This window comes from Apodemus sylvaticus, chromosome 19 (genome assembly GCF_947179515.1).
Source record: "Apodemus sylvaticus chromosome 19, mApoSyl1.1, whole genome shotgun sequence".
Classification (NCBI taxonomy): Eukaryota; Metazoa; Chordata; class Mammalia; order Rodentia; family Muridae; genus Apodemus; species Apodemus sylvaticus.
The window spans coordinates 43,088,425-43,159,059 of record NC_067490.1 but is presented as its reverse complement, the minus strand read 5'-3'; the positions used below and the strand labels follow the sequence as shown (position 1 = coordinate 43,159,059).

Here is a 70,635-nt window from a genome sequence, read left to right as displayed (position 1 = left end):
AATCCCAGCACTTGGGAGGCAGAGGCAGGCGGATTTCTGAGTTCAAGACCAGCCTGGTCTACAAAGTGAGTTCCAGGACAGCCGGGGCTACACAGAGAAGCCCTATCTCGAAAAAACCAAAACCAAAAATAAATAAATAAAAGTGTAACATCCACTTCCCAAAAGAGCAGTTTTGGTACCTTTAGACACTTAGTGTCAATCTTCCCATTGAAAGCAATTGCCTGGGAGATGTGGCTCAGTTGACACCCAGCCAGCCTGCATGAGTCCTGAGGTGATTCCCAACACCAATGAAAAGAAAAGAACAAAGGAAAAAAACAAAAAACCTGTGTTGGGGTAAAGGCCTTTGTAGGTATTACAGAACTACAGCAGCTTTGTCATCTGGTCTTTCTTGTACCAGGAAGTTAGGGTCAGTGAGCGTCTCATGTAGTGACCAGGTGTCGTGTGGTCTCTAAGGAAACATCATGACCTTCAAGCAAGATTACGGTTGAGACCAGGCTATACCTTACTCCAAGTTACTCCATATCGAATAAAACAATGGCTTTCTACACTGTGCCTGGAAGAAGACGCCATTACTTTGCAAGCCGATTTTGACTCCATTTTGATGGAGGACACCTGCAGCCCCGCCCTCCAGCAGAGACTGATAAATGAGTTACTCCTGGGAGTAAAAAGTGGTCATCCTATACGTTTACAGGGGTGGATTTAGACTGAAGGGATACATGGATGTACTAAAATCATATCCGAGAACAACTCGGTCACACCAGATGCTGGAAAGGGTGTAGTGTTCCCTCACCTAAGTGGTAGACCTAACGTCGTCAAGGAATGAAGACTCCCCTCTCAGCTGTGTCTCCCATGGTTGATACGGCCTACTCAGCTGCCCACCTGTTAGCCAGTCAGGGCTTGGGCCTCATTCAGCTTCCCAACCTGAAGCTGGACTCTGAGGCCTTGCTCTGGAGACCAACTCCAGCAGTACCAGCCAGGGTCGGTCCTGGCTCTGGTCTGACTAACAGACGAAGCAGCTCTGCTGGCAGGGTGTTCAACTCGTATTCAGTCTGTGAGGCATACCTAGGCAGACATGCTTACTGTGTGGTATGATGTGAGTTCATACTAATAATTAAGATTGCCATAGAAGAACCTGTGTGCAAGAAGTATAGGGATTAAAAAGAAGCAGAGACTGAAGGAACGGCCAACCAGTGACTGGCCTAACTTAAGAACCACCCACCCCATGGGAGAGAGCCCACCCCTGACGCTATTAATGATACTCTGCTATACTTGCAGTCTCCTGTGGGGCTTTGGCCAGTATCAGATGGAAACATCTGCAAAGATCCACAGTCAAATAATAGGTGGTACGTGGGAGTCTCATGGAAGAGTCAAGGGAGGGGGCTAGAGAGATGACTCAGCAGTTAAGAGCACTGACTTCTCTGCCAGAGGTCCTGAGTTCAAATCCCAGCAACCACATGGTGGCTCCAGCCATCTGTAATGGGATCTGATGACCTCTTCTGGTGTGTCTGAAGACAGCTACAGTGTACTCATATAAAAAAATAAATAAATGTTTTTTTTAGCCGGGCAGTGGTGGTGCACACCTTTAGTCCCAGCACTTGGGAGGCAGAGGCAAGTGGATTTCTGAGTTCGAGGCCAGCCTGGTCTACAGAGTAAGTTCCAGGACAGCCAGGGCTACGCAGAGAAATCCTGTCTCAAAAAAACAAAACAAACAAACAAAAAAACCAAAATGTCAAGGGAAGAACTGAGGGGGTTGGGGGGCCAAGGACACTACAAGAAGACCTTCAGAGTCAACTAACCTGGACCCATGGACGCTCACAGAGACTGAGCCACCAACTCAAGAGCACGCCTGGGCTGCAGAGGCCCCCAGCTCGCAGATGTAGCATACAGCTTGATCTTCATGTGGGTCCCCTAACAATTAGAGGCTGTCTCTGACTCTGTTGCCTACCTTTGGGGGCTGCCTTGTCTGGCCTCAGTGAAAGAGAACATTCTGCTGCTACTTGATGTCCAGGGGTGGTGGGTGGGGGGTGAGGGTTGTACCCATTGGGGAAGCTTCCCTTTTTCTGAGGAAAAGGAAATGGGAGAATGGGGGAGGGGTGTGAGGGTGGGACTTGGGGGACAGGAGGGAGGGAGGCTGTGATTGATTGGGCTGTAAAGTGAATACATAAATTAATGAGGGGGGAAAAACCTGTATTCACCGTAGTCAGGCTACCAAGATAGGTGGGATTACACGATGGTTACTCTTAAAAATTTTGATTTTCAGGGGTGTTGTCAGGAGCCATAATGGGACAAGCTAATATACTAGCAGGTGATCATCCTGAAATGCCTGCTTCAGATTATTATATAATCTGCGACAGGTGAGCCCCCATTCAGCAAGGCTGTGGGGGACTAATTTTAGGAAAGATTCCTGCTATTAATATGCTTTTCCTGTTATTATTATACATATATAATAATCAATAAATAATAGCACGCCCCTTTGGAGCAGATCGCTGCAGATCCACGAAGATGTTCTGTCTTATAATGATGCTAAGTAGACAAATAGATGGCTTAAGTTTTAATGATGATCCTATAAGAATTCCTAAAATTGGGGCTGGTGAGATGGCTCAGCTGTTAAGAGCACTTCTGAAGGTCCTGAGTTCAAATCCCAGCAACCACATGGTGGCTCACAACCATCCGTAATGAGACATGACACCCTCTTCTGGTGTGTCTGAAGACAGCTATAGTGTACTTACATATAATAATAAATCTTTAAAATTTTCCTAAAATTATATCTGTGATTATTAAGCTCTTTTATTGTGAGACTGCTATTAGGTCCTTTTCTGATAGTCGAAACTGAAAAGAAAACTCTGCCAACCTCCCAGGTGTCACCAGTTAATTGCTCTTAGATGGCAACCAGACTTTCTCCTACTCAGAGCACATTCCAAGAAGTTATAAAACAATTAACCAAAGGTAAAAGGGGAACTAGGATTTATAGGTGCTAGGACAGAAGATAAAATATTGACTGGGTTTATCTATACAAAACTTCACTAATAACTTAGTTATGGTTTTAAACTTTCAATGAACTAGTGAAAGACATAGTGATAGATGTTTAGCTAGATAATTACTCCTAATGGATATGCATGTAAACATTCTCTGTTGTAAACTTCTATTTCAATTTCTGACTTGATGTTTTGTGTGAACTTGTGATGAACTTTGTAACATGTGATCATGTGTTCTGAAAGATGTATAAGTACTGAAGACAAAAGAGAAAGGACACTCTCTCCTTTTTACTTTCTCTCCTTTCTCGGGCACGTGCTCTTTTCCTCCTTCTCTCTCTCTCTCTCTCTCTCTCTCTCTCTCTCTCTCTCTCTCTCTCTCTCTCTCTCTCTCTCTCTCTCTCCTGCTCTCTCTCACTTTTTACCTTTCCCCACTTAGAAGAATTTTTCCCTTTCTCCACTTAGGATCTTTCCACTTTTCCCTCATAGATAGCTTTCATAAGAAACTCTTTACAACTTAGTAATAAACTCATTAACCACTTCTTTAAGTTTTCCTCCCTGCGGCTTCTGCTTAGCAGGCTGAAAGTTAGAGCCCTGCAGTTCCTGCTAAGATAGAACAAAGACCACATTGCTGAATCCTCCCGCTGTTAGGCTAAAGGTGTCAATCACCTAAGCCAGCAGTCTTTCACCCTCAGAATAGAGCAAGAAACTTTCTAGGACATTTTAGAAGCTATCATAGCATTTCAGTAGAGTTAGAAAGCCCTGAGACCCTCAGACTTCAAAGCCATCATCGCCAGAGTTCTACTCTGTGACTCCAGCACTACCTTCAGCTGGCCGGGAGGCTCTCTGCCTTTAGCAGGGTATGGTGGTGCCCCTATTTAATCCCAGCACTCTGTAGGCAGAGGAATGCAGATCTCTGAAATAGAAACTCCTGGTTTCTTTGGAAAGTCAGTTACGTCAAATGATGTTTTTCTCTCTACTAGAGAACTCCTACAGCTGATAAACAACTTCAGCAAAGTGGCTGGCTACAAAATCAACGCAAGCAAATCAGTAGCCTTTATATACTCAAAGGATAAGCAGACTGAGAAAGAAATTAGGGAAATGACACCCTTTACAATAGCCACAAACAGCATAAAGTATCTTGGGGTGACTCTAACCAAACAAGTGAAAGACCTATATGACAAGAACTTCAGATCTCTGAAGAAGGAAAGCGAAGAAGATCTCAGAAAATGGAAAAATCTTCCATGCTCGTGGATTGGCAGCATTAATATAGTTAAAATGGCCATCTTGCCAAAGGCAATCTACAGATTCAATGCTATGCTCATAAAAATTCCAACCCAGTTCTTCATAGAGCTAGAAAGAGCAATTCTCAAATTCATCTGGAATAACAAAAAACCCAGGATAGCTAAAACTATTCTCAACAGTAAAAGAACTTCAGGGGGATTCAGTATCCCAGACCTCAAACTTTACTACAGAGGAATAGTGATAAAAACTGCATGGTATTGGTACAATGTCAGGCAAGTGGATCAATGGAATAGGATTGAAGACCCAGAAATGAACCAACACACCTATGGCCACTTGATCTTTGACAAAGGAGCTGAAAGCATCCAGTGGAAAAAAGATAGTCTTTTCAACAAATGGTGCTGGTTCAATTGGAGGTCAGCATGCAGAAGAGTGTGAATCGATCCATTCTTATCTCCTTGTACTAAGTTCAACTCCAAATGGATCAAGGACCTCCACATAAAACCTGACACACTGAAACTAAAAGAAAAGAAACTGGGGAAGACCCTTGAGGACATGGGCACAGGGGGAAAGAATTGGTGTCCTGAATAGAACACCAATAGCTCATGCTCTAAGATCAAGAATTGACAAATGGGACCTCATAAAACTACAAAGTTTCTGTAAGGCAAAGGACACTGTCAAAAGGACAAAATGTCAACCAATAGATTGGGAAAGGATCTTCACCAACCCTAAATCTGACAGAGGGCTAATATCTAATATATACAAAGAACTCAAGAAGGTAGAACCCAGAGAGCCAAATAGCCCCATTAAAAAGTGGGGTATGGAGCTAAACAAAGAATTTTCACATGAAGAACTTCGGAGGGCTGAGAAACACCTTAAGAAATGTTCAACATCATTAATCATTAGGGAAATGCAAATCAAAACAACCTTGAGATTTTACCTCACACCAGTCAGAATGGCTAAGTTCAAAAACTCAGGAGATAGCAGGTGCTGGCAAGGATGTGGAGAAAGAGGAACACTCCTCCACTGCTGGTGGAATTGCAAGATGGTGCAACCACTTTGGAAATCAGTCTGGCGGTTCCTCAGAAATCTGGGCATGACACTTTCTGAGGACCCTGCTATACCACTCCTGGGCATATACCCGGAGGATTCTTCAGCATGCAATAAGGACACATGCTCCGCTATGTTTATAGCAGCCCTATTTGTAGTAGCCAGAAGCTGGAAAGAACCCAGGTGTCCTTCAATGGAGGAATGGATAAAAAAAAATGTGGTATATTTACACAATGGAGTACTATTCAGCCATTAGAAACAATGAATTCATGAAATTCTTAGACAAATTGATGGAGCTGGAGAACATCATACTAAGTGAGGTAACACAGTCTCAAAAGATCAATCATGGTATGCACTCACTGATAAGTGGATATTAGCTTAGAAACTTTGAATACCCAACACATAATCCACATATTAAATGATGTCCAAAAAGAATGGAGGAGTGGCCCCTGGTTCTGGAAAGACTCAATGCAACAGTATAGGGGAATTCCAGAATAGGGAAGTGGGAAGGGGTAGATGGAGGAACAGGGGAGGGAAGAGGGCTTATGGGACTTGCACTTGAGTGGGGACTCAGAAAAGGGGAAATAATTTGAAATGTAAATAAAAAAAATATCAATAAAGGAAAAAAATTTTAAAAAATATATAAATTGACCAATGACCCGACTGGCAACCTAGGACAAGGAAGTGCAACTCATTATTTATTATTATTATTATTAATTACTGTTATTATTAATAATATTATTATTAATGAATGCCCTTGCTGTTTACTAGTATGGGACCTTTAGAACTAGCTCCAGGCATCAATATTCTCAGGAGACACTCCTGGCTTACAATTAGGAGGTCCTTCCAAACTGTAACCTTCTCAATAAGTAAGAAATATCTGCTCTTTCAAAAATCCAACACATCCCTCAAGGGGAATGAAAAAAAATTGTTGATTTAGGAAATTCCTATAGCTTAGGCAGAGTGCAGTCCTACTGTCTTGGTTGAATATGTGCCACTAACATCTGCAGCTATGTCCATTCTAGTTAAGAAGTACCCTGTTAACTTAGAAGCCAGGGAAGGGATTAAGACTCACATCACGTGCCTTGTACTTACCTCTTGCAAGTCAGTCTGGAATACCCCTTATTGCCTTCCGAAAGACTTGTACTCAAGACTGTAGACCAATACAATACTTGAGAGAAGTGAACAGTCTATTACCACCAAGTTACAAAATTTACACTGTATTACACTGTCTTAGTCTTAAAAGATGCATTTTTCTCCATCCCTCTATCAAAATTAAGTCAACTGATCTTTACATTTGAATGGATCCACTCTGGACTGGAGGTAACAGAACAACTAACCTGGGCCAGAGTTCCTCAAGGGTTCCAAACTTTCAACGCAGGACTTAAGCAGTATTTAAGTATCTTTTACAAAAAGTAGCTCATAGTAAACTTGCATCACACATGACAAAAATAAATACTAATCTCCCTTAATAGATATTTCCAAATGGCCAGAAGAACATTTTTAGTATGTGTTTGCCTACTTATATGTATGGGTGGGTTGCCTGTGTGGTGAGAAGGGTCTAAAATGTGTGCAGTAATAACAACTGAGTTTCTTTGTCAACTTTCTCATTTTTTAAAATATTAAATTGTGATCTAAACACATTAACTGTTCCACATAAATTTATATATTAAAATGACTACTTGTATTCTTTTTTTCCAGAAAAAAAAATGATGTTTTGCTGGGGCACATAGCGGAAAGGATGTCTTGCTAAATCAGACAGGTGAAGGAATGTTTTCCTGAAGCAGATACAGGTGAAAGGATGTTTTGCTAAAGCAAACACGTGAAAAGATGCATGATGTTAAGGAATATAAATAAAACCCAACAGTGGCTGACGCTGGATGGTATTGGTACGCTTTGCCATTCCTTACTTGGTCATCGTTTGTCGTGACTTCATAGAAAGAAACACCAAAAAACTTGTGGTGTTCTGGCACCACCTTGCCACTTCTTCAAACTCGTGCCAATTGGCAAAGTGAACCAGAAGTTTCTGGATATGTCAGCTGAGACAGACTCACATGGCTAGGCAAGGGCATGTGATGTCTGTAGGGAATACAAATAGGATCCAACCGACAGTGACAGTGGGTTTGCATAGCTAGCTTTGCAACACTTTGTTGGTCCCAGGTCTTTGTTTTCACTGATGACTTCATTGTGAGATGAAGGCAGAGATCTTGACAATTGACAATTTGGTGGGGGTGGGGGTGGGGGAGTAGGGGGTAGGGGGTGTGGCTGGCTGTTTCTGTTGGGTCATGCCACCGCTGCTGACTCCTATCCTGACACTACTGAACTGAACTGCTGGTACCCTGACAGAGACTGAAATCCCCTCAAGGAACTACTTCTGAACAGCACACAAGCTTCTTCCCACCTGCCACTGCTGATTCGTGAATGGTGTTTGTGAGTGGGTGGAGCTGCCACTGCTGATTCGTGAATGGTGTTTGTGAGTGGGTGGAGCTGCCACTGCTGATTCGTGAATGGTGTTTGTGAGTGGGTGGAGCTGCCACTGCTGATTCGTGAATGGTGTTTGTGAGTGGGTGGAGCTGCCACTGCTGATTTGTGAATGGTGTTTGTGAGTGGGTGGAGCTGCCACTGCTGATTCGTGAATGGTGTTTGTGAGTGGGTGGAGCTGCCACTGCTGATATCCTAACAATGCAGATTGGATTCGCCCCAAAGAACTATTTCTTAGAAGGTCCACTTCTTTTGTATCCTAATAACCTTTCTTTTCCACTACCTCTCTCTGGTGTCTGGTGGGCTAGAAGGTAGAGCAAACCATTTAAGAACCCTTATTAAAAGTAGGTTTTGAAAAATCTAAGCCACCTGATCTCTGTGAGTTCAAGGCCAGCCTGAACTCTGTTACTCAGAGAAACCCTGTCTTGAAAAGCCACAAAAGGGCTGGAGAGATGGCTCAGCAGTTAAGAGCACTGACTGCTCTTCCGAAGGTCCTGAGTTTAGGTTCCAGCAACCAGCACTCACAACCGTCTGTACGGAAATCTGATGCCGGGCGTGGTGGCACACACCTGTAATCCCAGCACTTGGGAGGCAGAGGCAGGCGGATTTCTGAGTTCAAGGCCAGCCTGGTCTACAGAGTGAGTTCCAGGACAGCCAGGGCTACACAGAGAAACCCTGTCTTGGAAAAAAAAAAATAAAATAAAAAAATAAAAAAGAAAGAAAGAAAGAGAGAAAGAGAGAAAGAAATCTCTTCTGGGATGTCTGAAGACAGCTACAGTGTACTTAGATATAATAATAAATAAATTTTGAAAAGAAAAGAAAAAAGCCACAGAAAAACAAAACAAACAAAACCCTCCCAACTTTGTATATACATTGTTACTCAATAAACTCTGACGTTGTCGAAAAGCATACACATGGTCATGTGCTTCTGGCTGGGCACAATTGTGAAAACATGCTCAAGGATTCTCTTATCAGAATTGCTACTGGATATCACTGTGTCACTGATTTAGTTCTGCTTTTCCATCCTTTTGTTTGTGCATGTGTGTGTGTGTGTGTGTGTGTGTGTTCTGACCCAGGGAAGATTTCCCTCCTTGGGCCGGGCCTTGGCTAGTCTGAAACCTTCATCTTTTTTCCTTTTGTATATTTTAGATCTTGGGAAAGGGCAGCTGCATTTCCCCTACACCTGTGTGTGTGTGTGTGTGTGTGTGTGTGTGTGTGTGTCTGTGTGTGTGTGTTGGTGGGAAAAGGGAGGTTGTGTCAGAGGTGACTCTGAAGAACTGCCTTCCCTGGCCCCGGAATCTGCTGATGGCTGTCTCCTGTCTAGGTTAACAGTTTCATGTAAATTGTACGGTGTGAAATAATCAAGATAAAAATCAGTAATCACCGCCGGGTGATGGTGGTACATGCCTGTAATCTCAGCACTCTGGGAGGCAGCGGCAGGCAGATTTCTGAGTTCGAGGCCAGCCTGGTCTACAGAGTAAATTCCAGGACAGCCAGGGCTATACAGAGAAACCCTGTCTCAGGAAAAAAAAAAAAAATCCAAAAAACCAAAACAAAAAACAAAAAACAAACAAACAAAAAATCAGTAATCATTTACAGATGGCCAAAGTTAAATTTATAGTGTGTGTCCATTGGCTTATTAAGATACATCTGTGATACAGAACTATTGGGGTGTCTGAGAGCTCTGCTGGCTGGTTTTGTGTGTTCACTTGTCCCAGGCTGGAATTATCACAGAGAAAGGAGCTTCAGTTGGGGAAGTGCCTCCATGAGATCCAGCTGTAATGCATTTTCTCAGTTAGGGATCAAGGGGGGAAGGTCCCTTGTGGGTGGTGCCATCCCTGGGCTGGTGGTCCTGGGTTCTATAAGAGAGCAAGCTGAGCAAGCCAGGGGAAGCAAGTCAGTAAGAGACATCTCTCCATGGCCTCTGCATCAGCTCCTGCCTCCAGGTTCCTGCCCTGTGTGAGTTCCAGTCCTGACTTCCTTTGATGAACAGCAGTGTGGAAGTGTAAGCTGAATAAACCCTTTCCTCCCCAACTTGCTTCTTGGTCATGATGTTTGTGCAGGAATGGAAGCCCCCACTAAGACAAGAGTGTTGAAGCCCTTTGTCATCTCTGTGATGCTTAGCTTGAGAAACTGGGATCCCATAAATTCAATGGGCACCAAAGCCATCCCAGCCCGGCCGGTTTCTGGGGATTTGTCTCTTGAGATTCACGGATCACAGAGGGTGAGTCATGGAAAACTTTAATATTCTAGGGAGGGAGAGGACAAAGCTCCTGTCTGGAGGCTCCTGTCTGGAGGCACGTGGGATCGGAGAGTCAAGTCGTCTTACTGCCTTGGACCTAACAAGGCTTTCCAAGACAAAGAATGTGGATGCAGTTAGCTGGTCAGTCCGAGTTTCATTCCAGGTGTGCAGGTCCTTGTGGTTTTTGGTCACATTCTCAGTATGGTTTCTGAAAAAGGAAAAAAGACGGGAGAGAAAGCCACACCCCTTTACGGTGTCTCCCACTGTTGGTAAGAATGGGGCTGTGGAATAGCTCAAGGACACTTTGGCTTTTCACCAAGAAAGAAACCAGTCCCTTTTCTTTAGGACCATTTTTTGTACTGTGCTGGTCTTCCAGTTTCTCCCTCCTGTTCTCGCCAGCCACTGACTGAATGTTCTAACCTTACCTGATGCATCTGTAATCACATTCTAAAGTTCTTAGGGATGTAGCCTACTGAAAGTGATATTAGAGCCAGGCAGTGGTGGCTCATGCCTTTAATCCCAGCACTTGGGAGGCAGAGGAAGGCAGATTTCTGAGTGTGAGGTCAGTCTGGTCTACAGAGTGAGTTCCAGGACAGCCAGGCCTACCTGGAACTCACTCTGTAGAGTAGGCCAACCCTGTGTTGGAGAGAGAGAGAGAGAGAGAGAGAGAGAGAGAGAGAGAGAGAGAGAGAGAGAGAAGATCACCTTTCTCTTAAAATATATAGTTATAAAAATTAAAGATTTTTATTTTTTTGTTAAGTGAGTGTGTGTGTCTCTTGGAAGGAAGACCAGTATAGTTAACTAACTTGGACCCTTGGGGGGATCCGAGAGATTGAACCACCAACCAAAGAGCATACTTGGGCTGGACCCATTTCCTCTAGCCCCTCCCCACAGCTCGAAGTGCGGCTTGGCCTTCATGCAGGTCCCCCAACAACTGGGGCAGGGGCTTACCTTGACTCTGTTGCCTGCCTATGGACCCCGTTCCCCTTCCTGGGCCCCCTTGTCTGGTCTCAGTTGGAGAGGATGTGCCTAGTCCTGCAGTGACTTGGTGTGTCAGAGGAGAAAGGGAAGGGGTAAGGAGGGGAAGCGGGGGGGGGGGGGGGGGGGGGGGGGGACTGGTGGGAGGGGGTGAAGTTGAGATGTAAAGTGAATAAATGAGAAAAAATTTTAAAGTGTGAGTGTGTGTGTGTGTGTGTGTGTGTGTGTGTGTGTGTATGTATGTATGTGCATATGTGCACTCGTGCCCTCACCTGTGCTCACACCTAGAGAGGCTAGAGTTGCAGGCAGTTGTGAGCCATGCAACATGAATACTGGAACTCGAACTCAGTACCTCTCTGCAAGAGCAGGTCCTCACTCCTAACCTCTGAGTCACCTCTTCTGCCCTACCATGTGTGTCTTGTTGGATGTGACATTGATAGTGCACTGTTGCTGCTGGAGACTCCCGAAAATTAAATATTGTGCAGGAGAACCCCTGAAAAATAGATGTGCCTTCAAGGACTGATGAGAACTTCAGTGATTGCTGGGCATGGTGGCACACACCTGTAATCCCAGCCCTTGAGAGGCAGAGGCAGGCGGATTTCTGAGTCCTGCCTGGTCTACAGAGTGAGCTCCAGGACAGCCAGGGAGCTGTCTTCAGACACACAAGAAGAGGGCATCAGATCCCATTACAGATGTCTGTGAGTCACCATGTAGTTACTACACAGAAAAACCCTGTCTCACCCCCCCCCCCCAAAAAAAGAACTTCAGTGATTGGGCTGGAGAGATGCCTCAGCAGTTGAGAGCACCAATTGCTCTTCCAGAGGTCCTGAGTTCAATTCCCAGTACCCACATGGTGGCTCACAACCATCTGCAATGGGATCTGATGCCCTCTTCTCCTGTCTGAAGAGAGTGACAGTGTACTTATGCATCAAATAAATAAATGACTCTTTAAAAACCAAAACAAAGCTTCAGTGCTTTGTTTTGCACTGAAGGTTGGCATGTTTCAGCACCTTATCTTAGGCTAGCTTCAGCTCCCAAACAACTATTCCTCAACCACCTCTGCATTGGAATTTTTTTTTTGAAAAACTAAGACTCATCAGATAACAGCCGAAGCCAAAGCTTCCCCCACCTTGCTGTAACCGTCTCTCTGACAGACTCTCCAGTGTGTTTTAAACTTGCTTTGATTATGACTTTCTTTGTCCTATAAAACTTCATGAAACTACTTACATGTTGGAACGTGGATTTCAAAGGATCCTGAATCTGTGTTCCCAGGCCATGGTCACTCAAAATTTAATTTCTGGCATGGTTTGTATATGTTCTCAGCGGCACTATTAGATGGCGTGGCCTTGTTGAAGTAGGTGTGGTCTTGTCGGAGTGAGTATGGCCTTCTTGGTGTAGGTGTGTCACTGTGTGTGTATATGTGTGTGTGTGTGTGTGTGTGTGTGTGTGTGTGTGTGTGTGTGTGTGGGACCTTGTTGGAGTAGGTGTGTCACTCCATCCTAGCTGCTGGGAAGTCAGTATTCTACTAGCAGCCTTCAGATGAAGATTAGAACTCTCAGCTCCTTCTGCACCACGCCTTCCTGGGCGTTGTTATGCTCCCGCCTTGATACTGGACTGCCCCAACTAAAAGTCCTTTATAGGAGTTCCCTTGGTCACAGTGTCTGTTCAGAGCAGTAAACCCCTAAGTAAGTCAGTTCTAAATATATTAAATCCTTCCATCTCTGTCTCGCTCATATTCATGGGGGAAGAATTCAAGGTGGCCCAGGTTGCCCTTGAACTTAGGACCCTCTTGCTCCCACCTCCCCAGTGTTGGATCCCAGGTGCCCAGCACCAGGCCTTTTTATTTTTTTCAAAGATTTAAATTGTTATATCTAAGTACATTGTAGCTGTCTTCAGACACATCAGAAGAGGGCATCAGATCTCATTAGGGATGGTTGTGAGCCACCATGTGGTTGCTGGGATTTGAACTCAGGACCATTCGGAAGAGCAATCAGTGCTCTTAACCACTGAGCCATTTCTCCAGTCCAGCACCGTGCCTTTTAAAGCCGCTAATTAAGTTGACCCGTCTCATCCTCATGAAGTGCATTTTACCACTCGATTGTGTTTGGGATCCAATGGAGTAAATTGGATTTAGCGTGTGGTGCAAGCTGTCCTGGCAGACATAGTCGCACAGGAGAGCCCCAAAGCCCCGCAGCCGATGGGTGGGGAGGCTGGGCACCTGTAAACCTGTCTCAACACAGTGCCTATTGTGAGGACAGAAACTGCCTAGGGCACTCTGGGAAACCTTATCTGGAGATGTTTGATACTTGCATTCTTTCCCACATTTGCCAGTGGCCAAAACATTTCAGTTATTTTCTTCAACACCAAAACTTTATTTGTCCCCCATCCCGCTGTGTAACCATGCGCACACATACTTTTCCTTCAAATGTCAATTTTGGTACAAGTTACACCGTAGGGAAATCTCATTAGCGAATAAAACTCTAAAAGCATGTGAGGCTCTTCATTCCCAGGGTTCTACATGTCATTTTATGCTCATTAAAGTTTCCTATTGATTCAGACAAAGTGTACATATGATACTCAATAATTGAACACCATCATACAAAGGATATCTGTGCTTCTTCTCTCTCAGCTGTGTCCCATTTTGTCATTTCTTATGAGTCCTCAGAGAGTCTGCATACATACATTCAAAGGTGTGTGTGTGTGTTCTGTGTAAATAAATACACAGAATGCAAAGTTATATCCCAGTTTAAAAAGAAAACTGCAAAGATTAAATAATGAACAGGCACCGGGCTGTGGTGGCGCACGCCTGTAATCCCAGCACTCTGGGAGGCAGAGGCAGGCGGATTGCTGAGTTCAAGGCCAGCCTGGTCTACAGAGTGAGTTCCAGGATAGTCAGAGTTACACAGAGAAATGCTGTCTGGAAAAAACAAAACAAAACAAAAAAACAACAATAAATTCAGGTAAGGTTTCTGGATTTGGGAGCTCAGGACTCGAACCGCAGTAGCTGGAAGGCTGGGGAAGGAGGACCCCAGTTTTGGTTGTTTAGTTTCCTGCTTTTGAAGACATATATACATTCTCCTATATCCTGTAAACAGAAAACACAACTCTCAGTTTTTCTGTGTAGATCAATCTGGTCTTGAACTCAGAAATCCTTCTGCCTCTGCCTCCCAAGTGCTGGGATTAAAGGCGTGTGCAATCTACCACCTTTTCCTTCCCTTCATTCCCCCTCCCCAACCTCCTCCATCCTTTACATTTTATCTCCTCCCAAATTCACCAGTTTTCAGGAAAGCTAAAAAGATAAAGTACTCTACCAGAAGCCTTTCCTTAAGATGAACCGAGAGAGGGTGCAAGGTCTCCAACCAAGGTCAGACCTGTTACCCCAAATCACCACCCATCCAGAAGCAAACATTTGAATGAATTTGGTAATCAATGAGCTGGAATCCTTACAAGCAAGTCCCCTTCCTGTTGATCATGACCATAATTGAATATTAATTTTGTATCTTTGTGAAGTACCAGGCTTACACGGTGCCGGACACAGGAAGAACTTCTTTGCTAAGCTGAACTCAAGGCTGAACTGGCATTATAGACCATCCTCACTGTGCTGAGCCGACAGGGTGCTACATTTAATAAGCCATCATTAAAGTCTGTAAACAGCCCATTAGTACTTCCTAGAGGGGGATGAACCTGATACATGGGTCATCCATCTATTTAATTAGCATAAAGGAAACAAATATTTTGTACCTTATGACACTCGCTCTGTAAGTGATCATCCAATGATATTTATTATCTGCAAGACATTTTGCATACTAAGATGGGATAGAGACTTGAACAAGGCTATATCTCTCCCTCCAGGAGTGTAACATAGTGGAGGCTGGTCCCGTACAGACAAGCAACCTAAGGAAGGAGGGACTCTCAGAAGACTGGAACCCAGACCGGAACTGGGACTTCCTGACGTCTGTACCGGGCTATCTTGAGAACACAGTGAGCAAGTGCTTGCAGACTGCTGTAATTGTGGGTGCCGTGGTGATGACTGAATGCCTGGTACTTCATTCCTGAGTGAAGGACGCTGCAGTTCCGTCTCTGCCCCTGTCCTACCCTGCTCACCATTACCACTTCTGTGTTAACCACAAGATCCTTTTGTTTCTGAAAAGGAACAAGGCTGCCGGCATTATGGGGCCTTGGTGTTACACAGCCCAGTTTTCCTATTTTTTGAAGCAGCCAAGAGCAGCTGAAGAGCTTGTTTATGGTGTCAGGGCACAGCTCAATGGTGGAGCGCTGGCCTAGCATGTGAGGAGAAGTCCCGAGTACTTTTCCTTTTGCTTCTTTATTGAGAGTGATCCCTATAGTCATGTTTTATATCTGCTTTATGTTTGTAGACACATCTCTAGTGTTCTTCTTTACAACCAATCCTGAATGCAACCTTGGGAGCAGAAAGTCAGGCCTGTTCTGTGCTAACAGTGAACCTTTGTTATTTTTCCAGGAGACTGTCAACCCTGTTAAACACAACAACCACAAGAAAATGTAAATTACTTTTTCTTAGTGTGTTTTACCCTTTTCCCCCAAACTTTCACAAACATGGACAGACAGACAGACACTGAGACACACATACACACATACACACACACACACACACACACACACTGAGATAGGATCTCACTCTTATTCAGGATGGCCTGAGACCCAAACTGACTTGGAATTTCTTGTGATCCTCCTGCTTCAGCTTTTCAGGGGCTACAGATAGGTAATATATCAGTTAAAAGTTCAGTGTGTATCTGTGTGTCTGTGTCTGTGCGTGTGTGTGGTGTATGGTGTATATGTTGTGTGTGTATGTGTGTGTGTATATGTGTGTGTGTATGGTGTATGTGCTGTGTGTATGTATGTGTATGTGTGGTATATGTGCTTTGTGTATGTATGTGTGTGTGTGTGGTATATGTGCTGTGTGTATGTATGTGTGTGTGCATGGTATATGTGCTGTGTATGTATGTGTGTATGTATGTGTATGTATGGTGTATGTGCTATGTGTGTATGTATGTGTATGTATATGGTGTATGTGCTGTGTGTATATGTGTATATGTGTGTGTATGGTGTATGTGCTCTGTGTGTGTGTGTGTATGGTTGCATGTGCTCTGTGTATATGTGTGTTGTATGTGTGTGTGTGTGTGTTGCTGATCATGCCCCCTGGAGTTCATGTAGTGGTCAGAAGATAACTGTCAGATGTCATTTCTCTTCTTCTACCATGAAGGATTTGGGGCTTGAACTTACACAGCTCTATTGACTGAGACAGCTTGCTGACCCTAAAGCAACTCCTCTTCTTCCTCTTCCTCCCACTCTGCCTCCTTCTTTCACTTCCCCCTCTTCCTCTTTTTCTTCATCTCCCTCCCCCCTTAAGATTATTTATGTTATATATGTGAGTACACTGTAGCTGTCTTCAGACACACCAGAAGAGGGCATCAAATCCCATTACAGATGGTTGTGAGCCACCATGTGGTTGCTGGGAACTGAACTCAGGACTTCTGGAAGAGCAGCCAGTGCTCTTAACCACTGAGCCATCTCCCCAGCCCCTTCCTCTTCCCTTTCCTCTTCTTTTTGAGACAGGTTCTTACGATGTAGCCCTGGCTTTCCTGGAACTCACTATGTAGACCAGGTTGCTCTCTAACTCACAGAGATCTGTTTGCTTCTGCCTCCTGAGTGCTGGGGCTAATGCTGTGTGTGCCATTTCACCTGGCAAAGCTTCAACTTTAAGTGCAACTGAGAGGTCCAAAAACCTTGGGAATAAAAATTTCAGTTCCCTGGGAAGTATGGCTCCTCAGAAGGAGCTGCCAACAATGGGCCTTTAGTCAGTGACGGCCCCGACTTAGGGAGGACAAGTCTGGAACTGAGAAGGCCCCTGGGACACCTGGTTGGAGGAGATAAGGCCAGAACTAAGCTGGCTTCTGACACTCTTCAAGGTCTCACCAAATGAAGATAAACCAAAATAGCAACCAATCAAAATGGTGCTAATGCTACTGCTTTGCCTCTGTCCATCATGTCAGAAGTTACCTAACCTTTCTGGAAAATCACCCTAGCTCTTCATAAAAGGGACCTGGGAGTCCCTCAAATTGTTGCCATTTTGATGAAGAGTTGATCTCCGCATGCTGGGGTAATTCCCGCAGAATAAACGCTCTCTGTCTTTGCAGACCATTTGAAGCTGAGGTCTTCCTTCAGCGATTCTTGGACCCTAACAAATATGATTGCATTTGGTATATATTCTAAATAGAAATATGTGTGGAGTTTTGGCAATGTTTATTTTGATTTCATGTGTTTGGGTGTTTTGCCTGTATGTGCATCCTGTGGTGTGCAAAATGCTGGGGACGCTGTGTGAGTTAGAACATACTTCTGTTCTCTGCTCTGTTTGTGGCATTGTTTCATGGAATACAGACTTTACGAGAAATAGGGCGAGGAAAAAAAAAAACCAAGCAAAGTCTGTTACTAGTTAGGTAAAGTCCTGCCTTCCACTTTCCTTAAGTGTGTCTGAAGTTAGCAGGGGCTTACAGAAAGCCATCGAAGTGCCTCTTTGTTCCTGGGCTACTGCAGTGTCTGCACAGAACAGCTCCTGATGTGGCTGGTTGGTGGTGGCACATGACTTTAATCTCAGCCCTCTAGAGGCAGAGGCAGGCAAATCTCCATGAGTTCAAGGCCACCTTGGTCCACAGAGCAAGTTCTAGGACAGCCAGGGCTGCATCTTCACACCAGGGATGTCAGAAGGATTAGGTTGTTGCCTAAATTTAGGTGTGTGCACAGGTCTGCCGTCTTCAACAAGAAAAAGAGGTGTGTTCTGAAGATTTATGCTTAGAAACAGGCTCAAAACATTAATTGTTGCTATAAAACTTTTGTTTTTGTTTTTTGTTTGTTTGTTTGTTTTCAAGACGGGGTTTCTCTGTATAGCCTTGGCTGTCCTGGAACTCACTCTGTAGACCAGGATGACCTCGCTATAAAACTCTTGTGCATAGAAATGGGCTTGGAAGCTGGGCGGTGGTGGCACATGCCCTTAATCCCAGCACTTGGGGGGTAGAGGCAGGCTGATTTCTGAGTTCGAGGCTGGCCTGGTCTACAGAGTGAGTTCCTGGACAGCCAAGGCTACACAGAGAAACCCTGTCTTGAAAAACTAAAAAACAACAAAACAACAACAACAAAAAACCCAAACTAAAAAACTAAAAAAAAGAAAGAAGGAAAGAAGGAAAGAAGGAAAGAAAGAAAGAAAGAAAGAAAGAAAGAAAGAAAGAAAGAAAGAAAGAAAGAAAGAAAGAAAAGAAGTGGGAAATGGGTTGGTTTACAGCAGGCCATCTCACTGTCTGGTCCCATCACACCCCTCTAAGACAGAAAGGAACTTCCTACCCAGGTGCTACACTCTTAGACAAGCAGTGGGAACCCAGTGCACTTTACAATGCACAGCATTGTCCCTGACTGTCTTCCTATACTCTATGTTCAAAGTTCATGATTATGACAGCTTTAATACAACAGTATCTGTGTTGATCACCCCAGGTACCTTAATAGACTCTACCAAGGCTTATAGGCTTCTCTAAATACTTACCTTATTTACGTGTGTGAATGTTTGCATGCATGTATGTGTACTGTGTGTGCCCAGTGGACACTACAAGATCTTATCCAAATTGTTATGGCGAAAGGAGCTCCCTTTTATGCTAGGCATCCATTTTGGTACCCACCATTTGTCTCTGACTCCGGTCCCTGGAAGATGAGTTCCCAGTAACTCTCACTCAGGGACCCCAACCCAAAATAGTACATCTGTGACTATTTTCTTTTTTCTTTTTAAGATTAATTTCATTTATTTCATGTATATGAATACACTGTTGCTGTCTTCAGACACACCAGAACACCAGAAGGGGACATTGGGACATCAGATTCCACTACAGATGGTCATGAGCCACCATGTGGTTGCTGGGAATTGAACTCAGGACCTGTAGAAGAACAGTCAGTCAGTGCTCTTAACTGCTGAGCCATCTCTCCAGCCCAACTATTTTCTTATTATGACTAATTGCTCTTTTTGCTTCTGTAACTTGCTTACATAACTTGCTTACTTAAATACCCAAAGATTATTTTGAGTTGCCTTAATCTCTTAATTTGGTGGAACAGAACAGTTTTTACTTGCTTGGTAGATATTGACGGTCTTCAATCTGACAACGCAGGAGAGAAATTTAACTCGGTGTGTACACATCTGATGCATGCTCTAATCTGACAACGCTCCAATTTAATTACAGCTTCAGCTAAGAAACAACCCGGCCACGGGAATTGTAGATGATAAAAATAAAGTGTTAGAAGTCCAAAGGTGGGCTGGAGAGATGGCTCAGCGGTTAAGAGCACTGACTGCTCTTCCAGAGGTCCTGAGTTCAAATCCCAGCAACCACATGGTAACTCACAACCATTTGTAATGGCATCTGACGCCCTCTTCTGGTGTGTCTGAAGACAGCTACAGTGTACTCATATGTGTAAAATAAATAAATAAATAAATAAATCTTTAAAAAGTAAAAAGGAAGTTCAAAGGTAATAACCTGGGCTGGGGAGATGGCTCAGCAGTTAAGAGCACTGACTGCTCTTCTGAAGGTCCTGAGTTCAATTCCCAGCAACCACATGGTGGCTCACAACCATCCCTAATGAGATCTGATGCCCTCTTCTGGTGTGTCTGAAGACAGCTACAGTGTATTTACATATAATAAATAAATATGTCTTCAAAGGTAAAACAACTCTAGTTCAATTCCCCCCATTCTGAAGAACACCCTTCCATATGGGGCTTGGGAAAGAAAGGACATCTCTGTTGAGCCCACCACTGACTCCACAATGAGCAGTGTGGCCGTTTCTCTTCTGCATTCCCTGGAGCACCTCTCCACCCTTGGGGAAGCATCTACTGATGATATTAATCGTTCTTGCGCCTAGATTCTTATCTACCATTGTTCAAGTCAGAAGCTATTACACACTGAGACTGATGCTCTCAGCAATGATCACTCTCAGTCTGGGTGGCTTTGCCGATACCAGATTCCGGTTACCTAGCACAGCATGTTTTCCCATTGAGAGTTAGGGCTGGCTGGGCGTGGTGCCGGCACTTCACACTTAGGTGGAGGCAGGAGGATGGGAAGGTCAAAACTTGTCTTGGATTCACAGCTAGTTCAAGAATGGCCTGGGGGTGCAGCCCTGTTTCAACTGTCCAACCACCACTACATGGGCATCTGGGTTGATCCCCAAAAGTTCCTTTTTACAAATATGGAAATAGAAGTTCTAGTCCTAGGTAACTGTCAAAAGATACACGATAAAACTATCTAATTTTGGGCTGGAGGGATGGCTCGGTGGTTAAGAGCACTGACTGCAGTTCTGAAGGTCCTGAGTTCAAACCCCAGCAACCACATGGTGGTTTACAACCATCCGTAATGAGATCTGGCACCCTCTTCTGGTATATCTGAAGACAGCTACTGTACAGTGTACTTAGCATGTAAACAATAAATAAAAAATCTTAAAAAAAAAAAAACTATCTAATTTTAAGAGCTATTGTAGGCTTAGATTCTTTCAAAACCTACTTTTTTGTTTATTGTTTTATTTTTCCAGACAAGGTTTCTCTGGGTAGCCCTGGCTGTTCTGGAACTCACTCTGCAGACCAGACTGGCCTCGAACTCAGAAATCTGCCTGCCTCTGCATCCCAAGTGTTGGGACTAAAGGCATGCACTACCGCTGCCCAGCAAAAACCTGAATTTTAAAAGTTTATGCTTATCTATAAGAGACTGAGATCTTTTAATAAGGGTATTTAATCCCTGTCTCAAAAAAACCAACCCCCCAAAAAAAGTACTTAAATGCTTTAACTTCCCAAAGAAACCTGAAATTTCCACTTTTAAGTTATCATATCTACCAGGCGGTGGTAGCACACACATTCAATCTCAGTACTTGGGAGGCAGAGGCAGGCAGATCTCTTTCGAGGCTAGCCTGGTCTACAAAGCAGGTTCCGGGACAGCAAGGTTACACAAAGAAACCCTGTTTCAAAAATCTGAAAGAGAAAGAGAGACAGAGATAGACAGACAGAGAGAGAGAGAGAGAGAGAGAGAGAGAGAGAGAGAGAACTATACCCAGTCCACTGTGAGATCACACCTGAAACTGTCCTAAATTGTCCAGGTGGGCCAGTTTGAAGGACACTGACTGGTTTCAAACGGTCAGTTGCTCAAGTCCATTTCACTGTGAAGAGTTGAGAGTTCTACCTCTCTGACTTGCTCTTGGCATGCTTTCATCTTCGAGAGTCTAGGAAACCTCCTGGAGAAGGGAGTAGAAAGGGAGAAAGGCCTTGGTGCTAACACCAGCTCCACAGAGACGTCAGACAGGAACCGATGACTTAGCCAAAGGAACCTGCAACAACAGGCTTTGTGCTTTGTTCTCTGTGGCTCTCCCAACACTTCTGGAGAGCGAGAACCAGCGTCAGACTCATTTGAATCCCTGCCCTTTTTATGTGAGTTTTAATTATGGGGAAGCTGTCGGAAGGGCTGAGTGTGAGCAGGTGTCCTCTGGTTCAGCAGGCAATGGCTGCAGCTTTGTACAGTTTCTCTTTGTAAGGCAGCGTCCTGGTCTGAGCCGGCTGCCTCTCTGAAGCAGGAGGCGGGCACAGAGACTGCTGGTGGTTTTCTTTAGTAAGTCAGGCTTTATGGAGGATTGTTCTGTTATGTTGCAAAATGGAGGGCTAAAAATCTTACAAAGGCAAAGAGATACAGCACCAGCCCAGCAAGGCTCTGTCTGGGTTCTAGTCTCATCACACACACACACACACACACACACACACACACACACACACACACACTTCAAATATTGGGTCTTTGCCCTTAAGAATTTCTTCTCTTAGTGTAGAGGATAAACACATACACATTAGTCTAATAATTCAAAAACACTTATTAATATGTTCCAGTAAGAGTCAACTTACTTCTCTAGGGAAGAAATAAGATAAACTTGAAAAGGATCATAAACGAACCAGCCTCAACCATCAGTGGGTCTGTGGTAAAACAGACACCACCACTCAGCTGAATCCTTTACAACGTCACCCTCACAAAAATGAAATAGTTTACAAATAAACAAGTCTTTAAACAGGATCCTAGGGTCTGGAGAGATTGTGAATGTAATTCTATGCCACTTTTGCTCCCAAATAACTGCAGGGCATTCCTAGGCTCTGCTCCGGCCTGTTCTGGCTCCTGCATAAATGACACAGAGACCTGGTATTTTTATTAACAAGCTGAAAGCCTGTGCCAGGCAGGTTCTGAGCTATCCTAACCTCTGGCTGCATCCTTCCCGTGGTGCAGCCCGGCCCTTTACCTGCCTCTGAGTGTTGCCCTGGCTCGCTCTGGTCCGTGTGTGTGCCCTCGTGGTGACTCCTCCCGTTCTTTCCACCTTTTCCTCGTGGTCCTTCTCTACTTTATTAACCAATCCGGGGTGATGGGAAGCGATCTTTATAGGACACCGAGACTGGATATGCTGGGCCACATCATGGTCCTGACTATTACTAGATGTCTGGACATAGAAACCAGCATCTGAATGAACAAAGCACAAATCATCCCCCAAAGAGAGGTGACTCGGTGGCTAAGAGCATGTGTTGCTCTTGCAGAGGACCTGGGTTTAATTCCCAGCACCCACAAGGCAGTTCCCAGCCTTCCATAACCTCAGTTCCAGGATACACAGACATACAAACAAAATACACATACAAATGCAATACATATAAAAAGGTTTCCTCCTAGTTATGCAGATTCCATACCTCATAATTGAGACAACTATCCATTCATTAATTCAGGAACTCGCAGGAAACACAGAACTGTACAAAAGACACGGAGAACTGATTCAAGGCATTTAAGATGAGGTCAAGAATGCACACACCCATGAACTAACAAGTATAAAGCCCATATACAAGCCATATGGCTTAGAGTTGTGGCTCTGGCAGTGAAGGCTGAGAGTGAGGGCTAGACCGGAGTCAGCTGGGAGTGAGGGCTAGACCGGAGTCAGCTGGCAGTCGGCAGCCATCAGAAGTACCTGAAGAGTCTGTCACTGGGAGAGCTAGGCAGGTGCTGATGGACTGCTGGTTAGGGAGGGACTGGGTGTCCGGTGAACAGGAGGGTATGAACTTTGATAAGGTATTTGAGGTTCTGATACAGTGAACTTGTCATCAATATTTAAAACTTCTCTTACAGGACCTGGAGAGATGGCTTAGCAGTTAAGAGCACCGACTGCTTTTCCGAAGGTCCTGAGTTCAAATCCCAGCAACCACATGGTGGCTCACAACCATCTGTACAGCTACAGTGTACTCATATACATAAAATAAATAAATAAATCTTAAAAAAACTTCTCTTACAGTCTAACATACAACAGTTGTCTCCTCCTCTGCTATTTTGCTTTATATATTTTTGAGACAGGGTCTCACTATGAACCCTGACTGTCCTGGAATTCACTGTGTAGACCACCCTGGGCTCGAACTCACAGTTTCAGTTGCTCTACCTCCTGAGTGCTGGGATTAAAGGTGTGCACTGCCATGTTGGGCTTTCCTCCTTTTTGGTGCTACAGAGAAATGGAACCCAGGCCCTTAGTGCGTATGCTCTACCAACGAGTTCTACTGCTAGGAAGCTCTTAGAACTTTAACTTCCTAGCTGGGTGTGGTGGCACACACCTTGAATTTCAGCCCTTGGGAAGCAAAGGTATGTGTGTCTTCAAGTTATAGGCCAGGCTGGTCTACAGGCAAGTTTCAGGACAGCCAGGGCTGCACAGAGAGACCCTGTCTTGAGAAATGACATACAAACACATATATATACACACAAACAAAAAAAGAACCTTAACTCCCTGTTTTGAAATGTGGTAATAATAATATAGCAATTTTGTAAGACCAAACTCTCTATCCAAATCTATCTATCTAATTATTTATTTGAGGCAGGGTCTCACTGTGTAACCCTAGCTGGCCCGGAACTCAATAAGTAGAGCAGGCTAGCCTTGAAGCCACAGAGGTCCACGTGCCTCTGCTTCCTGAGTGCTGGTTTTGAAGGTGCTTGCCACAACATGATGCCCAGGCCGGACTAATGGTGCTATTGGTCAGGCGTGAGGACTGATGAACACCATCAGTACTTATGATGCTCAGTACTTAGGGTTGAATGGTTGACAGTTCCAAGACAGTTTGAGTATATAGTGAGTTCTAGGCTAGGCCAGTCTAGGCTGGAGAGACCTTGTATTAGCCATAACAAAAAATGGCAGACACAGACGTAACTAAGTGAACAAACAGGCAATGTTTCTGAGCATCATGGTCCACACTTTCATTTTTCCATTTTTGGATTTTTGAGCCAGAGTTTTACTGTGTAGCCCTGGCTGTCCTGAAACTTGCTCTGTAGACCACGCTGGCCTTAAACTCACAGAGATCCGCCTGCCTCTGCCTCCTGAGTGCTGGGATTAAAGGGGTGTGCTCCCACCTCCAGCTATGGTCCACGCTTGCTTACTACCCTACCACTTGGGAGGTGGACCCAGGAAGATTGGAAGTTCAAGATCAGTCTTGGATACAGAGATAGCCTGAGGCTAGCCTCGGGTAAACTAGACTGTCTCAAAATCAGAAACATAATAATAAAAAACAGACACCATGAAAACACACACACACACACACACAGAGAGAGAGAGAGAGAGAGAGAGAGAGAGAAGCTGGACATGAGCCAGACGTGGTAGCATAAGTCTTTAGTAGAAGCACTGCTCCTGAGGCAGAGGGAGGCGTGTATTTCTGTGAGTACAAGGCCAGCCTGGTCTTCATAGAATGTTCAAGGCCAGCCAGGACTACATAGAGAGACCGTGATTCAAAGACAAAACCAAAGCTGTATGCAGTGGTGTGGACTTCTGATGTTCACTACTAAAGAACCAGCCTACTGACATCAGTGAGCCCCCGAGTCCCCACGAGAGCTTCTGTCTCAAAAAGACAAGGTAGGCGAAGCTAGCAAGATGGCTCAGCAGGGAAAGGCTTCACATGCAGTGTAGACACAAGCACACACACAGGCTGGGGATGTGGGTCAGTGGGTAGGATGCTTACTCAGTATGTATGAAGCCCTGGTTTCAATCCCCAGCATGGCAGGAGGGTCAGAAGTTCAAGATCAACCTCATCTACACGGTTACATGAGGCCATGTTTCATTAATCAATCAATCATAAAATAAAACAAAACTTTTATATTTAAGAAAAATTAGTCATCTTTTAATTAATTTCTGCTTCTGCTTTATCTGCTTTGGAAGTATATCATCTTGTTTTAAAAACATTGACTCAGGGGCTAGAGAGAAAAAATGTGTGCCACTGTAGAGGACCCAAGCTCAGTTCCCAGGGCCCACGTTGGGCTCCTCACAGCGCCTGTTACTCCAGTTCCAGGGCATCTGGCCTCCTCTTCTGGTATCTCCAGGCACCTGCATGCCATGCCTGTGTACACACCCTACCACACACATATAAATATAATTAAAATAAAAAAAAATAGGGGCTGGAGAGCTAGCTCAGTGATTAAGAGCACTGACTGCTCTTCTAGAGAACCTAAGTTCAATCCCCAGCAACCACATGGTGGCTCACAACCATCTGTAATGGGATCTGATGCCCTCTTCTGGTGCGTTTGAAGACAGCTACTGTGTACTCCTCACAACATATATAAAATATATAAATCTTTTTTTTTTTTTTTTTTTGAGACAGGGTCTCTCTGTGTAGCCCTGGCTGTCTTAGAACTCATTTTTGTAGACCAGGCTGGCCTCGAACTCAGAAGTCTGCCTGCCTCTGCCTCCCAGAGTGCTGGGATTACAGGTGTGTGCCACCACAGCCTGGCTACAAATCTTTAAAAAAAAAAAAAAAAAGAACATAGACTCATTTAGGCTACATCAAATAATGGAAAGTGTATGCTTTAAGGCTACTCAGGAAATAAGATTATCGGAGGAATCTGTCAGCAGCGATGCAGCTGGAGATGAATGGAAAGCGATGAGTTCTGTGTACGTTTACAGACTGGGTCTCTGGGTTTCTCTTGGCTGCCACAGGCACGCAGTACTCACCACCACGAGGGTGTGTGCCACCATCCCTCTGTGACTGAGAGCCAACAGCCTCATTTAGTCACAGTTACTGCTTGCTTACTCATAATCCCTCTGTAGCCAACCTTCAACCCTTCTTGCACACAGCCAGCCGTCTGATTCCTACACGTCCCAGTCCAGGTACTAGTCAGAGGGAAAAATGAATCTGGCTGGGCTTGACTCAGCTTTCAAACGTAACCAAACATCAAAATGTCCAGGAGAATTTAAGCCACCAACTCAAGGCTTTGGCAGGGTTTTATCTTTTGTATTCTTCTTGGGAAGGGCCTGAAAATTTGCATTTTTGACATAATCCCAGCTAATGTTGAATACAATGCCCTGGGAGCCACCCTTGAAAACCAATGGCCTGGTTAATCATCCTTTTATCTGTTTGGACAAACAACCGGAGCAAGCTACCTCACGTCTCCAATGCCATCGTCTGAGCTGATTCGCAGGCCCATAATTGGAGATCTTCAATTTCCTCTCCCTCCGTCTTATCTATCCTGGATATTTATTACTAAAAGTCAAGGCAAGATTGCCTTCATTACAAATTCTTTTTGTTTGTTTGTTTGTTTTTTGTTTTTTTTCCGAGACAGGGTTTCTCTATGTGGTCCTGGCTGTCCTAGAACTCACTCTGTAGACCAGGCTGGCCTCAAACTCAGAAATCTGCCTGCCTCTGCCTCCCAAGTGCTGGGATTACAGGCATGCGCCACACACACCCGGTACAAATTCTTACAAACTGGAAAATCCAAAGATCCACTCCAATTATTCACTCCTAACAAAACTACCCCAGATTTTGTTCATATTCTTTCAAGTTATCGCCTTGAATCTCAGACTCGAGGTTTCTAAAGCTCACAGAATACTCAAGACTCACTCTTGCTTGCTTCTTTGGATCAAGGTAAACCACCTGCATTCAAACTTCACACATTCCGTACAGACAAGTTGGGATGAGATGCCCCAGTATCACAAAAGTGAAAGAATTGTAATATCATAGAACTCATGCATAGATTATTCAAAATGACTGCTGGACAGTTTAATGTCAAGTAATGTCGTTTACAATTGTGGCGTGACATCAGTTGCAGTAAGGACAATGTACAACTGAGGTCTAAAGGGACTGTCTCTATTTTGCTATCCTAGCATTCTGAGAAGGGCGCTGCCCATGATGCAAGCATCAAGCTCAGAAGCAGCTGAATAGCCAGACATTTTCATTTCCATTAAGACTTCTTAGCTTGCAGGGTGGTGGTGGCAGACACTTGTAGTCCCAGCACTCTGGGAGACACAGGCAGGCGGATTTCTGAGTTCGAGGCCAGCCTTGTCTACAGTGAGTTTCAGGACAGCCAGTGCTATACAGAGAAACCCTGTCTGGGGGGGCGGAGGGGGAAACCCCCAAAAAACAAAAAACAAAAAACCAGACTTCTTAGCTTTTCTTCAATATGCACAAATCTTTTCTTCTCTGCCACAGCATCGTTCCGCACCTATGCTGACGTCTGGACCCCAGCTTCGGGAAAGGTGCTTTCGATGTCCCTCAAGATTTTTCCCTTTTGCTCTCAACTGTCTGCTCTCGCCCTGGCTTCTTATTCCTAGGGTTAAGGGTCAGCTTTCTCGGGCCCTTTGTTGACATTTCTGGCGTCTGAATGTCGGATGACTCGTTCAGTTACGCCGAGGAGATTCCAGGTTCACACTTGGGCCACACGTCTCCGTCTCCGCGGGGATGGGCCTCAAAAGCTAGCGCCAGACAAAGCTGCTTAGACTTGGTAAAGGACAAAGCCTAAACTCCAGCTAGCAGACGCTAAGTGAGTCATTTCTTCATTCCCGGCTTCAGCATCTAGGCGGTCACCCAAGCCTTAGTGTTTGAGCAGGTATGCTCTGCCCTCTGCCATGCCTTACCCATGGTCTCCTGGGCCTCCCCATGCCCTCCATCTTTAGAACAGCTTCCGGTTCTGACTCACTCCACACACACCCTTGCTAAAGCACCTCTTCCACTGGTAGCCTCGGGCTTTATGAATTAGCAAATTAAAAAAAAAAATCTCTACAGACATCTTACTTTCACTATTTTTACCTTTTTGTTGTTGTTGTTTTTGAGACAGGGTTTCTCTGTGTAGCCCTGGCTGTCCTGGAACCCACTCTGTAGATCAGGCTGGCCTCAACTCAGAAATCTGTCTCCCTCTGCCTCCCAAGTGCTGGGATTAAGGGCGTGTGCCACTACCACCCAGCTAAAATTTTTTTTAATACATATATTTTATTTTAAAGACAGGCTCCGGATAAGCTTCCTAGACTGGCCTTTTTGTGATCTCTCTGCCTCAGTCTCCTGAGTCTGGGATTAGAAGCATACATTACCACACCCTCACACTAGTAATCTGGATTTTTCTCTCCTCTGCTCCTCTGAATCCAAGTCCCACAGACTACTCCATATCAAAAGACCGCTGACACCTAATGTAACTTCTGCTGCTACAAATGTCACATGATATTCCAAGCTTCATTTACTTCTTTCTTTGTTGGTGCTGGGGATCGAATCCAGGTCTTCACAAATGCTAGGCTAGACCCTTCTCCGAGATTTATCTCCTCATTTTGCTTTTATGTTGAGACAGGGTCTACTAAATCACCTGGCTGACCTTGAACTTCCGGTCCTTCTGCCTCAGTCTCCTGAGTACTTGACATGACAGTCCTTCACCCCCCAGGCCAAGTTACCAAGCATCATTTAAAAAATAAAAAATAAAACAACCCAATATTTCAGTATTTCCCAAACTTTCCCACAGAAGTGCCTTTAACACAGAGAAAACTTTAAAAAGGTAGGCAGAAGAATACACTTACAGAATGTCGCTCAGTGACAGTTTCAATTGTCAGCTTGAGGGAATCTAGAATCACCCGGGAAGAGGGTCTTTAGTGTGGAGATGGAGATGGGGTTGCCCAGGGGTGTGTCATGGAGGATTGTCTGGGGTATTTGAGAGACGTGGGAAGATCCACTCTTGGGCAGTACCATTCCCTAGGCTGAGCATGCCTTCAGATTACTCTTTATTCTCTGCTAAGATGGACTATAACCTGAAATTGGGAGCTTAAAATAAACCCCTTTGGGCTGGAGAGATGGCTTAGCGGTTAAGAGCACTGACTGCTCTTCCAGGGGTCCTGAGTTCAATTCCTAGCAACCACATGGTGGCTCACGACCATCTGCAGTGGGGTCTGATGCCCTCTTCTGGTGTGTCTGAAGACAGCTATAGTGTACTCACATACATAAAATAAATAATTCTTTAAAAGAAAAAAAAAACCCTTTCTCCCTGTCATTCTTCCTTTTCTTTTTAAAATCACAGTAACAGAAAATGATTTTTTGATGTTATTGCTGTTGCTATTTTTTGATGTATATGAATGTTTTGCTTACATGTATGTCTGTGCATCCTGTGAGTACCTGGTACCCAAGGATGTCAGACAATGGTGTTGGCTTCCTAGGAACTGGAGTTAAGGCTGGCTGTGAGTCATGTCTAGGTGCCAAACCCAGGCCGGGTGGTGGTGGCACACGCCTTTTTTTTTTTTTTCTCTGTGTAGCCCTGGCTGTCCTGGAGCTCACTCTGTAGACCAGGCTGGCCTCGAACTCAGAAATCCGCCTGCCTCTGCCTCCCAGAGTGCTGGGATTACAGGTGTGTGCCACCACCGTCCAGCAAAGAATTATTTATTTTATGTATATGAGTACACGGTAGCTGTCTTCAGACCCACTAGAAGAGGACGTCAGATCTGGTTGTAAGCCACCATGTGGTTGCTGGGATTTGAACTCAGGACCTCTGAAAGAGCAGTCAGTGCTCTTAACCCCTGAGCCATCTCTCCAGCCCTGGCACACACCTTTAATCCTAGCACTTGGGAGGCAGGCGGATTTCTGAGTTCGAGGCTAGCCTGGTCTACAGAGTGAGTTCCAGGACAGCCAGGGCTACACAAGGAAACCCTATCTCAAAACAACAACAACAACAAAGAACCAAACCCAGATCTTCTAATGAGAACAAGTGTTCTTAAGCACTAAGTCACATCTCCAGTGCTCCCGGCAAGTTTTTTGTTTTGCTTTTTTTTTAATGAGACGAGTCAAAGATATCCCAGGTTGGCCTCATACTCTTCGTGTAGTTAAGAACAGCTTCAAACTTCTCATTGTCTTGTCTCACCGCTTCCTTGAGTGCCAGGGTTACAGCCATGTGACACAACAGCTAGTTTATGAAATGTTGACAATCACACTTGGCTTTGCGCATGCCGGCCACTCTACCAAATAGTCTACCTGCCCAGGCCCTGTACGCTGCCTGAAGTCTTTGTCTTTATGTCAGAGAGAATCTTGTAAGGGAGGGGCTCATGTAGCCACTCTCTGTAGCCAACAACGACCTTGAACATTGCTGCCTCCTCCTCCTCCTCCTGAGGTCTGAGAAAACAGGCAGGCACCACCACTACGTAGTGTGGTGCTAGGGACGGAGTCAGGGCTTCCAGTGTGTTAGGCACTCTGCTATGCAAGAACACTGTAGCTGTCACACCAGAAGAGGGCATCAGATCACATTACAGATGGTTGTGAACCACCATGTGACTGCTGGGAATTAAACTCAGGACGTATGGGAAAGCAGTCAGTGTTCTTAACCGCTGAGACATCTCTCCAGTCCTAAAACAAAATTCCCAGCCTGGCGTGGTGGTGTATACCTTTAATTCCAGCACGGACAAAGGCGGGAGGCTCTCTGTCAGCTCGAGGCAAGCTTGGTCCACAAAACCAGTTAAGACAGCCTGGAATGTTACATAGAGAAACTAAAAGACAGAGAGAGGAGAGAAAAGAAATATTTTCATTTAAGCTTTTTACATAAAAGACCAAGAAGGAGCAGATTGTTAAATCACTTGTCGCCTCCTAGTGGCAGTGTCTTAACATTGCGACCATATTAAAAAAATACAGAATTTGTATTACTGGATCCCTTTCCTGATTGCTCTTTTTTTTGGATTTGGTTTTTCGAGATAGGGTTTCTCTGTATAGCCCTAGCTGTCCTGGAACTCACTCTGTAGACCAGACTGGCCTCGAACTCAGAAATCCGCCTGCTTCTGCCTCCCAGAGTGCTGGGATTACAGGTGTGTGCCACCACCACCGCCGGGCTCTGATTGCTCTTATTAATAGCCTTTTCCACAGATCTTTTCCTTTGCAAGGAGCTTCAGCTATGCTAGCAGAAAACCTAGATTACTTCTCACACAATTTTCTTCACTCAGTTGTTAAGTTGTTCTCCACCCACTTACAATTTTCCATTCACTGCAAAGTTAATGGCAACGTGAGCAATACAAGTACTTTAGTGCTATTACAAGAAGATGAACATGCAGAACAATGGTGCACACTGAAAACCCTAGCACACATTAGGCTAAGGCAGACAGAAAGCAGCTTACACAGTATTCTGAGCTATATCTAAGGCTAATATAAGAATTTATGTCACTTCTATATTTCAACCAGATATAAAAAGAAACCACTCAGACTGCGTTCTCTCCCTCTTGACCCTCAGAGAGGATCAAGAACGATCATCAATGGCAAGTAGCAGTTGCAGAAAGCAACACTAAACGCCGGCTTCACGCTCAGGAGAGAACGCTACGTCTCCTCCTCGTGGTTTCGGGTGCTCTACACAGTCAGAGAAACTTCTCTAGTAACGAACTATAGAAATGATCCCTGAAAGTATAGTCTTACCGCACCAGGGCCAACCGCCGCGGGCTCACGGATGGCCGTCCCCTTTTCACCGATGGTGACATTCTTCCACACCCCCACATCCCCGATCTCGTAATAGTCTCCTACGAAATACCTCACGTATGCATTTTCGGAACTGTGTTCATAATTATTTTGCAAAAAAAATTTCTGAATACTTATAAATTGTAAACTAACGCAGATTCAAGCTCTTAATTAACATATTGAGGAAAATAGCCAATCACACGCCAGTGTCTTCAGTCGGCCAAACAAAACCACTTCCGGACAGGTTTTAAAGGTGTGTGCGGTTTCTCAGGTTGCATTTTGAAATGGGTGGTGGTTTGAGTCCTTTCTCCTCCGAATTCCACTCTCCCCCGGGTAACATTCGCTAGCGACAATGTGTGGTTTTGTGTGAACTGTGTAGCCACTCTGGCCTAGAATTTGCATTTATGCTCTCCCTCTGCGTCCTTAGTTGTTGGGGTGAAAACTGTAGGCCACCATTGATTCTTTAGTCTTACAAGTGACAATGTGAGATCTTGTTTTTTTAAATGGAGGCGGTTGATTTCGCTCATCCTCAGCTACTTAATGAGTTCATAGAAGCCTGAGCTCTATGGGCCACGTTCTTCAAAGCAGGACTAACTAGCCTCAATTCCCAAAGCTCGGCGCGTGTTGAGTCTTCCACGTGGGGCTCCCTTACGGAAGCCTGGCGTCGCCATCTTGCTTCCTGGCGAGGCGTCTGTGCGTCTTGAGCTGCAGTGGCCGGAAGCGGAACGCCGCTGCCCGTATCCAAGATGGCGGGCGCAGGGGGCGTGGCCAGTGATGTTGTCTCCGAGCGCTATGGCGGCGGCAGTGGATCCCAGTTGGGAGGACGAAGAGGAGGAGGAGGAAGAAGAAGAGATAGAGGAGGTTGTAAGCGCGGGTCAGAGGCCTGCAGCGTCGGCGGTCTTGGCTGGGCCTCCCCCGGGTGGGGAAGGGAGTCGGGGATGCGGACGGCGGGCGGGAGGGAGGCCCGCAGACCGCTCGTTGGCTTTCGGAAGCCGGAGAAGTCGTGGAGGGCCAGCTCCAGTTCTGATTGACGCATCCGAACTGAGATGGTCTGGGCGATTCTGGAGATAATCGGTTTCCACTTGCTCGAGAGGAATTTGGGGGCTTTTCTTGTTTACTGTCCCGTGTATAACTTACTAACTTAGCTTTCTTCCACCAGGAGCAGTTTGTTCTGGTTGAACTGTCAGGAATTATCGATTCAGACTTTCTCTCCAAATGTGAAAATAAATGCAAGATTTTGGTGAGTCTTAGAATTCGAGGAATATTGTAGATCTTCTTGTCCACAAAGAGAGACGTTCATACAAAGCAGTCCACGCTGCTGGATCATGCCAGAGAGGTAACAAGGGATTCTATGGGAGTAGAGAAAATGTCTCTCTGCTTCTTCACTGTCTGAATGTGTGGCTGGAGAGAAAGAGCGAAAGGTAAAGCTTTGTATGAAACTTCTGGGGGACTTTTAGGACAAAAGCCTAATCCATTGCTTAAGTAGTGGATTACTTAACTACTTAAGCAGTGCCCTCCTTATTTCTAGTAGACTTGGTCTCAGTTCTAGCCTCCAATAGTACTAGTCTGGACCTAGATGAATAGCGTGATGTACAAAGCAAGTTCCAAGACAGACAAACAGACCCATAGAGAGATCCTGTCTCAAAATGACAACAGAAAGTCCACTCAGGCATAGTGGACACACTCTTAATCCCACCCCATGCATGGGAAGCACAGTGCCTTGAGGCCAGCCTCGCCTACAGAGTAAGTTCAAAGCCAGCCAGGAAACAGAAACCCGGTCAAAAAAACAGAAAGAAAAGAAACCCTGTAAAACAAAAACCGAACAGATAAATATTGCATAAGGGAGATTTAGCCAGTGTGACCGTGTTGGAAAGAGATAATGTACAAGGGGCTGACAAGAACTTTGACCTTATAGAGAAGGGGATGTGGAGGTAGAACAGGTGATCACCATTTTGGTTCTGGTTCTGTAAGGGGTTCTAGAGAAATTAGGAACAACACTATCACTCAAGGGGGAGAGGCAAAATGGTTGCCATGATATTAGCTCTAGAGTCTACCTTTACATCCTGCCATGGGTAATTGTCCTCATTTGGTAAGTGAGTAGTCTTTCGAAGCTTACTGTTCTTTGGCATTAGTTCAGGTCCTTTGTCAGAAAGCTGTTTACTGATCTGTCTTTCCTAAAATCCAAGGTAACTTCAGGAGAACATGAATGACCTGGGAGGGGAAAAGATAAAGAGGCAAAGGCAGCTCAAGAGAGGGACAATCAGAAAAACTAAACTGGATTATAGGGGAAGTTACCTACTAAGAAACTGATAGAGGGCAGGAAGGCGCCTTCTTCTGTGGTAACAACCACTTCTGAGGTGAGAAGCACAAACTTCCAGATAGAAGTTTCAACAGAAAGAGAAGTATTTAGGCTGAGGAGAGGGAGACACCATTGAGGAGAGAGATTTGTTGTGCCTTATGGAAGGGGCAAAAAGGATTGATCGTCTTTCATCGGGCCATCGTCATCATCCGGAGATGATGCTGTATTCTGTGTCATCATGGGAGCATTCAGGGGTCACTAATATATTTGTCCGTGGGTATGGAATTTTATAGAAATACCTTCCTGGGATGAGAGAGAGAGACAGAGACAGAGAGACAGAGACAGAGAGAGACAGAGAGACAAACAGAGAGAGAGAGTTAGTTCAGCTATAAACTTTGTTTTGTTTTTGTTTTTTGAGACAGGGTTTCTCTGTGTAGCCCTGGCTACTCTAAAACTAGCTCTGTAGACTACGCAAGCCTTGAACTCACAGAGATCTGCCTGCCTCTGCCTCCTGAATGCTGAGGTTAAAGGTGTGTGCCACCATGCCTGGTGAAAGTTAAGCTTTAAAGAGTGCTTCTTCTGCAGGGCAATGGTGGCCTCCTCTTTGAGAAGACCCCAGTTCAGTTCCCAGCACCTGTATTAGGTGGCTCACAAGCACCTGTAACCCCAGTTTCTGGGCCTCCAACACCCTCTAGCCTCCATAGGCCGCTGTGCCTGTGGTACACATAAACTTATACACACACACACACACACAAATGAAAGTATTAGAAATAAAATGGAAAACCAGATGTAATGCACGCCTTTTATCCCAGCACTTGAGAGGCAGAGGTTAGCCTGGTCTACAGAGCCAAGTTCTAGGCTACAGAGGGAAACCCTGCTTCAAAGCCCAACCAAAACAAAAATAACGACAAAACTCAAAGAAAGAAGATACAAAGTGTACACAGTAGCTTTCCCTCTGATACTCTTATACATGCATATAATGGACTTGATCACATTTACCTTCCCTCTGCCTCTGCCCTCCTCTTTCTCTTCCTCTTCCTCTTCCCTGACAAGAGTAATATCCTTGAGCTAAGGCTGTTCTTCATTTTCTTTCTTTCTTTCTTTCTTTCTTTCTTTCTTTCTTTCTTTCTTTCTTTCTTTCTTTCTTTCTTTCTCTTTCTTTCTTTCCTTCCTTCCTTCCTTCCTTCCTTCCTTCCTTCCTTCCTTCCTTCCTTCCTTCCTTCCTTCCTTCTTTCCTTCCTTATTATATGTGAGTACACTGTAGCTGAAGGGGGAGTCAGATCTCATTATGGATGGTTGTGAGTCACCACGTGGTTGCTGGGAATTGAATTCAGGACCTCTGGAAGAGCAGTCAGTGCTCTTAACTGCTGAGCCATCTCTCCAGCTCCCGCTAAGGCTGTTCTTGAACTCATGATTCTACTATTTGTACTTGAATACTCGGATTTCAGGTGTGTGCCACCACACCCAGTATATTGAAGGCATTACTGATTCTTTTTTTTATGTTTATCTCATTTAATTGTGTGTGTGTGTGTGAGAGAGAGAGAGAGAGAGAGAGAGAGAGAGGCCCAGTGGAGTTCAGATTACAACTTGTGGGAGCTGGTTTTCTGCTTCTAGTACTATGTGATGTCTGGGGATTGAACTCAGGTCAGCAGGTGTGATGGCAAGCACCCCACCTGCTGAGTGACCCTGATAGCCTTTGAGTTTGTTGTTGTTGTATTGAGACAGGATCTCACATGTAGCCTGGGCTGGCCCTGATCTTGCTATATAAACTAGACTGGGGTCAAACTCACAGACAGCCTGACTCTCTGCCTTCCTAGTGCTGGGATTAAAGGCATGGCTCTTCACATCTAGCCAAAGGGCATTTTTGTTATTGTTTTTCGAGACAAGAGTTTCTCTGTGTAGCCCTGGCTGTCCTAGCTCTGTAGACCAGGCTGGCCTTGAACTCTGGACCTCTGGTAGAGCAGTCAGTGCTCTTAACCTCTGAGCCATCTCTCCAGCCTCCCACCCCCACCCCCAGGGCAATTTTTTTGTTTGTGTTTTGGGGTTTTGGTTTGGTTTGGTTTTTCGAGACAGGGTTTCTCTGTATAGCCCTGGCTGTCCTGGAACTTACTTTGTAGACCAGGCTGGCCTCGAACTCAGAAATCTGCCTGCCTCTGCCTCTGCCTCCCAAGTGCTGTGATTACAGGCGTGCGTCACCACTTCCTGGCCAAGGGCTTTTTTTTTATGATGGTTTTCTCCTCTCATCTGTTGTAGGGAATCGACACGGAGAGGCCCGTCCTTCAGGTGGATAGCTATGTGTTTGCTGGGGAGTATGAAGGTAGGACGGTACCCGGCACAGAAGCCTGCTTTCACATGGTCCTCAGAGATGCTCTTCTGCTGCCTTTCCTGACGCGCTTCATGTTTTCCCACAGATACTCTTGGGACCTGTGTTATATTTGAAGAAGGTGTCGAACGGGGTAAGGCCAGCCTTTTCAATAGATTATTCCAGACATACTGTGTGTTTTGCCTTCTGTTTTTTGTTTTCTTGTTGTTCATTATCAGGTCAAGCTGAAACTCGGGCTAGCTTTGAACTCACAATTCTCATGCCTCCATAGTGCTGGGATTAGAGTCATACACCATAATGCCTAGCTTCAGATCTACAATGTAGAGTAATTCTGAAGAGATGGCTCAGCAGCTAAGAACGTGGCTTGTTTTTTGTTTTTTGTTTTTGTTTTTTTTTTTTTTTGCCCCCAGAGGACCGGAGTTCAGCTCCTAGTACCCACGTTGGGTGGCTTTCAGTTACCTGTGACACCATCTCCAGGGGCTCTGGCCTCATCTGGCCTCTCACATACAAACAGGCATGCATTGTCATAAAAAATTCTTTTAAAATGTGTAGTAGTAAAATTAAGTAGCTCAAGCTGGGCGTGGTAGGATACACCTTTAATCCTGGCATTTGAAAGGCAGGAGCTGGTGGATTTGAGGCCAGCCTGGGCTACAGAGTGCTGTCTCAAAAAAACTAAGAGTCAAAACACCTCCGTCCGCTGAGATGGCTCAGTGGGTAAAGCGACTTGTTGCCGAGCCTGAGTTAATCCCTGGGGCACACACGGTGGGAGGACTCTACAAGTCGTCCTCTGACCTCCACACGGGTGCTGTGGCACTTCTGTGCTCATACAAACACATCATAAACCCTGGCTGCTCTTCCGAGTTCCTGAGTTCAGTTCCCAGCCACCACATGGTGGCTCCCAACCTTCTTCCATGGGATCCGATGCCCTCTTCTGGCCTGAGGATGTATGTGCAGCCAAGCCCTCAGACGTTAAATAAATACAATTAAAAAGAAAGAAACAAAGCAAGTACGGTACCCATTGTCTAATTGTGTCAAATCCTCCCATCTTGTCATTGACCTGGAATAAATTTAGTGCTACAGGGCTGGGTCTGATGGCACAGACCCAGGGTCCCAGCTGTTTGGGAGGATTGTGAGTTCCAGGCCTGACTGAACCAGCCACTGAGACTCTGCCCAGCTTAGTGGTAGAGTGCCGTGCAGCATGTGGGGAATGTGTTCAGTCTCCAGCACCTCAGAGGAACCTGGTCCTAGGAGCGAAGCGCTGTGTGCTCAGCCCCGAGCTTACCCTTTCCTCTGTCTTCAGAAAACCACTGTTCTGGATTTGATGTTTTACTTTCCAATACCTAATTTTATATATATTTACATATATTTTTTTCAGACTTGAGGCTGGGGTTTAGCTTGCTTGGAAATACAAATTCAGTCTCTACCACAGTTCATTGAGCAATACACTTTTTGGTTTTTTTTTTGGAAGCAGCCTCAGCCCAGGGTGGGCTGGCATTGTCTGTGTGTCCCAGACTGGACACAGATGTGCAGTTCTCCTGTAGTTGTCGCCTCCCAAGTGCCAGGCTAGGTACCATTTCACGTCCAGTCATCCCTGGAAAGCTGAAGCCCAGGAGTCAGGAGCACCTGCAGATCACGGCAGCCAGTGGCAGGGTCAGGGCGTGGGTGTAGCTGGCGTCAGGGCTCCCGTCCACATTCTCTTCGTGATGTTGGGGATGGAACATAGCAAGGAGGCTGTGCATACCCTCTCCCTGGCTGACCCTCCTCAGACGTGTGATCCTCCTGCCTCAACCCTCGGAGTGCTTCCCCGCCCAACCGCGCCTGTCTTAAATGTCCCTCCCTGTACTGAATTCACATTCTTTATGTGTGTCTGTGTATAGGTAGTGATGCCTCAAACTTTATATCTAGACTAGACGGATGAGCTGCGGAGAAAGGTGGATTTAAGAGGAGGCTGGGGCTTAGCTCCCCCTAGAGCATTTGCTTAGCACGAGTGAGGTGAGGCTCTAGCTCAATTGCTCAACCCAAGAGAGTCCATGAAACGACCGAGGGCAGAGTCAAAGTGGAGAGCGTCAGCTTCAACTCACTTTGCTCCATGTATGATCAGAGCCAGCACTTGGCAGAGCGGGGTGTGGAGCCTCTGGGGTTCCCCGTCTTTGGTTCAGAGTCTTATTCTCTAACCTGTCTGGGCCCACAGTCTTTTCAAAGTTGTTGTTCAGCCGGGTGGCGCACGCCTGTAATCTCAGCACTTGGGAGGCAGAGGCAGAGGCAGTTCGAGGCCAGCTTGGTCTACAGAGTGAGTTCCAGGACAGCCAGGGCTACATAGAGAAACCCTGTCTCGAAAAACAGGCAATAAATAAATAAATAAATTAAATAAAAGTTGTTGTTCTAGGACCAGTATTTAGCAGTTTTCTTTTCCCCCTCAGGCTTACCTAATTGAGAACACCTCCCCTCCCCCTCAAGCCTTGAGCTTCAAGTAGGGCTCGATTCTCTTCCTTCATTTGGGCCATGGGGTTGTAGACACATTGCCCTGTGGCCCGATCCCTGAGCCCCAGTTGCCATGTCGGGAGCCCTACCTTGTGGCTTTACTCTCTGTGTTTACAGGTCTCTGTCCTTACAGCTGTTTGTGTCTGAGACCTGCTGTGCCTTTACATGTCAGCGTTATCTGGCATTTCCTTGCGTGTGGGCCAGGAGTGATCGGTTACAGGGTGACCTTCCTGTGCTGTTCCCATAGGAAGTAGTTGAGACTAGTTCCCTCAACAACTGTGGGCATGAAATGGAACAATAAGACCGTTTTCCGTCCTAGTGGAACCAGAAGGGAATGAGAAGACGGTGCTGAAGTACAAATGCCACACGATGAAGAAGCTTAGCATGACGAGGACTCTCCTGACAGAGAAGAAGGAAGGAGAAGAAAACATAGGTTCGTTCAGTCCGTTCTCTGAAGAGGGCTGCTCTCGGGCTGCGGGTGTGGCTAAGTGGTCAGGAGCACGTGCCTAGCCTCACACAGGCCACATTTGCTGTTAGTTAAGGAAACAGTGTTCTGACTGAGCTTTCTCCTTCTGTGTCCTTCTTTTTGTCCTGTTTACCCCACCCCCGCCCCATTAGACGGCGTAGAATGGCTGCAGATGAAGGACAATGACTTCTCCTACAGACCCAACATGATTTGCAGCTTTCTCCATGAACATGACGATGAAGCTGGAGGGCAGGCCTCTGATAAACCTGTGGAGTTGGAAGACCAAGAGAGTCCCCGGAAAGGCAGTGCAGAGCAGGAGGAGGCGCAGCGCTCTGAGGCGGGGGACCCTGGTCGTGCAGGGGATATCCCTGCTGAGATGGAAAGCTCCCTTTTCATGGGCACTCAAGATGCAAGTGTTTCTCAAAACAACCCTTCGTGACCTTTAAAGCGGTGGTCTTGTGTACAGTTACTGCTTAGCTGTGTTGGCTCGCAGTCCTGTGTGATCATGACAGTACCGTACGCATCTCCAGACACAGCACAATTTAGTATGCTAGAGTCGTGCAGGACCACATGGGGATTCAGTTCTTATAACCGAATACATAGTTAAAAACACTGGCTGCTCTTGTGGAGGACCTGGATTTGATTTCTAGTGTGTATGCAGCTGTTCGGAGCCATCTGTGGCTTCAGTTCCCGAGGTCTGATGCCTGTGTCTGTCTTCTGTAGCCCCGGTTCTCTCCTTCTACCTTTTTCTGGGTTCTGGAAATTAAACCCAGGTCATCAGGCTTGTATAGCAAACACTTTACCTGCTGAGCCATCCACAGCTCTCTCCACACATACCCCTGCTAAAAATATGTATTTTTATGGGGCAGTTGGTGGCGCACACCTTTAATCCCAGACTCAGCAGGTAGAAACAGGCACGTCTCTGAGTTTGAGGACAGCTAGTCTACAAAATGAGTTTCAGGACAGCCAAGGCTACGCAGAGAAACCCTTGTCTCAAAAAAACCAAGAAAAATCCAAAACAGTGTGTGTGTGTGTGTGTGTGAACGTATATGTGTGTTCATGATCTCATCTGCTACCTGAGAAGGCCAGAAGAAGTGGGGATAGAGATGGCCGTGAGCCATGTGGTGCTGGGATCGCAGTTCAGTCCTCCCTAAGAGCAGTTAGTCCTCCTAACTGCTGGGCCACTGCTCTTGTCTTCCACCCCACTCCCGCCCTCCTCTTTTCCTGAGACAGTTTTTATAATTCTCTGGCCTTCTGACTATAGCAAGTGTTCTTGTAGTTTAAAGTCATCTTGTACACAGGAGCGGTGAAGATCAGAAGCTGCACATCAGATGATTGGATGCTGAAAACAAAACTTTTTCCTGGAAGAAAGGTGATTTTGCGTTTGGTTTGAGATGGGGTCTCATGTAATCCTGGCTGGCTTGGCTTTACTTGCTCTGTAAACCCGGCAGGCACCAAGCAGAGTGCTTTACCAGTAAGCTACACATTTGGTCTGCTTCTCGTTGCGGTAGATATTAAAAAAGGAGAAACCGGCACGTACCTGCACTTGTGCCATTTACTCTCCACACCGCTTTGGTCCCGCTGGCTCTGTCTCTACCCAACAACTCTCCAGCAGGGTCAGAGCTTCCAAGTTTCTTTGCAGATCGCTGCCACCAGCTCCTCTCTCTGCTGCCAGCTTCTCTCAGCCCGCCAACTTCCCAGTGGGGCTACACAGGCAAGCTTCCTGCAATGATCACCTCATGGTCAGCCGCCACACCACCCATCAACCAAGTCAATTGAAACTCTTGAACCTTATAGTTAACCAGTCAGATTTATGTATCAATAAATTCTCAATTTACAAGATGCCAATACAATAATTTTAGAGCCAGTTGGTAATAAACCATTGGGATAAAAGCTTTATCCCAATTATTTTTTTTTTAAAATATTTATTTATTTATTATTATATGTAAGTACACTGTAGCTGTCTTCAGACACCAGAATAGGGTGTCAGATCTCTTTACGGATGGTTGTGAGCCACCATGTGGATGCTGGGATTTGAACTCATGACCTTTGGAAGAGCAGTCGGTGCTCTTCCCCGCTGAGCCATCTCTCCAGCCCCCAATTATTTTTTTTATTCGATATATTTTTTTATTTACATTTCAAATGATTTCCCCTTTTCTGGCTCCTCGCTCCCCGCAAGTCCCATAAGCGCCCTTCCCTCCCCCTGTTCTCCCATCCACCCCTTCCCACTTCCTTGTTCTGGTTTTGCCCTATACTGCTACACTGAGTCTTTCCAGAACAAGGGGCCACTCCTCCGTTCTTCTTGTACCTCATTTGATGTGTGGATTATGTTTTGGGTACTCCAGTTTTCTAGGTCAATATCCACTTATTAGTGAGTGCATACCATGATTGATTTTTATCCCAATTATTCTAATGTTATGATCTCATAACTACCTGTGGCTGCTTAAAGCCACACTGGTTGATGTCTGCCACCATCTTGGTCTTCTTCCTTTTTCTCTCCTGAGACCCCATCTCTGCAACCCTTTTCCCTGTCCAATCACAGGCCTCCTCTGCACTGATATAATTGGACAGGGAGAATCCTGTGACATCTTCTGTCTCCTGAGTGCTGGGATTGAGGGTGTGCCAGCATGCCATCTGATCTTGAGTTTTCCTTTCAATACTTGAATGGAATATCAAGTATAATCTCAATATTGTGATTAAAAAAAAATGACCCCTTGACTACAGGTATAGCTCAATGGTAGAGTGATTACCTAGCATGCTTGAGTCTGGGTTTGATGCCCAGCACCACCCAAACACACACACACACACACACACACACACACACACACACACACACACACACGGCACACGGGACATAAATGCCTATTAAAATCATGGGCTTAGCTGGGTGATGGTGGCACAAGCTTATAATTCTAGTACTTGGAAAGCAGAGGCACGTGAATCTCTAAGTCAGCATGGACCGCAGAGTTCTATCATGGAGAAAACCTGCCTTGAGGGCGGGGTGGGGTGGGGTGGTGGAGGAGCCCAAGTGGAGGGCTTAAGACTGCAGAGGACCCAAGTTCAATTCCCAGCACACACACCAGGCAGCTCACAACTGCCTATAACTCAGCACTAGGAGACACAAAGTCCTCCGTGGAGGCTTGCTTTCTTAAATTCATACATAGATTTCTTGTATGTTTTGTTTTTTGTATTTTAGCTACTTGGGAGGCAGAGGCAGGAAGACTGATAAAAGTTTAAGGCCTGCCTGGACTACAAAGTGAGTTGAAATTAAGCCCGAGTATCTCTATAAATATATAATATGTAAATCTCTATAAAAAGGCTAAAGGTAGCCGGGCGGTGGTGGCGCACTCCTGTAATCCCAGCACTTGGGAGGCAGAGGCAGGTGGATTTCTGAGTTTGAGGCCAGCCTGGTCTACAAAGTGAGTTCCAGGACAGCCAGGGCTACACAGAGAAACCCGGTCTTGAGAAAAACAAACAAACAAAAAGGCTAAAGGTATAGCTTACAGGTTCAGTCTCTGATACCACCAAGGAAAGAATAGCCGTCAGAAAGATGGCCTGGTCAAGTGCTGTTGGTGGAGGCAAAGGCAGGCAGGCCTCAATTCAATGCCAGCCTAGTCTATGTAGCAAGTTCTGGGTCAGCTAGGGATACATAACGGGGTCTCAAAAGCGCAGGTGTGTGTGTGTGTGTGTCTGTGAGTGTGTTGGGGAGCAACTAAGGTGGTTGTGAGTCACCCAATATCAGTGCTGGGAAGCAAACTCAGGTTCTCTGGAAGAGGAGCAAGTGACTGCTGACCTCAGAATGTTAGGCCTGGCAAGAAGCGCCTTTACCTGCTGAGCTGTCTTCCCAGACCAACTGCAGTTATCTTTAGATTTCATGTTACACTCTCATTTTTTTTATTTTTAATAATAAATCTTGCAAAGTTATGGCTTTTCAAAAAATTGTGTATTTATTTAAATGTGAGAATGCGTACCCACATGCCAGAGAGGGCACCAGATCCTTGTATAGATGGTCATGAGCCACCATGTGGTTGCTGAGATCTGAACTCGGGACCTCTGGAAGAGCAGCCAGTGTTCTTGACCTCTGAGCCATCTGACCAGCCCGAGAATAGCTTTTATATAGTAGGAAGCCAATAAACAATAGGAAAGGATTAAAAGAAAACAGAGGGCTATAAATCAGTTTAGACTGGAGAGAGAGGCAGACCTCTGAGTTTATTGTGAATTAGGAGTCATGCAGACACACAGACACAGATAAAGCAAGTCCAGAGTTAGCAAAACAACACAACTCCTGCCTATCATCCCAGCCCTTAGGAGAATGAAGCAGGAGCATTGCTGCAAGTTTAAGTCCAGGTTCTGGATTACAGCTTGAAATCCTATCTCCCCAAAAAGAGGGGACAAAATCAATCATCCAAAACATTGTTTTTCACAAGACTAGAAGGGTATCTGTAGCCGGGCGATGATGGTACATGCCTTTAATTCCAGCACTTGGGAGGCAGAGGCAGGCAGATTTCTGAGTTGGAGGCCAGCCTGGTCTACAGAGTGAGTTCCAGGACAGCCAGGGCTATACAGAGAAACCCTGTCTCCAAAACAAAACAAAACAAAACAAAACAAAACAAAACAAAAGGGTATCTTTGAGGTAATAAGAGTATCTTGCAATTAGATAATAGTTGATGGTTCCATCTAAATCGCTACAGCGCCTGATCTTCCTGTCTTCATTTCTAAAGTACTGAAATGCCAGGGCTGCACCCATTGTTGAATTCTTTGATGTGTGCATGCGTGTGTGTTTGACAGCACCTCGTTGTGTAGTCAAATTTGGACTTTTAGCTTTAAATCCTCCTGCCCTCCCCTCCCCCAATGCTGGCTTTTCCGTACTCAAGGGCAGTGCTGGTTTCAGTGCCTTTGTAAAGGCACCCCAAGCCAATGAATTGTACACATTACAAGGTGTATTTTATATAAATATACGCAAATTATATGACTGAGATTTGAGAGAAAGTCACAATCAGCAGTATTCGTGGTGTATTTTTCATGTAGAAGGCAAGTGGTTCATCAAACTGCCTCAACTGATCTCATAGTTAATGGTATCCTTTTCATATCAGTACTTTTGGTAACTGAGTACCGTGCCCCCAACCTTTCTAGCATTCTGGTTATTCCCCTGAAGAGGAACCCTTGGCTCCCGAATCCTCTACTCCCAGATTAAGTCACTTAGAATGTTTACTTTCAGCCAGGCGGTGGTGACACATGCCTTTAATTCCAGCACTTGGGAGGCAGAGGCAGGCGGATTTCTGAGTTCGAGGCCAGCCTGGTCTACAGAGTGAGTCCAAGGACAACTCTCGAAAAGCAAAAACAAACAAACAAACAAACAAACAAAAAGTGTTTACTGTACGGAGAACAACCGAACAATGTTGGGTAACCAAGGGAGACAGAACGCTGTGTCTTCCCAAAATAGTTGGGGCGGGGCTGTCTAAGGAAGTGGTAATTCGCACTTCCGGTACCGCCTCTTCCGGCGCCAGCGGCGGCTTCCCGGAAGTAAGCGGTACACGTGCGCTCGCTAAGGAGTCTTGCAGCTATGGATGCTTTGGACAAAGTTCTGTAAGTGTGTGTGGGGCTCGATGGCGTGGGATCGAGTCTCCGTGACCCCAGCCGCGGTCTTCCCGCTGTTGCTCTTCCCTGGGAAGGGGTCGGCTCGGCCGGTTCTCCGCCCCGAGTCTCCGCTGGTGAAGCCCTGGTGGCGGACCGCGAGCTGTGGGCTGGAGCGAGGGCCCGAGCCGAGGTCGGCTTCTGCCCTCGCCACTGATGGATTCTCCGCTGTGACAGTGGCGGTGGGCCTCGGAATCAGGTTTTGTCACTTTGGGCGTTTGAACAGCCCTAAATCAGTTTACCCTGTAAAATAGCTGTCACAACAGTCGTGTGTTATAGAGAGCAGTGTTTGCCACAACAGGTACAGAATGGTCCTTCCAACTTTGTACACTTCTGCTTTTCCCTGAGTGATGGTTACGTTTGTTCAAAAATATTTATTGAGTTCCCAAATGTTACTGCATTGGCTCACCGTTTTCTGCTGTTTAAGTAAATGTGTAATGTAGACGATAGTTTCTTTTTAGTTATTGATGGATTTTGTGCACCTACTATGCCTAACTAATAAAATGCCATTTACATTGATTGCTGGTTAGTCAAATTGCATAAAGACACGGGCTGTAAAGTGGATAAAAACATTGCATGCCTTGATTTAATTCAGTTAAAAAATGTGCATGTTGACTGACCAGTAAATGACTAACTTGGCTTTATATATGACATTTCATTGGAGTAAAAGTTTTTAATTTTATGTGGGAAATTAAGATTTATGCATTTATTGGGTTTTGTTTTCTTTCTTTCTCTTTCTCTTGCTCTCTCTTTCTTTTTCTTCCTTCCCTTCCTTCCTTCCTTCCTTCCTTCCTTCCTTCCTTCCTTCCTTCCCTACCTGTCCCAAGACTGGGAAAATGGAGGATTATTTTTGAGATAGGAGGAATTTTGTTCATAGAAAACTGTGAAAAGTACCCTGTTTAACACAGCAGAAACAAAGTTGAATTCTTTCTTAACAGAAATATGTAGTAACATCCTATTACTGCCACACCATAAAAACAGAATAATAAATTAGTTTTTATGTTGGAATTGTAGATGGGTTCTTACATCTAGAATATTTTTAACGTTGGCTTTTATGCCAGCAGTGAAGATCTTAGGCATATTACTTTTTTAGTCTGAGTTGCCTGACTTGTTAAAGAGCTGTAATTACAGGAACAAGTCACCATGAAGAACCATACTAAGTTAAAAATAACACTTAACTAGAAGTCATTTCTTTCTTTTATTTTTTTGTTTTTGTTTTTTGTTTTTTGTTTTTTTTTTTGTATTTGGTTTTTTTTTTTTTTCCCGAGACAGGGTTTCTCTGTATAGCTCTGGCTGTCCTGGAACTCACTCTGTAGACCAGGCTGGCCTCGAACTCAGAAATCCACCTGCCTCTGCCTCCCAGAGTGCTGGGATTAAAGGCGCCACCACCGCTCGGCTTTCCTTTTTTATGTTTATTTTTATTTATGTATATGTGAATGCCAGCTTCTGTTTATGTGCACTTGTGTCTACAATGCCCACAGAAGCCAGAGAACATCATATCCCTGGAACTGAAATTACAGCCAGTTTGGGAGCTGTCGGGTGGATACTAAGAACCAAATCTACATTCAACTCTACAAAGGCACCAAGTGCTCTTAACCTGACCATTCAGCCCCACAATCCTTTAATGTTTAATAAGAGGGTTAGAAAAACTTAGTACATGAAAAAAATGAGAATATCAAAAAGAAAGTTGTTAAGAAACTAAAAGCTAATAAAACAAATACTTAACAGTAATGATAAAATACTATTGCTAATATCTTCTTGAAAAGTGGGGATTTTTTAAATTTGTGTTGTTTTTTATTTTTGTTTGTTGAGACAAGATTTCTCTGTGTAGCCCTGGCTGTCCTGGAACTCACTCTGTAGACCAGGCTGGTCTCGAACTCAGAAATCCACCTGCCTCTGCCTCACGACTGCTGGGACTAAAGTTGTGTGCCACCACACAACTGGCTAAGTGAGGTTTTTTTGTTTTGTTTCGTTTTGTCTGTTGTTGTTGTTGGAATCCTACTTGATAAATGTGAGTATGACTCCTGCTGAGTTTTTAAGTCAGTCAAGTTGTCATTGAGTCATATGAGAAAAATGTGTAATTTGTTCCGAATTGTGCTTTTTTGTACAGAAAGCCTAAAACTAAAAGGGCGAAGAGATTCCTTGAGAAGAGAGAACCGAAGCTCAGTGAGAACATTAAGAATGCTATGCTGATTAAAGGCGGAAATGCAAATGCAACTGTGACCCAGGTTCTCAGAGACGTGGTAGGCATACTGACTTACTGCTTCCCGTGTGCGTGAGCATGTGTGTGTGACTGTGACTGCGAGTCTGCTGGTGTGGTGGCAACTGACCTTGCCTGCTCTGCAAGAGGAATGCCTTGCCATCTTGTCAGCCCTGTTGACTGGCTTTAAAAAAAAAAAAAAAAAAAGACAGGGTCTTATATGTAGCCCAGGCTGGCTCTGATTATTCATTTAAGGTAAGATTAAAATATTTAGGAACTTTAGTGAACTGACTTGGGGCAGGTGTGATATGATTGTTAGATCTTAAGATCTAGCCTTGAATAAAGACACTGAAATTGGAAGTCATCTTGTGAGGGTACGTGTAAGAGAGCATAAAGTGACTAGTTCTGAGGGAATTTGTATTTATGTGGGCTGCTCCCTGCCCCACCCCTTTGGACCGGGTCTCATGATGTAGCCCCAGCTGGAACGTACTGTGTAGACCAGGTTGACGTCCACCCCCTGGGTGCGAGGATGGCAAGCACTTGTCACCATGCTCGACCCTTAATAAGTCGTTTAAAGTTTGAGTTACAGTGTTTGCTTCCAGTCGTGTGGGGTTTTTTGTCCTGTTTGTGTGTCTGTACCATCAGTGTTCTAGTGTTCTTTTTGTTCTTTTTTTTTTTTTTTTTTTGATTTGGTTGTTTCGATACAGGGTTTCCTCTGTGTAGCCATGGCTGTCCTGGAGCTCACTCTGTAGACCAGGCTGGCCTTGAACTCAGAAATCCACCTGCCTCTGCCTCCCAGAGTGCTGGGATTACAGGCTTGCGCCACCACCGCCCGGCTCTAGTGTTGTTAAATTCAGAACATAGCTTCCGGACTCCTAGGAGTCCTTAAGTAGCTAAGATAGAAATTGCTTTGTTAGGTTGGCAAGATGGCTTTCCGGGGAAAGATACTTGCTACCAAGCCAGACAGTATCTGGACCTGGTGGGTACCTGGTAAACTGGTGAACTGCTGTCATCGCATGTGGCATTATCTAAAAGGCACACAGGCATGTAGGACTTAATACTTTATGTAGCTGTCTTTGAATTAAATCAGCTAAATAACTGAAAACTTCCCCCTTTGCGATGGTGTCTCCTATGTGGCCCAGGCTGGTCTCAAGTTAGCCGCCACCTTTCTAAGTTTTCCAAGTGCTGGAATTGCAAACACGCCACTGTGCCCAGCTTGACCGTATGGGGAACTTTGACCTTTGTCATACCCCCTTTCCTTTGATCATGTAGGCAGCAGGAGATGACCTCGGGTCATCTGTCTTGCCAGCAAGCAGCATTTCCACTGAGACACATTCCTTGCCTTTTGACTCAGTCCTGTGTCTCCGCCTTCCAGGCCCCGAGGTTACAGACGTGAGCCGCTGTGTCTGGCCAGGCTTGCTCATCTTTTTCTGAAATGTTGACGGCACTTGGCTGAATGAGAGCCTTTGAATGTCTTACTAAACACGGTGGGTAGCACAGGACCGGTGGGTAGCACAGGACCGTAATCCCAGAATTCAGGAGGCGGAGGCAGGAAGATGGACAGTTAAGACAGCCCAGGCGCCATAGCGAGACCCTGCCCCACCCCTGAATTTAAAACAACTGATGGTACATGCATATAAATCGCTATGACTCTGCTTTTTGAATGTTTTGTTGAGAAAGTTTAAAATTATGTTTTACAGTATGCACTGAAGAAACCATATGGAGTTCTATATAAAAAGTAAGTCATTCTTCTTGTTATTATTAGTTTATTTTACTTAGTTGTAACAATTGCTTTATGGGAGGTATGGAAGAAAAAGGTACTAGTATTTGCACTGAATGAATATTCTTTTATTTTTTTTATTTTTTTTTTTTTTTTGGATTTGGTTTTTTGAGACAGGGTTTCTCTGTGTAGCCCTGGCTGTCCTGGAACTCACTCTGTAGACCAGGCTGGCCTCGAACTCAGAAATCCACCCGCCTCTCAAGTGCTGGGATTAAAGGTGTATGCCACCCCTGCCCCGCATGGTTGAATATTCTTTTTATTTGATTAGATTTTTTTGTTTTTTTTTTTAAACAAGGTTTCTCTTTGTAGCCCTAGTTAGCCTCGATCTCAGAGACCCACCTGCTTTTGCCTCCCAAATGCTGGGGTTAAAAACGTGCACCACCATGCCTGGCTCAGAATATTCTTTCATAACTGTAGTATGTACTTACCTTATTTTGAAGTAATTATACACAGAAAAACTCTAACCCCGCTCGTCCAGTGTTCTTTTTTTTTTTTTTTTTTTGATTTGGTTTTTTGGAGACAGGGTTTCTCTGTATAGCCCTGGCTGTCCTGGAACTCACTCTGTAGACCAGGATGGCCTCGAACTCAGAAATCCGCCTGCCTCTGCCTCCCAGAGTGCTGGGATTACAGGCGTGTGCCACCACCGCCCGGCTCCCCGGCTCGCCAGTGTTACATCTTACATTATCATTGCAATTATAGTAGCCAGGGACTTGATAGTGCTGTGGTAATACCAAGTAAGTTCTTGATTAACTTAGTTACTATCTTCATTTTCTAGTTTTCACATTGCTTTTAGTTGTGTTTCTTTTTTTTTTTTTTACTCTTTTTTTTTTTATTCCATATAATTTATTTACATTTCAAATGATTTCCCCTTTTCTAGCCCCCCACTCCCCGAAAGTCCCTTAAGTCCCCTTCTCTTTCCCTGTCCTCCCACCCACCCCTTCCCACTTCCCTGTTCTGGTTTTGCCGAATACTGTTTCACTGAGTCTCTCCAGAACCAGGGATTAGTTGTGTTTCTCTAGTCTTGGTTTTTTGTCTTCGTCGTTTCTTGTTTGTTTGTTTGTTTTGGTTTTTTTCCTTCTTAGAAATAGTGGGGATTGAACCCAGGGCCTTAATACATGCTGAGCAAGTTCTCTGCCAGCTAGGGGTCCCCTCAGACCCCAGTCACTGTCGTGGTGTAGGTGTAGAGGTCAGAGGACATCGGTGGCGAGTCTCTTTCCACCTTTGTGTGTTCTGGACTGAAGTCAGGCTGTTTGTTAGGCTGGGAGGCGAGGCAAGCGCTTACCTGTTGAGCCATCTTGCTGGCTTTGTCTTCTCTAGTTTATGAAAGTCTTTGACAGCTTGTCTCTGGCGTCTCCACCGTGACTATTTTCCCCTTTATAGTTAGTAAGTATTTAGGGGAGCTACTTTGAGACTATGGGAGTACGGTCATCCCTCAGCTCTCAGGGAGTGGTTTGGGGACTGTCCTGCAGCGTACAAACATGCAGATTCCAGCCCTGAGTGTTAAGTGGCGCAGTAGTCTCATAACCTATGCTCATCTCTCTGTGGACCTTCAGTTGTTGCTACGTTACCGACTACGTAAATTGTAAATGCCTGGTACACAGTTGTGCTGTGTCGTTACTGGAATAATGCTAGGGAACCAACATCTTCCCATGTCTAGTGCAGATGTAGTTGCCCAACCCCGAATATGTCATATGCACAGTTGCATGAATCTGTGAATGGTAAACTCATAAGTTCTGAGCTGCTACCTGTCCTGTCTGGAGTGGTCTGTGTGTATAGTCAGAGTGACTGTGGTACTGTGGTGGTCTCTCTCTGTGGGTTCATTATACTCTACAGTGCTGTTATTTGATCATAGTACAGTCTATTCTCGTAATGCACAGTGATGTTTTAATAAAACATCTTAAAAATATGTTTATTTATGAGTATGTTATGTTCAGACACACCAGAAGAGGGCATCAGATCCCATTGCAGATAGTTGTGAGCTGCCATGTGGTTCCTGGGAATTAAACTCAGGACCTCTGGAAGAGCAGTCAGTGCTCTTACCCGCTGGGCCATCTCTCCAGCGCCTTTGTTTTGGTTTTTGAGACAAGGTTGCATATAGCCTAGCTGGCCTCTGACGCCTCATGCTGCTTTACTTCCCAGTGCTGAGGCTCACCGGCCATGGGCTTCACTTGCTGGCTCAGGTCCAGTAGCACCTGCCTGCCTTATTTATTTGTTTGTTTGTTTGTTTGCTTGCTTGCTTTTATAGTTTAAGCTTCTGCCTGTCTCACTCAGCATCTTTGTCTTTTTGTGGAGGAGTGCCAGAGATGTGATCCAGGGCCCTACTGATGCTAGAGATGTGATCCAGGGCCCTACTGATGCTAGAGATGTGATCCAGGGCCCTACTGATGCTAGAGATGTGATCCAGGGCCCTACACATGCTAGACATGCCCTCTACTTCTGAGCTAGGTCCCTTTCACATTCTGCTCCTACAAAGAATGATCTGTTTTGAATGTGTGTGTGTGTGTGTGTGTGTGTGTGTGTGTGTGTGTGTGTAAATGTGTTAGCCCATGTGCATATGAAGGCCTGCTGAGGCCAGAAGTCATAGACCCCACAGAGCTGATGCGAGCTTTTTTATGTGGGGGGTTCTAGGCACTGAACTTGGATCCTTTATAAGAACAAGTTTCCTGAACAGCTGAGCAATTGCTCCACTCCAACGCTTTTTGTTTTTGTGCCAGGGTTTCTCTCTCTGTGTAGTGTTGGCTGTCCTGGAACTCACCCTGTAGACCAGGCTGGCCTCAAATTCTACCCCCTGAATGCTGAGATTAAAGGCATGTGCCACCTTTGTCCAACAAAAATAATGTTAATCTCAGACCCTTTCTGTGGCAAATTTATTAATCAGGACTTAGGTTGAATAATCCTTTCACTTTTTATACTACCTTGGTGCCTGATTTAGTTTTGTAACAACAGTCATTGCCCCTTTGTTTATGTTGTTGTTACTGATGGTTATTATTTGCTGTTTTTTGTTTGTTTTAGATAGTTTCTCGCTGTAGTTTTAGCTGTCCTGGAACTCTCTCTAGACTGGCCTCAAATTCACATTCACCTGATTCTGCCTTCCTAGTGCTGGGATTAAAAGTGATTGGTTGTTTTTTATTGTTTTAATGTTATGGTTTTGGGTGTTTTGTCTACATGCATCCGTGCACCAAGTGTGTGCCAGTTGCCCCTTGAGGCCCTGGATTGGAGTAACAGATGGTTGAGAGCTGCTAGGTGGATGCTGAGAGTTGAACCCTAGTTCTCTAAAAGAGCAGCCAGTGCTCTTTCTTACCCACTGAGCATCTCTCTAGGCTCCCACCCCCACCCTCTGTGGGCAGCATATACTGAGACAGGGTCTCACTGTGCAACCTGGCTTGTCTAGAACTTATCAATATCTACCTACCACTACTTTCCAAATGGTAGGATTAAAGGTGTACCACAGTGTACTGCTGTTTTAATCATCTGAATACAAAATTACCTTTTACTCAGTATTTCATTTAATTAAATGTACTTTTTAACATTAAAACTGGAGTCACTCTTTTTTTAATATTCTTAGGAAAAATATTACAAGACCATTTGAGGATCAGACATCACTGGTAAGTATAGGACTCTTTTCTAAGAGAGCACATATGGGCAGGACTGGGTGTGCGGTTGGGTAGTAGTTCTAGCTCATGCTTGCCTAGCCTGCCTGAGGCCCTGGGTTCTATCCCCACTGTTCAGAAATAACAGAACAGAGCTGGGTAAACATGACTGCTCACTAACTCACACTGTATTCATAAGTTGTTATTTTTAGGTTAGAAGTCCCATCTATGAGAATTTTGATACTCAAATTGAGAAATAAGATTGCTGTTTTTTAAAGTGTGTGTGTGTGTGTGTGTGTGTGTGTGTGTGTGTGTGTGTGTGTGTGTAGGTTTGAATTAACTCAGGTACCAGGCTTTGCGCCTCTGTCTGCTTGGCTACCCCCTCCCTGGAGATGCAGTCATGGGTAGTTCTGGACCGCCCGGTGAGCGCTGGGGATTGAGCCTGGTCTCTGCCGGAGCGGGATGAGGAGAGAATGCTTTTCGGAGCCTCCGAGAATGTAGAGTGCTGTCACGTGGCATATCATAAAGCCCTGGTGGAGTTTGCAAGACTACTTCTGGTAAATTCTTAGAAAAGTTCATTTATCAAATGACATAGGTCCACAGCCTGCCTGCCTTTGTGTGTGTGTGTTTGTTTGTTTGTTTAGAGATGAGAGTTTCTATGTAGCCCTGGCTGTCCTGGAACTACATCTGTAGACCAGGCAGGTCTTGAGCTTGCAGAAACCTGCTTGCCTCTCTCTGCCTCCCAAGTGCTAGGGCTAGAGGTGTGTGCTACCACACCCTGCCAGCCTAAGTTCTTGACTCTCTCAGTCCTTTGGGAGTAATGGACGGGTGTGGCTCTTTGCCCCATTGGCATCTGCAGAGTCACATCAGGAGCTCACCCTTCAGAGCAGTGACCAGCGGGTGTGGGGTTGGATGGGCCAGGTGGCTCATCACATGGAGGATTTACAAATTCTGTTTTATCAGTCCTTTGACCTTTTTTTAAATTAATTTTGAAGGTTTTATTTTTAAAGCTGATTTTTGAGTAGAACACATGGAATTTAGTGTTGTATGCCCGTGTGCATATGTGTGCAGGTAAGCCAGATGGAGGGTTTGATGGAGGGTTTTTTTTTACCCTCCACCTTATCTTTGAGGCAGTCTCCCACTGAACCCGACAATTTTGGCTTAGAGTGGCTAGTTAGTGAGCCCAGAATTGCATGTGTGTGTCGTGCCAGTGCCAGGTCCCGCTGTGTGCTGCCATACCCGCCCTTTGAACCTCAGCTTTATTTTAGGACTCTTGACCTCCCGCAGTGAGCCAGGTGTGTGGAATATAGGACTTCACCGGACAATCTGGGACTGAAACTTCACATTTCTCTTGTTTCAAATCTGTAATGGAAGCCAGTAAATACTTGTGTGATGCTGGCAGTGCCTGTACTGGAGTATCATAGTCTGTCAGCCAGCCCCAGACACGTGGCTGGAGCTAAGTAAACTGTGAGCATGGGGCTGGCAGAGCATGGCCCTGTTAGGCTGTAGTTGCTGTGAAAAGTAGCGACACATACATTAAAAACTTAAGAGCCCAGGTCCAGACATCCAAAGTCAGTGAGTGTGGTCATCGGTTCCTGGGCTCCCCTGGGAGTGCTGAGGTGTCAGGGTTCATGCAGTAATGGGACCTGGTGTGCGACTCGGAAGGACTCACTGCATAATTGTAATGAGTGGTCTTTCAGACACTGACTTTGTAATGTCCATTATTTCTATTCTTGAAAGGTGAATCTTTTAACTAAGTAACCCCAAGTCAGAAAATGGAATTTAAAAGTTAAAATTTTATGTATGAGTTTTTACCTGATTGCATGTATGTGCATCATATGTGTCTAGTACCCGGAGAGGTCAGGAAAAGGTGGAGGTTAGTTCTTTGTTGTCAGGGGTTCTGGGAACCCCGCCTCTCTCTACTCTTAACCTCTGAACCATCCTCCAGCCCCTTCTGTATGTATCTAGTTCACTACATTTTCATTAGCTTCTCGTGGGAGAGGGGCAGGGGCAGCCCCTAATACCCTTTATGAGCTTACAGGTAACACAGTTGCTTGTTTGGAGACAGGCGCTTGCTGTGTAGCTTTGGCCGGCCACCTCTCCGCAGTGCTTCGCCTCAGCCTTCCAAATGCGTGAGCCACCACAGCGGGCCAGGCTGAGCTTCCTCAAGGGATTTTCTTCTTACTTTGCAGGAGTTCTTTTCAAAGAAATCAGACTGTTCTTTATTCATGTTTGGTTCCCATAATAAGAAGAGGCCAAATAACCTAGTAATAGGTGAGTACCATACTCTTGGTTTTAGTTTGAGACAAGTCTTATATATAATGAATGTAGCTCTGGCATGCCTACAACTCAGAAGATCCCCCTGCCTCAGAGCCCTGGAATTAATGGCATTCGCCACCACTCTTCAGTGTTTTTGTTTATGTTTTGCTCTGTGATTCAGATTAATGGATATTTTCAGAATTTACAAGCAATCCATAGGCCCCAAAATGGTTTCTGTTGCTCTTTAACCTCATGATGTTAGACTCAGTGGTAGAGCTCTTGTCGATCTCTTTGAAGGCTCAGATTGGAATCCCAGCCTCGCCACAGAAACTTTCCACCAGTGACATCAGTATTACCCTGCCAGCCCAGGGAAGCGAGAAAGAATGTGAACTAGTTTTTGGTTAGTAATCTTAGACCACCATTGCTAACATCTTTGAAGATGAGTTCCAGCTTTTAAATAGGAAGTACAGTTTTATCTGTTTATTTTGTGTATGTTTGTATATATATAAATCACATGAAATTACAGGCAGTTATGACATGGGTAATGGGAACCAACCTCAAGTCCTCAGAAGAGCAGGAAACACTACTGAGTCATCTCCATCCCTGATACACAGTCTCCATCTAACATGTTCAGGCGTAGGCAACCCCTTTACTGTCTGTTGTCGTCATGTATCTTGGGTTTTGAAGGTGGATGTTTTTGTTGAGGTTTCATCGCAAGCCTGAGGCATGTTGAACACTCCTGGTATGCTGAGCTACAATTCTTTTTAGTTCATTTAGTTAAAGATTTATTTATTTTATTTATATGAGTACATTGTAGCTGTCTTCAGACACCCCAGAAGAGGGCATCAGATCCCATTACATATGGTTGTGAGCCACCATGTGGTTGCTGGGATTTGAACTCAGGACCTTTGAAAGAGCAGTCAGTGCTCTTAATATCTGAGCCATCTCTCTAGTCCCATTTAATTACTTTTGAGTAGAATCTTTATTTTTCCCCAGACTGGCCCAGGACTTGTTTTCTAGCCCAGGTTGATGTTTGTTTGTTTGTTTGTTTTTAAAAGATTTATTTATTTACTATGTGTAAGTACACTATAGCTGTCTTCAGTCAAACCAGAAGAGGTTGTCAGATCTCATTACAGATGGTTGTGAGCCACCATGTGGTTGCTGGGATTTGAACTCAGGATCTTCAGGAGAGCAGTCAGTGCTCTTAACTGCTAAGCCATCTCACCAGCCCCCAGGTTGATGTTGAACTTCATCCTCCTGCCTCCCCAGTACTGGGACTGTAGATGCTCAACTCCACACCATTTAGTCTGTAAAATAAAGGACCTGGGCTCTTAGTGAGAGCGTCATAGAGCTTTCCCTGACTAACATCCTAACAACACAACTCAGTAGATGTCAGAAGTGGGTGTGTGAGTTCAGAGAGACGGAGAAGACACAGGTAATTTGGAGCCTTATAGGCAACAAAAGGTGAATGTGAAAAATCTGTGCTTAAAAATATATTTGCTTTTAGGTCGTATGTATGACTACCATGTGCTGGATATGATTGAACTAGGTATTGAGAAATTTGTGTCTCTAAAAGATATTAAGGTAAGATACTGATCATAAAACTAATAGCATTTTAATAATGTTCTTGGCCAAAATTAACATCTTGTGATGAAGAAGTACTGATAGAGTATTATAGAAAAAAGAACTTCATGCAGAAATACAGTTTTACCTTTATTTTAAAAAGAGGACATGTAGGTTGGGCAGTGGTGGCCCCCACCTTTAGCCTTGATGCTTGGGAGACAGAGGCAGGTAGATCTCTTGAGTTCAAGGCCAGCCTGGTCTACACAGAGAAAAACCCTACCTCAAAAAACAGCAAAAACCAAAACAAACAAAGAGGAATGAATTGTTTTTTTTATAACATATAGTACCCGAGTCTTAGGAAGTTAAACTTGAGAGTGTGATGACCTGTTCTTAGCCAGGCTTACTTAGGATTGGTTTTTTTTTTTTTTATTAAAGATTTATTTATTATTATATGTAAGTACACTGTAGCGTCTTCAGACGCACCAGAAGGTGGAGTCAGATGTCATTATAGATGGTTGTGATCCACCATGTGGTTGCTGGGATTTGAACTCAGGACCTTTGGAAGAGCAGTCAGTGCTCTTAACCACTGAGCTATCTCTCCAGCCCTACTTTAAATGCTGTCTTTCATAAGTGGTAACAACATTTATAGACAATCTGAAGTTTTCAACTTGGGCACTGTTCTATGACCAAAACCCTCTGCTGCCTCTATATTATTTTGACTATTTGTTGTCGAATTACTAGCATAACCTCCCTTGGAAACCTACTAGGTACCCCCTTCTTTGAATAGGGTTATGAAGTAGGAAGTAGCAAAGTGTGATAAACAGCCTAGAAAGGTAGCAAGAGCCTCTTACTTCAGACTGTCCTATCAAATACGTGACATCACTTACATATTGCAGGTGTGAGATCAAGGCAGTTTTCCCTGGCTGGTGGGGTTTGTTTGTCTGTCTGTGTTTTTGAGACAGGGCTCACTGTGAGCTTTGGCTGTCCTGGAACTCCCTACCTTTGCCATCCAAGTCATTCAAGGCATTCACCACCACATCAGGCCCAGTTCTCCATTTACGTTTGGTGATTAAAGCCCAAAGGAGTTTCATTGTTTAACTTTGAAGTCATACATATGGTAGATAAAATTCAAGATTAGATTTAAGAGCATAGAGGAAAAAAATACTGTGTGTAATGGAAAGTTCTATAACTTAGTGGGGGTTTTGTGTGTTGCTTTGTTTGATGTAGAGTTTTCCCTAACCCACGCTGGCCTCAGACTTGCTTTGTGACCAGGGCTGAGTTTGAATTTCTGATATTTCTGCTTCCACTTCTCAAAATTGCTGGGGTGACAGGCATGATGCACTGTGTACAGCTGAGTTGGTGTATTTTCGAGGCCTGTGATATGTGTTAAATTATAGTATACTGCATTATATGTTATATTATAATATATGCATATTGTTCATCTCTTCAGCTCTCCTCTGAAAAAAGAGACAGACCTTGAAGATTTAGTATGATAACTAAATATCCTTATCCTGTGGGTTTGACAAAGGCTTTTACCAACTCCTGTGTGGTCAGTAACTCCAGCTACCAGAGCTCAGTGACTTCAAACTGGACCTGTGGGTCAAGGCAGAACATGCCATCTAAGTGACACTGATTTATCACACCAGTTATTGTCTTGATTCTCAGGTGTGGATGTAGCAACAAGAATGAGATAGTATATGTGTAAAACTTTTGAGATTGTTTTAATACATATTGGCTATCTTAAAAATACAAACTCTCTAGATTTTGATAATTATATAATTACACTTGTTTTGTTTTGTTTTCTAATCTCACAGACTAGTAAGTGCCCCGAGGGAACAAAACCCATGTTGATATTTGCCGGTGGTGATTTTGATGTAACAGAAGACTACAGAAGATTAAAAAACCTTCTTATTGGTAAGTGCCAGTAGAACTCATCTTGTTAGCAACTGCTGCTCCTGAGACCTGCCTTTTCTGTGAGGCTAGACTTGGTCCTGTTCTTTTCCTGACCAAACTGCACAGTTCTCACATCTGTGTTCGCTCCTCTCCCTGGGCTCTGGATGAGTGCTGGTTTTGCTTTATTTGTTTGAAGACAGGGTTTCTCGGCATAGTCCGGCCGTCCTGGAACTCTGTTGAGACCAGGCTGGCCTCAAACTCAGGGAACTAACTTCCTCTCTTCCTGAGTGCTGGAATTAAGGGGTGTGCCTCTACACTTGTTCTCTTGTCTTAAAACTTCTCCTCCCTTGCCCAGCCTCACTGGGGTTCTGAGGACAGGGCGCAGCCTGCCTGTTTGTCAGCTGTCACACTCATGGCCTCCCGCCCTGTCCAGCCTTTGTTCCTGCTGAACGCTCACGCCCCAGACTTCCCTTGTTCATGTTTCTCTCCATGTTTCAGTCTTCTAAACTCGCTCTAGAACGGCCTGGCGAGCTCTACCTGTGGTGTCTGGGGCTCCTCTAGCCAGGCAGGCCCAGCCTCTCCCACGCCTCCTGCAGCTCTGCCTCTGATCCTCTCCGTCTGCACCTTTGCCCAACCCTATCTGAGGTTCCTAGCCGGAAACTACTTAGCTATCTTCTTGTTAACCCAAAGTACTTAGTTAATGCATAGTACTCAGCTATATTCTAGTTAACGGGATTCTAGACTTTGTAGGGTTTTGTTTTCTTTAAATTACATTTTTATTTGTATGTGGGGGCTGGGACATGCTCATTTGAAGTTTGGGTCACAGGGATTGAATGCAGGTTGCCTTGGTGGCAAGCATTGTAATCTGCAGAGCCATGTCACAGCCCTCATGAGTTCTGATGGTAACAAACAAACCTAAAGTTTGTTCTAAACCCTTGTGTAGTACGCCAGTCCTATGCCCTCATACTTGGCATTGTAGGGTTACATTTAGAAATCTGTGGTCAGTTAACACTTAAGATTGTAAAATATTATTAATTACCAACTCTGAAACTCCAAAGTTTTGTATATAATGTCCTCCATAATATAAGTACTATATAACATGCTTTTAAATTTTTATTTTCGTAGCACAGTAGGGAGTGAGTTAGCGTATAATAACTTAGTCAGTTCTTCAGTTTCTTTTTAAAATTTTTATATAATTTGCCTGCATGTATGTTTGTATATTACATACATGTCTCATGCTGGTGGAGGCCAAAGAAGACATTATATCCTCTGGGAATGGAGTTATGGACAGATAGGAGCTGGAGCTGACGTTCAGGTGCTAGGAATCAAACCCAGGCCCTCTGGTAGAGCGACTGATCTTACTATGGAGCCATTTCTCCAGACCCCCAGTTTCTTCTTTAAAGAAAGTGATTTGTTGAGAATATGTTATAGCTGGGTAGTGGTGGAACTTTCCTGTAGAAGGGCAGATCTGTGAGTTTTAGGCCAGCCTGGTCTACAGAGTGAGTTCCAGAACATCCAAAAAACCCTTCACAGAGAAACCCTGTCTTGAAGAACAAAAAGCAGGCCAGGAAGGGAAGTAAGTAAGTTTGCTACAACCGTTCCGCCTGTGCTTTCTGGAGTCATGCTCTGTGTGTGTATTGGTTGCTCTGGGCAGTGCTTTCTGGAGTCATGCTCTGTGTGTGATTGTTTGCTCTGGGCAGTGCTTTCTGGAGTCATGCTCTGTGTGTGATTGGTTGCTTTGGGCAGTGCTTTCTGGAGTCATGCTCTGTGTGTATTGGTTGCTCTGGGCAGTGCTTTCTGGAGTCATGCTCTGTGTGTGTATTGGTTGCTCTGGGCAGTGCTTTCTGGAGTCATGCTCTGTGTGTGTATTGGTTGCTCTGGGCAGTGCTTTCTGGAGTCATGCTCTGTGTGTATTGGTTGCTAGGTTTCTTGCTGCCGCTCACACTGGCCTTGTATTCTCTCCGCTTGTCCTTCAGCGTGCTGAGAGGAAGGCTGTCATCCCCAGCTAGCTTCATTCTCACCACGTTTCTAGCGCTCTTTCAGGTTCTTTCCTAGGAAACCTTTGTGAATCCATCCAGCTCCTGCATCTTAAATGCTAAGCATTTTCCTTCGCCTTGTACTGGGGACTTTGGCCACAGAGCATCTAAGGCTGGGTTTTTTCCTTTGGGAGCTCAGGTCTTGTGTGTGTAAGTAACACCCCTGTGCTCCTTTGCCAGCAGAGGACTTTACTCTTAGTGAGCCACACTAGTTCTTTTGTTTTTGTTTGGTTGCTAGTCTGGCTTCATATATCCCTGGCTGGCCTGGAACTCACAGAGATCCGGCCTCTGCCTCCTGAGTGCTCGGAGTAAAGGTACACCATGGCCAGCTACAAGTCACCTTTGAAGCTTTGAAAGGCTGCCCTTCTTCTCTACCAGAAGGTCATAGTGTTGTGTTTCCACGCTTGCTATTTGGTTATGACTACGGTCAGTTTAACTTGTTCAAGTGGTTTAAGCTAATTCAGATCTGCAGAAGCATCAGCATCTGGGGGTTAGAGGCAGGCTGGGCTACTGGAGACTGGCTGAGGTAGCCTGGGCTACAGGAGATTGACTGAGGCAGGCTGGGCTACAGGAGACTGACTGAGGCAGCCTGGGCTACAGGAGATTGACTGAGGTAGCCTGGGCTACAGGGTTCGAACCCGAGTCTTTACTCTGTGCACAACAGCCACATCCACTGACTGAGCCTTCTTACTCACCTGGGACTGCTGGTCTTCTTTGGAAACCCAGTAAACAATACCAGTGTTTAGATTCTAATTCTTTTTTTTTTAATGTTACTGTTCCTTGTCCTTAAAGATGATAGTAAACAGAGAATAGGTTTATTTTGTGCACGCATTTAATCCTGGCACTCGGGAGGTAGGGTCAGTCCAGAGTCCAGACTGCTGACACTCCTGGCTTAGCTTGTGATAGATCGTACCGTCCCCCAACCCATCTTCCTTCTCCACCCACCTTTGCTCTGCGGATAAAAAAACAACAAAAGCACTCAGACAGTTTTGTTTGTTTGTTTATTGGATTTGGTTTTTTTTCGAGACAGGGTTTCTCTGTGTAGCCCTGGCTGTCCTGGAACTCACTCTGTAGACCAGGCTGGCCTCAAACTTAGAAATTCGCCTGCCTCTGCCTCTGCCTCTGCCTCCCAGAGTGCTGGGATTACAGGCGTGCCCCACCACCGCCACCTGGCATTTTATGTGTGTGTGTATGTATGTATGTATGTATGTATGTATGTATGTATGTATGTATGTATGTATGTATACAGCTTTATTGCTTTAGAATTTGCCTGCCTGCACAGTTGCTGAGCTCAAGTACCCCCTGCCTGGAAATGTGTGCTTTAACAATTTATTATTCCCATCTCCTCCTGCCCTAAACTCAGTGGTCTGTTCCAATCAGCCCATGCCAGACATCTCTGGCGGCCCCGACTGCCCTGAGATCTTTCATGATTGCTGTGTGCTTCTCCTTCCAAAGCCTGGCAGGAAAGCCCCTCTCTCCCCAAGTTTCCCTTTTCCTCCTGGAACCGCGAAGTCCTGCCTGTTCCTTCCTGCAATTAGCTTCAGACTTTCTTTATTGACAAAATCAAGAACCAATTAGGGAGCCAGGCCTCCCTTACATCAGAGTTATCCTTATTGTGAGGGGTGTGAAGCCAGACCGCCATTATTAGTTGTTACCGTCACAAAGCAAGCTCAAATAGGACTGGAAATAGCTCAGGGGCTTGTTCTGGGCTTCTGCTGGGTGATAGTCCAGATGCTGAGGAGGGAGAGGCCTGCGCGATCTGGGGTCTGTTCCAGGGAACAGGCTCCTGAGGAGCAGCCCTGGAGGTTGTATGAGTCCCCACACATTCCCCCTCCCCTCGCTAAGAAGATGGCACTTTGTAGCTGAATTTTGAAATAGTTCTTTCTAACAACCACATATGTGCTTTCAGATTTCTTCAGAGGCCCCACAGTATCAAACGTCCGGCTGGCTGGACTAGAGTATGTTCTGCACTTCACTGCGCTGAATGGGAAGGTTTACTTCCGAAGCTACAAGTGAGTGCATCCCCGAGTGGAGTTTGAAGTTGTGGGGTTCCAGCGGGTCTGGAGAAGTTACAGATGGTAGTGACGGGGGCTGTGCCCTGGCCCTCCATCTTTCCTTCCTGCTAGCCTTGATCTTGGGGACTCATTTCTCTTGGGTTCCTGATCATCTATCGGGAGCCTAGTGTTTAGTAATCTCTTGTCCTAGACTTCTGTGCTAGCTTATTGTTCTTGACTGGATTTAGAGCACCAACCAGAGTCAGGCCAGCCAAAGTAATTTTCAAAATTCTAGGCTTGAAAGCTACAACCTAAAGCATGCAGAAAGCATGACTGACTGCAGTAGTTTCTCTTGCACAGTAGGTTTCCACCATAACCCCAGCACAGTGTTACTATGAATGTAAATCCCAACAAGCAGATTGCTTGCTTGTTTGAGTTTGTGAAACAATACCCCTTGATATAGCTTTAAGCTGGCCTTGAACTCTTGTCCAGCCCAGGCAGGTCTCAGACTTATACTCTCCTGCCTCAGCTCCCCCCCCTCCCAAAAAAAAAGGGTTTCTCTGTGTAGCTCTGGCTGTCCTGGAACTGACTGTAGACCAGGCTGGCCTCGAACTCAGAAATCCACCTGTCTCTGCCTCCCAAGTGCTGGGACTAAAGGTGTGCACCACCACTGCCCGCCTCTGACAGCTTTTTTGTGCAGTGCTAATCTTTTATGAACATTGTTCTCTCAGTAAATATTTCCCTGCCAACCCCTCACCCGCCTCACCTTTTTACTTGTGCGGACTTAACTGCTTTATTAAATGTGGTGGCTGAATATAATATTCAAATTTGGGGGTGATATTTTCTCTCTTCCTTTCTCCCCTCCCTCCCTCCCTTCCCCCTCTTTCTTTTCTTTCTTTCTTTCTTTTTTTTTTTTTTGTTTTTTTGTTTTTTGTTTTTTGGATTTGGTTTTTTTCAAGACAAGGTTTCTCTATGTAGCCCTGGCTGTCCTGGAACTCACTCTGTAGACCAACCTGGCCTCGAACTCAGAAATTCACCTGCCTCTGCCTCCCAAGTGCTGGGATTACAGGCGTGTGCCACCACTGCCCGGCAGGACTTTAAAACAGAATTAAAAACAAAGCATTGGTGGCACACACTTTTAATCCCAGCACTTGGGAGGCAGAGGCAGGCAGATTTCTGAGTTGAGGCCAGCCTGGTCTACATACAGAGTGAGTTCCAGGATAGCCAGGGCTATACAGGGAAACCCAGTCTTGAAAAAATCAAAACCAAACAACCAAACAAAAAACAGAATTAAAACAGTCCCCTTCCTCCCCATTCATAAAGGCTGCTGTTGAAGAAATCTGGGTGCAGAACACCACGAATCGAGCTAGAAGAGATGGGGCCGTCGCTGGACCTGGTTATGAGGAGGACACACTTAGCATCAGATGACCTTTATAAACTGTCCATGAAAGTGCCCAAGGCGCTCAAGGTACAGGACCTATGGAGTGGGACTTCCTGTGTTTATTTCTGTATGCCACTCTGGCCAGCAAGGATGTGTGGTATGTTATATTAAAAAGATGAGTGAAATAGATAAGGGTTAGGCTCTGAGCCAGGAAAAGGAGAAAGAACCCACCCAGATGCCAAGGCAGTGAAGACTTGGCAGGAGCTAGGGGTCTGGTTGGTTGACAGTTTTGAGTCCCAACATCCATTGGGCTGGTGGCCTCCATGGACCCCTGCATACACACACACACACACACACACACACACACACACACACACACACACACACACACACACACACACCAAAAAAGTGTTTTAAAGCAACAGTTGATATTTTCAGCGCTGGAATGCTAGTACAGACTGAACTGAGGCTCTGCTGAAGCTAGGCATGGTAGACTGCCTTGGTACAGTGCTCAGTGCATCCCGATTCCTCCCCGGTGATCCAACTATCTGCCCTGGTGGCAGCAGTGTTGGGCTCTGAACGAGGGTTGTATCTGAACAAGGTCCCATGATCTCTAGATAGAGCTGTGTGAAGCTGTGTCCTCTGCTGCAGGCTGAGAGGCTGCACAGTGGGGTCGTTACTGAGGGTCATGCGCTACAGTTTACAAATTACATGCGTACATACACACATGTGTACATACATATGTATATACACATACTCTTTTTCCTCTTGTTTTATAGCCAAAGAAGAGAAAGAATATCTCTCAGGATACTTTTGGCACAACGTTTGGAAGGATTCATATGCAGAAGCAAGACTTAAGCAAACTACAAACGAGGAAAATGAAGGGGCTGAAGAAGCGACCTGCTGAGAACGGACTAGAAGACCAGGGGAGAAAGTCAAAGAGAACTAAGAAAAATTAGTGGAACCCAACTGACTGCAAGCACTTTCTTGTGGTTGTTTACTAAAGAGAATTGTTTTCCTTGAGGCTGTTGGTTTTCTAATAGGAATTTGTTACTTGACTGGATAGGGTGAGGGTAACAAAATTTCACACTATAGCCTAGGCTGACCTCAGCCTCCCAAGTGCTGTGCTTACAGGCGTGTACCGCCATATACAGCATAGTGTATATTTCTATAACATTATTTATTACATAAACTTTTTTTGTTAGAAAAAATTGGAATTTGTGTTTGATCATACCCCAGCTCTCACTGTTTTTAATTTTTAAAACCGATTTGTGTGTGCACATGTGTGTCACAGTGTGGGTGTGTCCAAAAGACTGTGGAGTCAGTTATATTCTGGGAGGGGGGGTATTGAACTCTTTACCTTAGTGTGTCAGACTCCTACCATAGGAAGTGCCTTTATCCAATGAGCCATCCTGTTAGCCCAGCTTATTACCTATTTTTATGAACAAATAACTACTTCAAGTTTAAGATGAGGTCATTTACCTGAGCCATAAGGTCCCAGGTATGACCTTCATGCATAGTGTGATAGCCCTCTCCCCAAATTCTGCCTGTGTGCAAGGATGAGGGGGAGCAGCATACCGGTGGGTCAGGCGGTGCTGAGAGGAGAGGGCTTACACCTGAGTCCACTTCCCCCTCAGGGAACCCAGCCCTGTTGCACACCAAGCTGGACTGGAGGGAGGGAAGCTTAGCCAGGCGAGGATGTGTGCAGTGCAGGATCTCGGTAGGAGGTGAGCTACCATTGGCCAGGCAAGGAACAAACTTCATCTCTGTAGGGTCAGGGGTGGGATTGGAGGGGTTGGGGGGTGGAGCCTTACAAGGTCAAACAACTAGAGGACAGTAATTTCTGCTAGCGTTGATGGTGGGGGAGTCAGCTTTATGGTGCCAGGTTGGGAGGAGGGAGGTAGCCAACTCCTACTGTCCTTATGGTTAAGGTTTCCTGGGTTGAAGCTCCCTGGACCCTTCGGTAAGCCCAGGCCATTATTGTCCCACAGTTGTAAGCATGCTGTATTTTTAGGAAGCTACTACCTTGTGTAAGATACCAGTCACTGGCCAGTTTGTCCTTGGAGACATGAGGGTGCCACTGGGGTCCTTAGAGTACACCTGGTCTTCATGGTTGACCTAGTCTTTATAGAGTAGAACTGAGGAAAGCCATACATTATTAGAGTAGGGAAAGGCCCCACGCATTGTTGAAAGTGGAGGGTAGGAAAAGGCAGGTGTGTGTTAAGATCAAAGGTGTACCAGCCCTGACTTGTGGTGGCCCCTGTCTCCCGTTAGCTATTGGGCAGAAGCAGGAGCTATATGTGTACTATTTTAGGAAGAACTCCCTGGGAATGTGTGCTGTTTCCCAGGATACGTCTGCTAGAACTTTAGCTTTAGCCTTACCGTTCTGCTAGAGCTCCTACTAATTAGAAGGTTTATTTGAGTTGTATTGGTTGTACATCTCAAAAGACAAAGAAGACTCATGGTTTAAAATACAGTTCTTTGAAAGTGATTATGTGGTCCTAGACGCAGTCCTGAACTATATTTACTGAGGGCTTTGTAGGCCTTACCACTGAGCTATATTCCCAGCCCATAAAAAAATTCTACCCCCCAACCCCAGACAGGGTTTTTCTGTGTATCCCTGGCTGTCCTGGATCTCCCTCTCTAGTCCCAAGAAGATTTCACAGAAATCCACCTGCCCCTGCTGAAATTAAAGGTGTGAGCCACCACCGCCTGGCTCTGCCCACAAAAGGATTTAAAGGGTAGATCAGAGAAGAGTAGAGCTCAGAACTGGTGAGTTCCAGTGAAAGGCACATCATGAACTAGGTAGCCTTTCAGAGCTAAAGTCTGCATGGAGAATCGAGGTTTTGTAGATGGAAGAGCCTGTCAATCCCTTAGGGCTGACCAAATCCATCTGTCTGAGAAAATAGAAGGCACGCTATGCCCTCCTAGTATTGTACATCGCTCAAGTTAGTCCTGAACAAAGGAGGTATGGTCCATCCCCTGCTCCCGCACCTTTGAAGGATTTGCTTATTTTGAGATCCACTTGCCTCTGGCTCCAGAGTGCTGTGTACACCACCCCTCCTGGGCATTTTTTATTATGTATATGTGTACGGCTGTGCACAGGAGTGCAAGTGCCCTCGGAGGCCAGACGATGTCAGATCTCTTAGAGTTGTAGGTGTTTGTGAGCTGCTGGATATGGCTACCAGTACTGAACTCTGGTCCTCTGGAAGAGCGCTTTTGCTCTAACTATTGAACAGCTTTTCTGGCCCAAGAAACCCCGCCTCAGTTGCATTAAGTTGGCTCTGTTGTGAAGGCCAAAACTGAGCAGTCCTCTGCGCCATATAAGAAACAAAAAATCAATTGGGCGAGGTAGCTGGCAGCTGGAATCTAAGCGTGGGAGAAGAAAGGGCTGATCAAATACAAGTTTGAGGCCAGCCTGGTCTACACAGCAAATTCCAGGCAGCTGGAGTTACAGAACAAGACCCTGCCTTCAAAACCCAAACAAAGTGTAGGGTGTGTGTGTGTGTGTGTGTGCGCGCGCGCGCGCGCGCGTGCCCATGTTCACAAGACACAAAGGTGCCTGTTTTCAATTCCGCTTCAGGCAGTCCGGGCACTGCTACAGCAAATGCTGAGAGAGACAGAGAGAGGACAGAGAGACAGAGACACAGAGAGAGAGAGAGAGAGAGAGGAGAGAGAAGAGAGAAGGAAGAGAGAAAGAGGAGAGAGACATTTGTGTCAGACCTCTGTGAAAATAGGTGTGTGGTTTTCTCGTACATACGCCAGGCTACCTGGCCCACAAGCTCCCACGCATTTATCTGTATTACTTCTCCTGCTTCTTAGCTCTGTTACTGCAGGTGTTTGCCCAGCACTCACGTGGGTTCGCATTCAGCCCTCACACACTGCAGTTTTGGATGAGAATCAAAAGCTTTGGATATTATGAGAAAGGCATCTTCCTGTCATCCTCACAGGTGGAAACAAGCTGCTTTATTCTATCTCATGAGTAGTGTCGGGGTCCAGGGGTCACCCACAAGCCACTCAGTCATCTCATCAAGCAGGGATAGTTTATTGAACATAAACCCTGGGACGGATTGACCAGGGATGCAGGTCAGACTCTGGAGTTGAAACTGCATCCCTGTTTCCCAGAGGTGGCTTGTCAGTGACAAAACCCACAGAAGCTTAAAGCAACTACAATAGCTCATAGACAGGTGGAGTCTTACTAGGCATGTGGGTGGTTGGATCGGGGTTCAAGCTTATTGTTGCTAAATACACAAAGCAATTGTAACTGACTTTAGTTATGATTGTCCCTAAAGCGGGGTAAGGGTTGGGGAATTTCCAAGAACACCAGAGCAAGAACTTAATGGGATATGCAGTTAATGGTTAGCCAGGCATGAGGAAGGACCTCTGTAATAATGTAAGATGGATGGGTAGAGGTTTAAAAGGAAATGGCTACAGTAATGTAAAAAAGGCAGCGGCCACCTAGGTCTTAACAAGCAGAATATATATATATATATATATATATATATATATATATATATATATATATATATATATATATATATATAGTATATTAACCTGAAGCATCATCTGGGAGCCATGAGTTTGAATGACAAGGTGACACACACATGTAGACATGAGGACTTTAAAGGAGAAGGCACAGCAATCATTCAAACCAGAGACCTAAGTACAGCAAAACATCCTACAGGCTTTGATTTCTAAAAGCCTAATGTCAGTCTCCATAGCCTACCTGGGCCAGCACCTTGGAGTCCCTCCCAGCCCTGTCAGGACAGGTCCTGCTCTGACCTCATGAGGTGCGATTGTGATGCAGTCCAGCCAGCACAGGTTAAGCTGTAGCCACACCTGGATTTCTTTGAGTGCGTTGAGAGGAGCTGGTGGAGTAGTGCTCTTTGCGATTTCATTGTCTCGAGTGAACCGTGTGTGGATTTTACGTTTGATTGGTTTGCGTGTGAGCTTGTGGATTTGTCTAGATCAGTGTGTATTTGGGAGGTGTGTTGCTTGTGTGAGTTTATAGTGTGTGTGTGTGTGCTGTGTTTTAAGTTTACTTGCATGTGAGTACCTGTTTGTTTGTGTGTAGATATACCTGTGGGTGATTGTGTGTGCAGCTGTGTGTTTGTATGCCTGTGTCTGAGAGTGTGTGAGTGTGTGTGTGTGTGTGAGAGAGAGAGAGAGAGAGAGAGAGAGAGAGTGTGAGTGTGTGTGTTGTGTGTGTGTGTGTGAGAGAGAGAGAGAGAGAGTGTGTGTGTGTGCACTTGTGTTAGGTGTGAGGACACCTGTGTACAGGAAGTGTTCAGACCATCAGTCAACTTGACTATTGTTTCTCTGGTAAGCCATTTACCTTATTTTTTTTAAATTTCATTTTATCTGCCCACTTTACAACCCAATCATAGCCCCCTCCCTCCTATCCTCCTAGTTCCACCTCACATGCCCCCTCCTCCTGTAATTCCCTTCCCTTCTCAGAGGAGGGGAGGCTGACCCCGTGGGTACCACCTTTCCTGGGACATCTATTCCTAGCAGGACTAAGGTTATCCTCCCCACTGAGGCCAGTAAAGGCAGCCCAGCTAGGGGAAATAGATCCAAAGGCCGGCAACAGAGTAAGAGACAGCCTCTGACCCAGTTGTTACAGGACCCACCTGAAGATGAGCTGCATATCTACTACACATGTGTAGGGTCCTTGGTCCAGGCCATGCATGCTCTTTGACTGTTCCTTCAGCCTATGTGAGCTTCCATGGGACTAGGTCAGTTGACTCTGTAGGTCTTCTTGTGGTGTCCTGGACCCCTCTGGCTTGATTAACTCTATCTCCTCTTTTCCACAAGACTCACCAAGCTTCGCCTGTTGTTTGACTCTGGGTCTCTTCATCTGTTTCCATCAGCTGCTGGATGAAGCCTCCCAGAAGACAGTTATGTTAGGTTCTGTCTGCAAGACATGGGGCATCATTAACAGTGTTCTCTCCTGTGGGGTGGTTCTAAACTTGTGCCTGTCATGGGTTGGCTGTTCCCTCAGTCTGTGCTACATCTTTATCCCTGAACATCTTGTAGATGGGACAAATTTTGGGTTGAAGGTTTTGTGGGTTGGTTAGTGTCCCCTTTCCCATACCGGAAATCCTGCCTGGCTACTGGAGATGGCTCCTTTAGTCTCTCCAACCCCAGCTTCTAGGAGTCTCAGATAGTATCACTCTTATAGACTTGCTAGAGTCTCTCCCAACCCCATCACAGCCAAGTCTGTAACTCATCCCAGAGAAGCATCCCCAACACCCAGCCCTGTTCTGCCCTTCCTCCTGCTCCCCCACACCAATCCCTCCCCCTCATGCCCTCCCTCCACCCTCTCCCTGTCAGTTCCCTCCTTTTATCCAACTCCCTTTGATGTCCCTTTTTGAATGAGATTCAAGCATCCTCTCTTGGGACATACTTGTTACTTATCTTCTTTGGGTCTGTTGATTGTAGCATGGTCATCCTGAGCATTATAGGTAATATCCAATTAAGTGTATGTTAGATCATGTTTGTCTTTCTGAGTCTGTGTTACCTCACTCAAGAGGATATTTTCAAGTTCCATCCATTGGCCTGCAAATTTCATGATGCCATTTTTTTCATAGCTGAGTGGTATTCCATTGTGTAAATTAACCACATTTTCTTTATCCATTTTTCAATTGAGGGACATCTGGGTTTTGAATTTCTGTCTGTTATCAATAAATCTTCAATGAATATGGTAAAGTTCCTTGTGGTATGGTGGAACATCTCTTGAGCATATGCCTGGGAGTGGTATAGCTGGATCTTGAGGTAGAAGCATTCTTTAGTTTCTAAGAAACTGCCATATTGATTTTTAGAGTAGTTGTACAAGTTTGAACTCACCCCAGCAATGCAGAAGTGTTACCCTTGCTTCACATTTTCAACAGCATATGATATCACTTGAGTTGTACTTTTTACTTTTATTTTTAATATTCTCTTATATTTTATTAAATTTTTAGTTTTAATTTTGGATTTTTTTATTTTATTCAATGCAATATATATTTTTC

General features: G+C 45.1%; 2 protein-coding genes and 1 non-coding gene across 4 annotated transcripts; 2 read left to right on the top strand and 1 right to left on the bottom strand.

The window, feature by feature from the left end:
• Positions 1-31,471: 31,471 nt before the first annotated feature.
• On the bottom strand, positions 31,472-31,685 carry LOC127670297 (small nucleolar RNA U3). Its single transcript, XR_007974514.1, has one exon. It is a non-coding gene; the product is annotated as a small nucleolar RNA U3 (small nucleolar RNA).
• A 782-nt stretch (positions 31,686-32,467) lies between these two features.
• On the top strand, positions 32,468-39,910 carry Gtf3c6 (general transcription factor IIIC subunit 6). 2 transcript variants are annotated; one of them, XM_052163889.1, is made up of 6 exons: positions 32,468-32,590; positions 32,886-32,966; positions 36,279-36,342; positions 36,437-36,481; positions 39,149-39,262; positions 39,448-39,910. In XM_052163889.1, exons 1-6 carry the CDS (start codon positions 32,501-32,503, stop codon positions 39,732-39,734), a joined length of 681 nt encoding a protein of 226 aa, XP_052019849.1. In that variant the 5' UTR covers positions 32,468-32,500; the 3' UTR covers positions 39,735-39,910. The 2 variants fall into 2 exon arrangements, with proteins under 2 accessions (XP_052019849.1, XP_052019850.1); XM_052163890.1 differs by having other exon boundaries at positions 32,469-32,587.
• Positions 39,911-44,799: 4,889 nt separating this feature from the next.
• Rpf2 (ribosome production factor 2 homolog) lies at positions 44,800-64,858 on the top strand. The gene is made up of 10 exons (XM_052164046.1): positions 44,800-44,881; positions 47,040-47,172; positions 48,830-48,867; positions 52,475-52,514; positions 54,692-54,773; positions 56,266-56,342; positions 58,136-58,235; positions 62,160-62,262; positions 63,568-63,712; positions 64,405-64,858. Exons 1-10 carry the CDS (start codon positions 44,859-44,861, stop codon positions 64,582-64,584), a joined length of 921 nt encoding a protein of 306 aa, XP_052020006.1. The 5' UTR covers positions 44,800-44,858; the 3' UTR covers positions 64,585-64,858.
• Positions 64,859-70,635: the final 5,777 nt, after the last annotated feature.

Excerpts from the sequence above, each read along its gene's own strand:
- Gtf3c6 (XM_052163889.1), top strand. The coding sequence starts at position 32,501 with ATGTTGTCTCCGAGCGCTATGGCGGCGGCAGTGGATCCCAGTTGGGAG. Across the intron at positions 36,343-36,436 it reads GTTTGCTGGGGAGTATGAAG|ATACTCTTGGGACCTGTGTT; the intron begins GTAGGACGGTAC and ends GTTTTCCCACAG. Across the intron at positions 39,263-39,447 it reads GGAAGGAGAAGAAAACATAG|ACGGCGTAGAATGGCTGCAG; the intron begins GTTCGTTCAGTC and ends CCGCCCCATTAG.
- Rpf2 (XM_052164046.1), top strand. The coding sequence starts at position 44,859 with ATGGATGCTTTGGACAAAGTTCT. Across the intron at positions 47,173-48,829 it reads CCCAGGTTCTCAGAGACGTG|TATGCACTGAAGAAACCATA; the intron begins GTAGGCATACTG and ends TATGTTTTACAG. Across the intron at positions 62,263-63,567 it reads GTTTACTTCCGAAGCTACAA|GCTGCTGTTGAAGAAATCTG; the intron begins GTGAGTGCATCC and ends CCATTCATAAAG.